We start from the raw sequence: 72,089 nt of genomic DNA, 5'->3' as shown, positions 1-72,089 counted from the left end.
ATCAAAAAAGAAAATGTTAAAAGAGCCTAAGGCTAAAATATTTTAGCCTTATTATTTTTGTTTTAATTTCAATATTTTATGTATGCTAAAACATTCCACAGGGTGTTCCGAACTTTTAGGAATAAACACAGTATGATTGTTACACCCGGTATATAATGATAATTTACCGGTCTAGCAACAATATTATTATAGCGATATTGCTAAAGAATAAGGCTATAACATACTAAAAAATCACTCAAATCGGACAACAGATTTATAAAATTCGAGACATCTAACTTGAACAACTCATCGAGTGACCCGCTTTTTATGATCGCTGTATTTTAGAACTGACTATTTTTCTTTCTAAATCTTCCTATCCATGTCTTACCAAGTCGTACCAACTTCGGGTTTTTGTTCGTCATAGCCAATCATGACTAACGATTTTTACTTGACATTTGAATAGGCCAATGACTGCTTTCTGATTCTGTCACACTAGAATATTCTAATGACAAAAACGCAATTTTCGCTACAAGAAGAACGCATGGAAAATTACCTCTATTTCCAAAGCACGCATTTCTTCTTAGAATGTTACGGCGTATTTAATATTGTGAAACAGTTCAGGGGCGGGTTAGAAATTTTTTAATGATATATAAACTCACAAAATAAATTTGTTGTTGTTTGTTTGGCTTTATATGACTGCAGACACTAAATCCATTCGCCAATTTTACTATTTTTTATTTTATTAGTCATTTTTTCGTATCTTATCCTAAAACTAATACTAATATAACAAACAATTCTACTAATAAATAATTATTTTTGTATTTTTTTTTAATAATTTTTTATATATATATATATGTTTTTATTAATTTTTTTCCAAATGATGTTCTCAGAGTTCCACAGCAAAAACTGCAACATTCTTCTTTAGCCCTCTACTTCATTCGAAAGCTATTTTACTATGGACTGTCCAAGTTCGTCATTCATTTTTATCTACATATTTTTTTATATTTTTTTTAATTATTATATTTTTTTTTTCTATTTTTTTTTAATATATCTTTTTTATATTTTTTCTTTCTTTTTTTTTTATTATTTTTTTTTTGTTTTTTTATTTTTTTTTATTTTTTTTTTATTTTTTTTTTATTTTTATTTTTTAATTTTTTTTTTATATTTCTTTTCTTTTTTTTTTTTCTTTTCTTTTCTTTTTCTTTTAACATATAACAATTTACAAGAAATACTTACTCTATATTTTACAATTACAATTTAAGCTTAATATCTAAAATATGTTTATACAATAGTCGGTATACCAACTCATTATTTTCTAATGTTAATAAATAATTTAAATTAATGGGATGGTGGACATCAGTCAAAGAATACAGTGAATTTAAAAACATATTAACTTTATTAGAGATAAGAGAACAGGTCAAAATTTTGTGTTGTAGATTGCCCAACTGTCCACAAATACATTGTGGACTATCAGCTATATTAATTTTAAATAAATATGATGGAGTAAGACAGTGGTCAAATCTCATTCTGCATATGGTTCTTATCATATCTTTTGTCGACTCCATTTTAGAAAACCAAGGTTTATCCGTTATATAGTTTCTGATTGATCTGTAGTGGTTTCCTGTATTTACGTTTTCATCAATATACCTTTCTTTCCATTCTTTCTTAATCTCTTTGAATAAATTTGATTCAATATCTTTTGGCGTACAAAGATAATGGGTTAATACTCCTTGTGTCACCGCGTTTTTAGCCAATTCATCTACCTTTTCATTTCCAGTTATTCCACAGTGGCTTTTAACCCATGCCAACTTAACAGACTTTCCTTGTTGCTGAAGTTCTTTAATTTTATTTATGATATATAATTCAATGTAGTTCACTTTTGATTTAGGATTTATAGCACTAATTTTACTAAGAGAACTTTTACTGTCACTAAAAATTATAAACTTTGAATGATTTATATTAGATAAATATTTTAGTGCTTCCATTATCGCTATTAATTCAGCTGTGTATATACTCATAATAGAATTTAGTTTAAACATTTTACTAATTTTATTACTGCTATCCCAATAGGCACATCCCACACCTTCAATATTTTTTGATGCATCTGTATATAGCATACAATAATCTTTGAACATTTGTGAACTGTCGGAGATAAACACTAATTTTCTTAAAGATATAGGCAACTTGCTATAGTCCCTTAAAAAGTATACCTGAACTTGTTCCATACTATTAAAGTCAATATTATAATTTGGGTTTATGTCATATTTATAAAGTTGTTTATCATATATTGTCATTTTTGAATATAAATCTACCATATTTAGAGTTTTCTTTTTTATCCAATATTTTTCTGTCAAGTCTGCTAAAAACAGTTGATGTATTTTGGAAATTAAACTTGCCTTTTTTTCATACAATCTAACTAAAAGGTTGATGCCAAGTTTTTTTCGTCTTATATCCATCGGCATTTCACAGCATTCAACTTGTAGATTATTTATCGGTGTACTTCTTAGGGCTCCTATACACAATCTAAGGGATTTATTAATGATTTTGTCTATTTTATTTAAATGACACTGTGATGCGTCACTGTATAATATTGATCCGTAGTCGAATATAGCTCTTATATTATTTTTAAATAACAACAAAGAAATATTTGGATCTGCTCCCCAACGTAAGTGTGATACGAATCGAAGAAGGTTTATTCCTTTTTCTGTTTTTGTAACTATATTGTCTATATGTTCTTTCCAGAGAAGCTGTCTATCCAGAGTAATACCCAAATATTTAACATAACTTTGTACAGGATAGGATATATTGTTTATTAAGATGTGATTGGGTATTTCTTTTCGTTTTCTTGTAAAAATACATAATTTGGTTTTGGAATCAGATATATTTAGTCCATGTAATTCACTCCATATTTTAATATGTTTGTCTCCTTCTTCAATGGATTTGACTGCATTTTCTATTTTAATGTTTTCTTGATAAATAACTATATCATCTGCAAATTGTAAAATTTTTGTTGAGTTTAAATTTTTTTCTATATCAGAAGTGTAAATTAAATATAACAAAGGGCTTAATATTCCTCCTTGAGGTAAACCACCCATCGCTACTCTTGGACCAAATGTGTTATTATTTACCGATATATAAATTTTTCTACAGTCATACAATTTTATTATTTTTTGACAGAAGCATTCTGGCAGACCTATTTGTATCATTTTGTTATATAGTATATTTAAATTAACGTTGTCGTATGCTGCTTCAACATCTAATAAAAGAGCGATTACTGAAGAATTTTTCGTAAACGCTAAATTTATATCTGTTACCAAATGACTCACAGCTTCCACAGTAGAATGATTTTTTCGAAATCCAAATTGTGTTTGTGATAATTTATTGTTTTTTTCTAGCCAACTTTCGAGCCTAAGTTTTATCATTCTTTCCAGTGTTTTTGTTATGCAGGAGCTCAATGAAATACCTCTATAAGATTCTGCTGAATCAGGATTCCGATTTGTTTTGAGAATAGGAATCACCCGGTACTCTCTCCAGTTATCTGGAATATCTTCTGATAACCATATTTGATTAAAAAAATTTAATAGTGTTTCTTTCCCTTTTTGATGTAAATTGGCCAACATAATATAATGTACATTATCTATACCTGGAGAAGTATTTTTCTTATTCTTAAGGCTTATTTCTAATTCACAGAAACTAAATGGAATTGAAAGTGGATGCATAGAGTTTTTTCTTTCCATTACATTAATTTTTGAAAATATATTATCTGGACATAATTTTCTTAAAAACTCCTCAACCCATTCTCCTTCAGTCACTGGATTTACTTGTGGTTTAAAAATGTTTTGTAATCGTTTGGCTTGATTCCACATATCTTTAATTGGTGTATTTTTGTTTAAAGTTTTACAAAAATTTCTCCATGCATTACGCTTACTCTCTAATACAACTTTTTTGGTTTTCGCTACACATTTATTATAATTTATATAATTTTGTATATTAGACTGTAGTTTAAACTTGCGTAAAGCTAGTTTTTGTTCTTCTATTACCTTTTTACAATTGTCATTCCACCAAGTTTTTCTAAATCGTGGATTAGTCCCTGTTCTCTTCTCCGGTATACATATCTTACAATATTCGTTTAATTTATTTAAAAATTTTTGGTAATTTAAATTATTATCTAATTCCATGAAATTATCAGTGATAGAAGAGAAAAGAGACCAATCCGCTTTATTTATGTTCCATTGGAATTTTGTATTTACACATTCCGCTTTATTAACATTAATATTTGACTTAATAATAATAGCAAAATGATTTGATCCTAATGTCTCGTCCACAACATCCCAATCGAAAAAATGACTAATATTTGCTGAGCATATTGTAAGATCTATTGCAGATTTATTATTGCTATTCGGTCTACGCATCAAAGTTTCTTTACCATTATTTAAAATTACAAGATTACAGTCCTCAATAGCTTCTAACAGATTTTTTCCTATAGTATCTACAGTACTACAACCCCAAACATAATTGTGGCTATTAAAATCACCACCAATTATAAAAGGCTTCTCTAGACTATTAAAAAACTTTTTCCATTCATTTAGAGTGATTTTAAGATTTGGTTTTACGTATATTGAATAAATGTTTAACTTTTTTCCGGAATGAATTTTAATTGATATGCTATTGCACATTATGTCATTAATTTGGTGAAAAGTAGGACTGTTGTAAAATTTTATTAATTTTTTCAAAAGGATGGCTACTCCACCATATCCATCATCTCTATCATTCCTAAAGACATTATAACCAGTAAAGTTAATAAAATTACTTTTTTTTAACCAAGTTTCTGATATTAATCCTATATCTATTTTATTGTCATACAAGAATTTTTCTAAATAACCCTTATTTGTTTTAAATGATCTCGCATTCCATTGAAGAAATGAAACGTTAGCCATCACGAGGTAATAATAATTGTGAAATATTGTTTTTTAATAATTCCAACGTTTTTTTATCTAAATTGTGATTAATTTGATTTAATGTTGCTGAAATAAAGTTTACTATTATTTCTCCTATATTATTTTGATTATCGGTTTGTGTTTGTGTTGTGTTAGAATAAATGGGATTATTAAAATTATAACAAGGCTGACTTTGTATTCTTGGTGTTTGCAAAATTTTTCTGCGTGCTTCCATTGTTTCTTTATCTACACTACTAGAATCAATACTACTTGATCTTTTTCGTTTAGATATTGTATATTTATTTGAAGTATTTTCTTGGTCTTTACTTACTGTTGAATAACATTTTTTATATTTATTATTAGCTTCATAATATGTTATATTTTCATTATTCATAATTTTTTTAATATATTCCTGTTTTTGTCTTTCTGTACAATCTGCTCCCTTGTCAGTAGCGCTGTGTTTTCCTTTGCACAATACACAAAGTAAATTATTCGGATTGGAACAATTAGATTTGTTGTGTTCTTCGCCACATCTTTCACACCTATCTTTTCCTCTACATTGGGCACTTATATGCCCAAATCTCAAACACTTTAAACATTGGATTATTCTGGGTGTATAATTTTCCACCTCGTATATCATTTTTTCTATTATTACATTTTTTGGTATAGACTGACCTTTAAAAGTGACAATTACGGTTCCTGTTTTTACATAATTAGTATTACCATTATCTTGAATCACTTTCCGCATAATTCTTTTTACATGTAATACTTCGAATTTAATTCCAAATCTAGGTTTAATTAATGATAATAAATCATTATCTTCTATCTCTTTATCTACCAATTTTATAACACCTTTCTTTTGAGTAAAAAACGTTGGAATATATGCCTCATACTCTTTGCTTTTAAGAATTTGAGAATCAATTAATTTATTAGCACTAGCAAAATTATTTAGTTCTACCTTGATTTTATTTCTACCAACTACTGTAATTTGTGTGATATTATTTTCAATTTCAGGTACTGCACTTAAAATCAAACGGGCCGTGCCGATCCTCTGTAATCGACCAATGTTACCGTTTTTATTTTCTATGTGTACTATATAAGGTGCATTATCTCCAAATTGATATCTATGTTTTAATCTTAAATTTATTACTTTATTTAAATTTTGCTTACCTGACTTATCTGTTTGATTTAAATTTGTCAAATTTTCATCGTTATTGCAACTAAATTTGTTACTTACCTCAATAGTACTACTTGTTTGGTTTTGTTTGTTTGTTACCTTATTATTTACTCTATTGTTATTTTTATTTAATTCCTCATATTCCATCATCCCATCTCCTTCCATTTCTACATAAAATTTACCTTTATCTGGAGGTTCGGGTGGTATACCTTCCATATTATTTGTTTTCTGAAATTTAACTTCTAGGCGCTAAATTTCACACTTTCTTACAGATCACTGGTTTAGTACTTCTTTATACTACTCGTAATACTCAAAAAGTTAAGAAAAAACCTTAAAAATTAATAATTTTTAGGAGAACTTCTAAATAAACTGCCTTTCAATTTGACAAAATAAATTAGAAAAATAGATATTTTTCTTGGGATAGGATATAAAATTAATGGATACTATTTACAAAACATTTTAGCGGAAATCCATCTGCTACAAAGGAAGGCGAAAAAAAGGAAAGGGCCAGGACGAGAGGGATGGATGACGTAGAAGACGACATGAAAACCATGAACATAAGACATTGGAGAAAAAGTACACAAGAGGAATCCGAATGGAAGGACATAGCCAGACAGGCAAAGACCCATCCAGAGTCATGATGCCAAAAGAAGAAGAAAAACTGGATCATACTGAGGGACCTCTTCAAAAACAAAATACTTCTTTTCTCTATCGTCTTTATAAAACTGCTTTTAAACAACCAAGATTGCAGATTGCTTGCCGGTAAGGTATTCACACTGTCGTGACCTTCACGGCAAATGCTAGGCAAATATTGGGTGCGTTCGGACGACCACAGCGGCTGGACAGCTGAGCTAGCAATAGTTGTCAGACGTCACCGCTGGAAGTCAGCCGCTGAGAGATTTACTAAGCTTTCCCTATCACGGCTGGATACAACCACTCAGCCGATTTCTGCTGACAGTCAGCCGCTATGGTCGTCCGAACGCACCCATTGTTTCGAAAAGAACGTCGCATGCAAAGCCCTTCGCTTGCCGGTGCCTGGCACGCATCGTGTGAATTACATCCCGTTATGTTCATAAGATTTTATGTAAAATGTATCTTGCCGAGCCTATGCCTTGCCTATGCCGAGCACTTGCCTTGCATGATAGTGAGAATCAGCCTTAAAACAAAAGTGAGATATTGAATTCTCTAGGATGCTGGCAGGAATACTAGACAATAGTACTGATAATTTAGATTTTTTGTATCTAAAACTGACCATAGTTTTGAGATTAAATCAAGTTCTCATCAAATCATAGTTTTTAAATCAACTTGCATGCTCGTTATAAATCTTGTTCTTCCTTTTTACATCCCTTAGATTATGATTTTTTTATTTATGATTTTTTTATCTCATCGTTCTTCTGTTATTTTTACAATATATCCTACGCACCATTATTTTATTTTTGAGGTGCTCTCTGTTATATTAGTGACTGTTTCTCTTTCTGAGTTATTCATTTCTAATTTTGGTCCTCAGAGTAAGTTACTCTAATCATTTTTCTCACCATTAATCTTGGGCAACTTTCGAACTGTCTTACTCCATTACTCAGTTCGGTAAAAGTTTTAAAGTTTAGAAAATTGTTAAATGTAAACATCTAGTACAGTCGAACCCGCTTATTAGAGTACCGCTTATAGGAATATCCCGGTTTAAGGAATAGAATTTTGAGGTCCCGAAACATTTTCATTTACTCCTTAAAAAATTTAACCGCTTATAGGAATACGTTTTAGTAAAAGAATATCGCTTTATCGAATAATTTTAAGTTACTAAAAACTTTTTACCTACAATTTTCCACAAATTTATATATTTTCTGGTTTATAGGACCTGTCGATAATATATTTTATTACTTACTTCATTATGGGCACCAATTCTACCTTCCGCCAAATATTTACCGATCATAAAGTAGGTACCTACTTTTTCAATTGTGTAAATATTCTTGTTACTCACTCACCACCCACGTCGTTGTCTGTTTAGATTTTTAGAAACAGTTTTAGAAGTCATAACCGCTTGTAATATAATAACCGCTTTATAATATGTAAGAAGTTTTCTGGAGAGTAAAACCAATGTCAATTTTTTATTTATTATATTTTAGAGCTACAAGTGACTAATATCTTATGTAACAAAACAAATAGTCTCAGATTACCGATTATTTTTCCAGAAAAAAAGTAAGTCTGTTGTATGTATGTTAATAAGAAAATATGTATACCTATATCTACATATTGCATACATTTCATACTTATTTGTGTAGGTATGCATGCACAGATAATGTATGTAGTTTGTTGTTTTAATAAACTAAGTAATAATTACTCTAGGTACTATATTATTGACATAAAACGAAATAAAACCATTTAAATTAATATATACCCTATTCCACGAACATACGCCTGTTTTGGATTACTTCGACAACGAATATTTTACTGTGCAAAATAAGAAGAACGAAAGTAAATTGCAAATTACATTGTTGTTTATTGGAATAATTATTAGCGCCATTTACTTTCGTACTTCTTATGTGCACAGTAAAATATTCGTTGTCCACGTAATCCAAAACAGGCGTATGCTCGTGGAATGGCCCATACATAACGTATGTATGTATATGAACATACAGACTATGTACATGTACATACATAGTATGTACATGTACAAAGTGTGTTGTACTATTAAGACGTATATTCGTTACTTTTATTTCTGCTAACCACTACTGATCGGTTATTAGAATATCCCGGTTATAGGAATATTTTTGCTTGGCACGAAGGCTATTCTAATAAGCGTGTTCGACTGTATTGATGAAATCTGTCCACTCACCAATGTATGATAATTTTAATCTGTTTATCAAACACAAATCACATCTCCCGTACTCATCAACCCTGCGACACCGGCAAATCGAACAAGACGCATATAATGTAGCGCTGTATCTGTCGTGATAACCCCTACGGCATGGCAGGCTAATATAATCGGTTTAGTATTGTGTTATTCCTAGTTCGACAAACTTTGGTTTTCTATCATGCCGATCTGAGGCAAGGATTACATATGCCGCTCGTATTTGCATTAATCTGTTTATGACTGAAGTTTAGACAAAGAAGATTAGCATTTGGAGTAGTTCGCCAGCGAATTTTCCGAACTCCGGATTTGATTGAACGACTGCCATTCGTCTGAGTCTGGTAGGTTAGGTGGTAGAGGAGGTGTGTCGTAAGCGAGTTTCAACTAATCCTCTATGCTTTATTGCAATCGGTAACTCTTTTGTTTATCTATAATAAGTTGATTAGATGTTCAGTTGGTCAAATAGTTAGATTGTAGATATTTAGAATAACAATAAATCATTTGAATCAGATTTAAATGAAAACGAGCCATCAATGACAGATACGAGAAAGCTAACTTTGTCTTGAGTTTCCAGACACAATTAGGACTTCGGGAGCTAGATAGCCTATCATGCCTTCAATTCAGTATTGCCCTATAGAAACCTATTATGGCATGTATCCATTATGTTGGTGCTCCGCGTTCTGTAAAACTGCTCCAATCGATATGGAGCGTATATAAGCCAGGGTAATAAGACCGAAATATACCCTGTTCGTGACACTTCATCAGCCAGGGTACTGAAGCGTTTTTTCGACAGGTAATACCTATAGGAACAAATTATATCTTTTTCCTGCGTAGGAACTGGCGGCCATTTTTACTTATAAACAATTAACTGTCAAAAAATGGCATTTTCCCCATTTTCTTCAAATTAACGGAAAACAGTGAAACTTATGATTTTTTTAGTACAAATATCTTCGAGATTATGGAAAAAGATTTAAAATGACGTATTACAAAGTTTGTTTATTTCAAATGTTATTTTACAAATGGCCCCCGTAGTATAAAGTTTAGGATGACACAGATAATAACTTTGAATAATCCATAAAAGTCTCAATTTTTGGTATTTTAGCTGAGAAATATTCACTAGAGCTGAAATACGCAAATACTTTACTACAAATCTACAAGAGTTTATGTCAAAGCAATTTAAAAATGGAACCCATATTATCCTTTCAATTTACACCGCCACATCTTCCGTTCTAAAAATGCCACGGTTTCATAAATAGGACAGTAAATGAACGCGAAATACGACGATACCGTGTAATTTTCAGTGTCACCAACGAATTGCATGAAAATTCGGATTTAGGTTCGTCTTGCCCTCTACTTCACTTTTGGACTTTGCGTTGGTTACTTTTACTTGGAGGGTCAAAGCCACATCGTCTTAGGGTTGCAAAACATACGTTTAGAATAAGTCCAGAAATAGATAAGCTACTGGGTTTTTAATAAGTCAATACTTTCTGAGTTATTTGCCAGTAAAAAAAAATAATTTTTCACCATAAAAAAACACATCTTTAGACGGTTTTTCGCAAACACTTCAAAAAGTAAGTATTTTATCGAAAAAAATCTTAGCAAAAATGTAGCCTATAAAAATGGAAAAAGTGGGGTATGCATGAAGTCTCTGTACTGTGTACCAAGTAAAAGCAGCGCTGTAGCTCATGAAAATTAGGTTCCTATGCGTCAAATTTCAAATCGAATGTTGAAACAACCAAAAAAAGAAACACTTATTAGGGACACCATCAGAACATTTTTAAAGTGTTTAAAAAGCTTTATTTTTTCTTTAATAGAAGTTTCTACCCCCAAAACTAAACAAGTTACGCTAAAAATAAAGTTGCTTCCTTTTTTTTGGTAGAAAATATCATGAAAATAGCCCTTAATTAGCATCCTAAATGAAATTATTAATCTTTACCGCTTTATAATTTACTTTACTTTTCTACTGTTTATATATGATCTGTAAGTTTTACCAGTTCAAACTGTTTATTTTTGAAAAGGTTGTAGTTTAAAGTGCTTGAACGCGTCACTAACCATGAATGTATGCATATTTTGAACAGCTATAATTTTTGTTTTACAGGAAAACAAAAAAAATTTAAAAGATTCAGAAAAGCAAAACCTACAATTTTTTTACTCTTCGAGGGTTCTTATATCACTACTACTTTTTAAGTTATTAAAAAAAGCATTTTGTTGAAAATTTTAAATTTTTTACCTACTTTTTTCCAAAATAATCATTGTAAATCTGATCGTATAATCAATACATAAGTAAAGTAAATTGTAAATCGGTAATGATTAATTCCATTAAGAATGCTACTTAGGTGGCGATCTTCAGGAATTTTTTACGAAAAAGAGGATTAAATTTGTTTTGAGAACTAAGTTTGAAATAAGAACCTAATTTTTATGAGCTACAACACTGCTTCTACTGGATCTACAGACTTCATACACATACCTTTTTTGCCTTTTCATAAGCCTCATTTTTACTGAGAATATTTTTGAAGTTATACTTCTTTACGCGCGATATGAGGGGGAATCTTTATATGTTAAAACTTATGATCCGGGCGCATGCGCATTATAAGTTTGTTCTGATTGGATGTTCAAATGACATGTCAAAAATTATCCAATATGGCAGCTGTAGCACAGCTGTGGTGTGGACGGTTGACGGTTTGGTTATGTAATGTATGGTTGTTGCGTGTTAAAATTTGTGGGAAGAGAAACAACAAAGGTTAGTTAATAGTTACACTTCCTTTTTGAAGTTATACTTCTTTAGGCGCGATTTCATTGAGGATGAAATTTTAGTAATCTGCGCACACAGGCAGTATGGAGTTCGTTACTAAATGTTTTAATTTATGTATTTATCTACGACTGATACATAATATATGTATTATACTTGTGGTGTTTGCAATATAATGCCATATAATAATCCCTTAGGGATTAATAATGCGGGATTAATAGCTATTAATCCCTCTGGCACAACAATCACAAAATTCACCACGGAAACAAAATAATCAACCTCAAAAAGTGTCACTGTCAAACGAATAGTATATTTGACAGTTTGTGTTGAGATGGACGAAAATGAAGAATCTTTTAATTGTACACTACCAGAAATTGTAGAACTAGCTACAGCAACAGCATCTACCTTAATACCTGAAACATCGAAATCCATTTATAATAAAACGTACGCAACCTTCAACGAATGGCGTGTTCGAAACAACGCGAAATCATTTTCCGAAAAGTTTCTGCTGGCCTATTTCGCTGAATTAAGTGCAAAATATAATATTGGTAGGCAGATTGCCAAATATTTAAACTTGCCAAATCCTCAAAGTTATACCGGCCATTGTTATCGCAGATCATCTGCCACTCTGTATATTGATGGAGGAGGCGATTTAACTTGATTAAAGCGTCATGGGGGCTGGAAGTCAACACAGGTAGCTGAAGGATACATTGATCAGTCTATGAGAAACAAGGCAACTACAGCAGATACTATCGCTAAAGAGATAAACAGTAATGTACCATCTTCTTGTTCTACAGCAATCGAAATCCCAAATATTTGTATTAAAAACTCTACTAAAGTTAATGATGATTCTCAACCAATTCAGTTTATTAATTGTACTATTACTAATTTTAATGTTTTTAACAAATAAAGTTGTTCATTAAAAATCTTAAATTAATTAATTTGTCGTAGATAAAGTAGAGTATACTACTCGCAATAATGGCTCTCATTCCCTCGGAATGTTACTCCCTCGCCGCTAACGCGGCTCGGTTCGTAAATATTCCTCGGGAATAATAGCCATCATTATTGACTCGTGGTATAATCTACTATTATCAGTACAGAAAAGGTGTGGAAAGAATATATTAGTGTTTTTAAATATATTTTTCTACAAACGTGTTAAAAATGCAATTTATAGCACTCCATAGGAGCGTTAAAAATGCTACTTTAAAGCACCGACGCTTTAAAAATTTTAAGGCACTGCAGTTAAAAGTGAATTGTCAAATTGTGAAACGTCAAAATATTTATATTTCATTTAGTAACATTAATAGATATTAATAATACCTATTTACGAATATTTCTTCTAAAATTTAGGAATATATTAATTTTATAATACATTTGAGTATGTAGTAATTTTCTTTACAATTTTTACTTACCAATTTGTTTTGTTTATACCTAATACCGCCGTTGTCTAGCAAGTGTTTGCGTAGATTAGCGGTATGTGTATTTAGCTACGGACTCGTTAGTACTTGGTTCAATTCCCACATAAGGAAATTTTTTTTGTTTATTATTAATGGTTATTGACATCTTAGACTATTATTATATGGACTTATAAATGATTAAAAATAATTAAAAATAATTAAAATAATTAATCGGGATGTTGCCCAACTATTTACCGGGTTGCAAATTTATAATAATTGCCTATTTCAAAATGCACTTTTGAAATGAATTTTTCTTATGCACAAATGCAATTTCAGATTTCTTATTCATTACAATAGTTCACAAAATTTCCTGACATTCTCACCAACGACACAAAACGATTTTCGTAACAATCCAACGCACCAAACTGCAATAAAATCCGTCTTACTGCGCCAAAAATCGAGAGTAAGGCCTTTTTTTGTGCTTCAATGCCTCGACTAATTCGGCCAGAGATCGAGAGGTCCTGAGTTCGAATCCAGTGCAATCCTATACTTTTTTTATTTTTTTGAAAGCGGTAAGCACAAAATTAGTTTGGTGTTAAAAAAAAATTAAAACAAACCGTTTAAAGTATATTTATTTTTAAGAAATCATATAATAGAAGTATAACTTCTTACGTGCGTACAAAGTACACACACATTATTTTTTTTGATAAAGTACTTACCTACTTTTTGACATATTTATACAGAGTGTCCAGAAAGTCTACCGACAAACGAAGACAGGAGATTTTTCAGGTAATTTTAAGATAATTTAACCCAATTCACTTAGTCCAAAAATGCTTCCTAAGGGAGCTAGAGCTCTTTGAAGATGGCGTCTTGTAATTAGTTTTTCTTAAATAGCTCCAGAACGCTTCCATTTAGAAAAACAAAAATTCGTACGCGTATTTATCTTCAAGATATAAATCTAATCCATCCATTGCAAATTTCTAGTACCGATCATAGGCATCCGTTTTGGGTAGGGTAACGGTTATTTTATCGCATAACTTCTTTATCTTTAACTTTTATGCATTTCTGACACTGGATTATTAAATTGTGAAGTATTGTAGTACTAAAAAGTACTCCTGTTTTAAATCGGTAGGACACACCGTTTTCTAGAAAAATCGATTTGAAAATTTTTCGCTTTTTGAATTAAAAAAAAATTTCAAAAAAAAACTGTTTAGAAAGACGAAAACTGGTACATTTATTTATATTCCAGAGATAAATTGATTTTATTAATTTCGACTCTCTAGTACTGATCATAGGCGTCCGTTTTGGGTAGGTCAACAGTTATTTTATGGCATAACTTTTTTGTCTTGAATTTTTGAGCATTTTTGACATTAGATTATTATATTATGAGGTATTCGAGTACTAAAAGTTACTCTTACTTTATGTTGGTAAAATACTTCGTTTTTTGTTGAAAAGTTCTTTCAATTTTTTTTCAAATTCCAAAAACGAAAAACTTTCAAATCGATTTTTCTAGAAAACGGTGTGTCCTACCGACTTAAAGCAAGAGTACCTTTTAGTACTAGAATATCTCACGATTTAATAATCTGGTGTCAAAAATTCATAAAAGTTAAGGATAAAAAAGTTATCCGATAAAATACCCGTTGCTCTACCCAAAACGGACGCCTATGACCGGTACTAGAAATTTACAATGGATGGAATCGATTCATCTCGGAAAAGTAAATACACATACCAATTTCTTTTTTCTAAATAGAAGCGTTCTGGAGGTATTTAAGAAAAACTAATTTCATGACGCCATTTTCAAAGAGCTCTAGCTCCCTTAGGAAGCATTTTCGGACTAGATGAATTGGGTTAAATTGTCTTAAAATTATATGAGGAATCTCCTGTCTTCGTTTGTCGGTAGTGTTTCTGGACACCTTGTATAAAAACTGTCTAAAAATTTGTTTTTTTTTTTGTTAAAAAATGAACATATTCACACGCGAATAACTCGAAAAGTATTGACTATTTGAAGTAAAAATACTCAATAGTTTATCTATTTCCGGGCTTACTTTGAACCTGTGTTTTTCACCGACTGTTTTACTTTCACTGTATTTTTTCACTGACGATATTGTTCTTTTTGCTGACAGCATAGATGATGCAGTATCGCAACTGAAGAAGATATAGCTAGCCTCCCTATAAGTTGGACTAAAAATCAACCACACAAAGACGCAAATCATGACTAATTTGTGATGATATTTTTCACATATAATCATTTCAATAATAATGATGTTTTTTAGCCCCGAGAAGGGGTGGCTTTCACCCCTAAGTAAAATGAATCAATGTCACAAGTTCAAAAGTGAAGTATAGTGTAAGAGGGACCTAAATCCAAATTTTCAAGCAATTCCTTCGTGTGGAGGAAAAATACGCTCCAAAATGGTTATTTACTGGCCTAAATGCCCGCTTTCGAGGGTTTAAAATTTCCCACAGTAGTTTGCTTTGATTTTATTAGTTATTTACATCGTGGAAATAAACCAAGGAAGTTTCCAACTAGTTTTATTTCCGCATTTTCTAGTCGAGAGCTGATCTAAAATCCTCTTATTTTCAATTCTCCATAGCCGGCCGGTGCGGCGACCCTTCAGACTATAAAACTCGACATCTGTTCGAGTGGTACCACGGAAAATTGTTTCAAATAAAATTTTCACCGGCGGAAAATTTAGTATACAGTGTCGGGCATACTTCGGTTTATGAATAAGAAAAAACTATTTTTTTTTCTAAAACTTCACAATAAAGTAAAAATTTCTAAAAGAATTGGTATATTTATACAGTGAGCACCTAAAGTTTGGAATAAATTCATTTTCTCGAGAATGGATCATTTTGGAAAAAAATCCCGAAACAGGTCGATATTTATTTTTAAATTACGATTTTTTGGCATATACAGTATGTCCCTGTAAGTTGTATCCATATTGAAAACTTTTTTATTATTAATTTTACGAAAAAAAGTTATTCTTCATAAAAAGCTCTGCATGGTTCAAAACCTAAGATTCAACCATCAGATATCAAATTTTATGAATATTATACGAAATATGTCAAAAAGTGTGAATTTCACTCAAGGGTAAAGTAGCTTTATTTTTCACATTATTGAAAATTGCTATTATGAAAAGTTGTTTGGAATTAAAAACTATATTCTAATATGCAATTACATCCTTCTAATTGAAAAAAAAATTTTTTTTAAAAATTATGGATAACTAACATTATTTTCAGTAATTTTAATTCTAATAACTCTTTTATTATTAATTTTACGAAAAAAGTAATTCGTAATAAAAAGTTCTGCATGGTCTAAAATACTCTAAAACCTAAAATACAACCATCTTATGTCAATTTTATACGAGGTGTGTCAAAAAAGATAAATTTAGATCAAAAGTAAAGTACCTTTATAGTTCAAAATATTTCAATAAGAAGGATGTAATTATATACTGAAACATGGTTGTTAATTCTTAATAACTTTTCATAATAACAATTTTCGATATTGTGAAACATAAAGGTATTTTACTCTTGAGCCAAATTCATATTTTTTGACATACCTTGTAAAAAAATTGATAAAATTTGACATAAGATGGTTGTATTTTAGGTTTCAGACCATGCAGAACTCTTTATTAAGAATTACTTTTTTTCGTAATATTAATAATAAAAGAGTTATCAGAATTGAAATAACTGAAAATAAAGTTAATTATCCATAATTTAAAAAAAAATTTCAATTAGAAGAATGTAATTGCATATTAGAATATAGTTTTTAATTCCAAACAACTTTTCATAATAGCAATTTTCAATATTGTGAAAAATAAAGCTACTTTACTCTTGAGTGAAATTCAAACTTTTGACATACCTCGTGTAATATTCATAAAATTTTATATCTGATGGTTGAATCTTAGGTTTTGGACCATGCAGAGCTTTTTATGGAGAATGACTTTTTTTCGTAAAATTAATATTAAAAAAGTTTTCCATATGGATACAACTTACAGGGACATACTGTATATCATACTAGTAACGTCACCCATCTGGGCGTGATGACGTCATCGATGATTTTTTAATGAGAATAGGGGTCGTGTGATAGCTCATTTGAAAGGTAATTCAATTCTCTATTCAATAATATAAACACGAATATAATTATTTATACAAGGTGTCGAAACAAAATTTTTTTAATTAAATTTATTGACATAAAAAGTAAAATGTATGTAATTTATTTAATTCAAAATACATTTTACTGCTCTCAGAAAACAGAAAAAGTGTTTATTTAAAAAATATTCATTGCTTTTCGCATAAATTAAATGTCCAATCTGTCAAGAGGCATGGGTGGTTGCTTTAATATTGAATTTAAGCAAAAAAAAAAAATATAAAAAAAAAGATTTTTAAGAAACGCTTTTCTTTAGTTACGAGTGACTAAAATTAAAAATAGTATAAAAAAAATCAATCAAAAAGCAAAAAATAAAAAAAATTGAAAAAATCTAACACATTCGTCAAAGAAAAGCGAATAAACGGTTTTCGCCCCAAGCTTTTCTTTAACGAATGTGTTAGATTTTTTCAATTTTTTTTATTTTTTGCTTTTTGCTTGATTTTTTTATACTATTTTTAATTTTAGTCACTCGTAACTAAAGAAAAGCGTTTCTTAAAATGTTTTTTTTTATATTTTTTTATTTTTTATTTTTAGTCTTACACTTTTCAAACATTAAAATATATCGTCATTAATATATGATACACTAACATGAAAAATAGTCGGAATCGGCAAAAAATTTGAAACTTTATGGTTTATTTATGAAGTACAGCGTAAACAATTAACGTAAAAAGTGAAATTATGTATATATGTATAGTTCTTATCATTAGCTATAATCCGTAAAAGTTCAAGTTTTTACATTGTATAAAACGAGAGAATTTTAGCATTTTCCATTAAAATCGTTTTTTTTTATTTAAACAATTAACAAACATAAAAACAATTTTTTTATTGACTATTCGTGAATTGTTCCCTCGAGTGCATATGTCTGCAAATTTTCATTAATTTGCATTGAAGAAAAGGCAGTTAAATTAACGTCTAAAAATTTGACGCAAACTATTGAACTAAATAAAAGCGTTTAAAAAACAATATGTATTTGTCTAATAAACATTTTTTAGTGTTTTATGATAGCAGTAAAATGTATTTTGAATTAAATAAATTACACACATTCTTCTTTTTATGTTAATAACTTTAATTCAAAAATTTCTTTTTGACACCCTTTATAAATAATTATGTAAATGTTTATATTACTGAATATTCTTATTTAAAAAAATCATCCATGACGTCATCCCGCCCAGATGGGTGATGTCACTAGTATGATATATATGCCAAAAAGTCGTAAATTAAAAATAAAAATTGACCTGTTTCAGGATTTATTTCCAAAATTGCCCATTTATGAAAAAATGAATTTATTCCAACCTTTACGCGCTCACTGTATATTTTATGGAACATTAAATAGGGAACATTAAACAGCTCAGGCGGTAGCATGCCTGACTTCCACGCAGATAAGCCTGGGTTCAAAACCCAGCGCCGCCGGCAAGAATATCTAGATATTTGTAAATGTCTATATGCCCCAGGTCGACTCAACCTGAATAAAAATGAGTTTGGGTAAAACCAGAAGTAATCATAGGCGGTTGAAACGTAGCACTGGCATTGTTACCTTCCTTGTTATACCGTAGGCCATAGATATAGCAGACTAACCTGCTGTAATCCCAAAGCCGCGTTAGCGGTATAAAACGGGAGACTATTAATGTTATTATGAAACATTGAATCACAAATCTAAATGGTTTACAATTGTTGAAAATTATTCACAATAAACTTTTCTTTCCTATCAGTGAATTTTGAAATACTTGCTAAATAGCCTCATCACTGGACTTAGGCAAATATGCAAATAAAAAAGTATGAAATATGCGCATAAATATACAGAATTTTATGCAAAAATATGCAGTATTTTATGCAAAATATGCATATTTATCTAGAAAATATGCATGTAATAAAAAATATTTACAATATTTTTTTATTTACAAACATACTTACAATATTATAAATACATAACATAATACAATTATTTTAACATATAAATATTATTTTGAATTGTGGTAACAATAGATTATCAAATGATGTTCAAAATTTTTTAATAAAAACTGATGGCTTCTATCTGAATACACATATATGTAAATAGAAAAACTTCTTTCGACATCAAGTGATGTAGCTGGGGCATTTTACTGGTTCTAGATTCTAAATTAAGTAACCACTATCTTTTTCCATGGTTTATTTAAATTTTTGAAAAATTTCCTTTCCAGTAGTACCTTTAACGTTTTGACATAATGACTCAAATTCTAAAAAGACTAAGTTTTCACTCTAATGGCATATAAAACAACATAATGCTATTCTACATCCCACCAGAATGAAAACAATGGGAACCTTCTCTGGTTACACCTCCGAGGCTTCTATAATTTTCAAGCCATACGGATGCTGAGACTAAGGAAGATGAGGGAATTCTACAATTTACAATTCACGTCCCATCTGCTCAGCGCGGTAAAGGGAAAATGGTTATTCATTTTTGACTCAAATTCTTTTAATAAAACTGTACTCTCTAACAATGATACTTTGGAGGACTCTGATTGAGTTATAGTTTTCTGGACAAAACTATAATTTGATTTTATGAATGACAGTTGCTGTTGGAGGATGTTATTTTTGGAAGGCTTGCTTAGCTTCCAATAAAGATTGGCACCTATCTTCCGTTAAAAGGTTAATTATTTTTTTTAAATCAACAAAATGATCAGCATAGAAATTAGCTGCTTCCAACCATGTTCCCCAACGTGTTAAAATGGGTTGCGGTAACAGTGGAACAGCAGGAAGCATATCTCTGTAACATTGTATTCTTACAGGTGATTTCAGGAATACCTTTTTGAAGCTCGCTATTAAACTGTTAAAGTGACATGTATTAAGTTTGGATAAAATATTTTTTAATTTTGTCCTGCGTTCACCATATATGGTGGGATATCAGATAAAATAAGCAATAATTTATCATTAGGCACAGCAGCAGGAAGAAAAAAGTTTGCTAATGCTTCTTGTAGAAACCGTGATATTGTTAGAGCATTGGTTTTTTCCATTTGCTTACAGGAAATTAAATACGATTTTGGAAAGGCTTCATCGCTAAGTACACCAATCAATAAGTGCACAATGTATCTTCCTGACAAGTCAGTGGTCTCGTCCACACATATGTAAAAGTAATTATTACCTATTTCGGCTTTTATGTTGTGGATAACTGAGGAGTATAAAAAATTGACATTATTTCTCTTTAGAGTTCGTTCACTGGGAATGTTTTGTTTGCAATATTTTTTTAAAAATAAACTAAAGTTTTCATTAGATAATTTTGAAAGCGGTATATTAGAAGATACTAATGCACGACACAAGTCTTCGTTAAAAGTTTCTTGTTCGGTTTGTTTTTTGGAACTTGACTGAAAGCACTTGGACACTGAAGGTTAATATTTTTCACCGGATATGGTTTTTACTATTTTAGCTAAATATTTCGCGGTTCTGACATGCTGATCTATTTGAAATTTTTTTTTCAGATAAAATCTAAAATAGAATATAAATATTCTATAGTTGTACCCATTTTTAAAATCTAAGATTGTAGAAATAAACTAAAAATGAACCGTTTTTGGATAACAATTAAAATATTTAAATTAAATCAAATAAAAATCGGTGTAGTAATCTTGAAAATGTCAAGAAATGACTGTGCAAGAAGGAAGCACCCCCAAATATTTACAAGAGGCTCTTGGTCTTTTCTGTTTACATTTAATGAAAAAATACTGTGAGCATAAATTAAAAACCCTTAATTAATTAAGTCCAATATATGATATGTTTTTGTTTTTAGCAAATTTATAGCAAACTATGCTACTGTTAGAAAAAAAAATGTTAGCGACCTTTCAGTAGACTATTGAATGATTTGAATTTTAAATATGTTTTTTATGGCAAGGGCTTTAAAAAATGCTTGAAAAAAGAAAAAATACATCGATTTATTGCGAATTAGCCTTGTGTCGGTACTTTTCTTAAACCTAATCTCCAATTTTAAAATCTTTGTTTGTACCACCGTGTAAATTTTTAAAATAAAATAAATAATAATACGTATGTACTTAGGGTTTTGCCACAATATGAGCAATAAACTTTATCCATATCCATAGATAGCTCTTTGTAAGGTTTTATACAAGTTGAAAAATTGCTTATTTTCGGCATTTTCAAAGCACAATAATTATTCACAATTATAAATACACGTTGTTTACGCCTCCAATTTTACAACAAAAGTGAAACCAAGTGAAACTGACCGTCAAAATAAAAATTTTTACCTAGAGACATAAAGTGGCCAACACAAACCCTTAATTCCAGGAAAAAACGTGACAAAACTATAAGCCGCTGTCTTTTATTAATTCTATTAGTACAGTTTTATTAGTATAGTAAGGATAGCATTTTTGATGCTATCTGTAAGTTTGAATATAAAAATTTATAGGTAGTTAACACCAAATTTTCAAATTATATGGACTTTATGCTCACTTTTATAAAAATATGCAAAATTTGACATTTTTGCATTTTTTATGCATTATATGCAAAATATGCAATTTGCATATTTGCCTAAGTCTACTCATCACCCAGTAGTGGGTGTGTTTAATCTGTGCTTGCTTACAAAAGAACACCGTAGAAACCTTATGGGAAATGGCTCTTTGTCAAATGGTCTGAAACTTTGGGTTCTGGTAGTCCTTGATGTGTAGAACAAAAGACTCAATGGGCGCATAGCTCCAAAAAATCATGGTTTTAAGATACAAGCTTCTGAATTTATAGGTACAGTGAGGACGTTTGAGTTGGAATAAATTCATTTTCTCGAGAATGGGCGACTCTGGCGATAAATCGTGATGGTGCAATCGATGATTTTTTAAAATAAGAATAGGGGCGTGTGATAGCTCATTTGAAAGGTTATTCAATTATCTATTCAATAATATAAACATTAACATAATTATTTATACAGGGTGCCCAAAAAAATTTTTGAATTAAATTAATTGAGACAAAAAGAAGAATGATTATATATATTTTTCTTTTTGTCTCAATTAATTTTATTCAAAAAATTTTTGGGCACTCTGTATAAATAATTATATTAATGTTTATACTATTGAATAGAGAATTGAATAACCTCTTAAATGAGCTATCATACGACCCCTATTCTTATTAAAAAAAATTATCGATTGCGCCATCACGCCCAGATTGATGACGTCACCAGTATGATATATATGCCAAAAAATTATAATTTAAAAATAAAAATCGACGTGATTTGTAATTTATCTCCAGAGTCGCACATTCTCGAGAAAATGAATTGATTCCAACTCAAACGTCCTCACCGCACCTACAACTTCAGAGGCCTATATCTTAAAACCATGATTTTTTGGAGCTATGCACCCATTGAGTCTTTTGTTCTACACATCAAGGACTACCAGAACTCAAAGTTTCAGACCATTTGACAGAGAGCCATTTCCCATAAGGTTTCTGCGGGGTCATTTGTTGAGCACTTCGATGTCTTTGATTATTTCTTTTCTGTTTATTACGACAAAATCTATTTAGGTATCTATAAATTCTCATTTTTGAAAGTGTCATCTGGGTCTATCCATGGCAATAATTTGTTGATGCTTTTTGTCGAATGCAGAGTTTATCATGGATAAATATTTTAGGTGTAAGAAGTTAGGTAGTCTTTGCCCTCGCTCATTTCTTTCACCATATTCGTTCATGCTAGGTAATTGTGTTTTATATTTTCGCATTACAGTCGCTCATAATTATTATTTCGTAAAATATGTTGGTGTAGCATGCAATGCTGTTTCTAATATAATTTCTGTAATTTCCATTGGAGCATTATGTCTGGATTACCTTAAGGTTACATCTAGTCCTGTCGCCAGGGGGGGTACAACGGCCCTCTTAATTCAGATGGACTTACCCAAGTTTTTTTTATGTATTTTGGCCCGTAGAACACGAATTTTTTGGGTAACAGTTGATCCGGATGTCGATAAGATTGTTATAAACAAAGAACTTGAGGAATTACATAACAGCGATTTCTCGAAAAACAAAACATGTTTTTGTATTTTTTGGGTCATTCTAACCAAAAAATGTTCATTTAAGTGTTTTCGTAGGATGCATAGTTTTCGAGATAAACGCGGTTGAACTTTCAAAAAATCGAAAAATTGCAATTTTTGAACCCGAATAACCTTTGAATAAAAAATAAAATAGCAATTCTGCTTACCGCCTTTAAAAGTTTGAGTCAAATTATATCTGTTTTGAATATTTGCATTGATAAAAATTTATTTTTTGATTGTTAAAAAAAGCTATAATCACATAGTGTTTCCCGTGCCTAATACATGCGTTTTAATGCATGCTACATAGAAATAGCCCCGCTTGCACTTCTACCTCTGCTACCTACTCGTTCGATTTTAAATGAGAAATCATTGAAAACATCACTCAAGCACTAGCTGTTTATAGCTTTGTTTAACAATAAAATAATAAATATTTAGCAATACAAATAATTAAAACCGATAAAATTTGACTTGAACTTTCAAATGCGGTAAGCAGAATTGCTATTTTATTTTTTAATCAAAAGTTATTCGGGTTCAAAAATTGCAATTTTTTGCTTTTTTGAGACTTCAACCGCGTTTATCTCGAAAACTATGCATCCTACGAAAACATTTGTAGGAACATTTTTTTGTTAGAATGGCCCAAAAATACAAAAAAATGTTTTGTTTTGCGAGAAATCGCTGTTATGTAATTCCTCAACTTCTTGGTTTATAACAATCTTATCGACATCCGGATCAACTGTTACCCAAAAAATTCGTGTTCTACAGGTCAAAATACATAAAAAAATCTTGGGTAAGCCCATCTGAATACAGGAGGCCGTTGTACCCCCCTGGCGACAGGACTAATCTTGCATTTAGTTGGAATATTACCTATGTATAAAATTTTCAGGCTTTTTGTTAATTTGAACTATATTTTTGGTGTTTTGTATGTATAATGAATCCTACTTATTTAGTTTGGGGAAGCACACTATTAAATAATTTAGTTTCAAATTTACTTTATGCTTTAGTATCCGCAGTCATATAACCAAACAACAGCAACACTTTATGTCAGAAAGACGTTGGTGTGTTTATTAGATTTTGCTTGTTCATAATTAGTTTTCGTAAACTAATTAATTGCCTGCGCACTGTAAATTATAGAATAGGGAAATTGCATAAAATTTTAAATTCGAAATATATGCTATAAATCACACAGAACATAATTTAAACTATATATCAAAGAAATATAGTATATTGTACAACAAGTGAGAAAAAGACATATTTATCACGAGCGTAGAAGTTTGTTGGCACGAGCCGAGACACGAGGCGAGGGCCGCAAATCAAGCGAGGGAGTAATATGTCATTTTCTCATGTGTGGTACACTGTATTTTTTCTATGGATGCGATTTTGTCAAGAGTTCAAACTTCAAAATTAAATAATTTAGGTCCTTTTACGTATATTATATACATAAATTGAAATAAAATACATATACATGTAGGTATTTAATATTCTTAAAATTTGTGTACTTACGTTATTTATTTAAAATTCTAATTAACCCGGCACCTGCCACGTGGAGTGCTACTAGCACACCATAACACATTTATATAGCATAGATGTGTTAGCGTTTAAAGTGGTTATTTAGTGTCATTCTGGACTTGTAGCTCTAAAGTCGAATTGGGGTGTCATCATCTGGCACTTTAACCCTTTCAGTCACAACTTTTTTTGAGCTATGGGCAAATTCTCATATTTGGTATATAAAATAAACTATTTTTATTGATAATTTTAACATCATTTTTTTTTTGATATGTCATATGTCACTTGGCATATGACATGTCCATGTTGATGGACATTATGACTTGAAGCAAAATAAAATAAACCTGAAGATTTTAGAAATTTATTTGAATATCATTAGAATGACGAAATAAACAATATTCTTTGTAAATAACGAATTAATCATTTTACATGAAATTTAAAAAAATAGTTACGACCGCTTACAAAACATAAGTGAACATTACATTTCACGCAAAATGTATGTGATTTTCCCTTACAGTTCTCCATTTTGCAACGTGTACTATCTTTTTTTTCATCTATTTTCGGAAAATGTCCATAGCTGTCGAACCGTAATTTAATATATGGCCTTGCTTCAGTTTTGGTTTTTTTATTGTTTGTTGTACCAGTATTTTCTTGACCAGATGGTCTGCCTCTCTTTGGTGGAACCTTATGTAAAATGAGCTGTTGCCCAATACTCATTCTAAAGTCCCACAAATCCAGGATTTTATTGTGTTGTACGCCTAGCAGTTCAGCTTGTTTTCTATATTCCAACCACGAATTTACTATCGCCATATCTATAGCATGTGTTATCATACGTACAGTCCATTTTCTGGATCGTCTGTAGGATCTGTAAACGCTCAATAAAAAATCTAACTTATCAACACCACCCATGTTGGAATTGTAAAGCGATATGGCTTCCGGTCTAGATACATTTATATACTCTTTCGACGTCTTATCCCATCTCTGGCACAAATCCATTGTTCCCGCTGCAACAAAATTTGAAGCCACTAAAACTGGTTTATTGTCGAACCATTTTGTAATCACAATTCCATCTTCACTAACCGCTACATCAAAACTACCTCTACCATTTTTTTTTAGATCTTTATCAGATGTTAGTTCTGGTCCAAAAAATCGGTTTATTCTAATTGTTCCGACAGCCATAATAGATTTATTGTTCAACCATTGAAAGAGGTGATAAGAACTAAAGAAATTATCAAAGTACAAACCGTGATGAGTTTCTTCAATTCTCTCAACTAGCTGCATCACAGTTCCAGCTCCTTGTCCAAACTGTGCATAATTTTCTTTAATTTCCGTTTCAGCCCCTTGATATATGATGAAATCGTAAATGGTACCAGATTGTCCAGCCAATATCCATAATTTGATCCCCCATTTTTTCGGTTTATTTGGGAGGTACTGCTTGACATTGATCTGTCCCTTGAATGGAACAATTTGCTCGTCAATGCACAAATTTGTTTCGGTTTGAAGTTCCCTACAACGATTTCTAATGGAATTATATATTTCTCGGACTTTCCACATGCGATCTGTTTCGTCACCTCTTGCTGTTACATCTACTAAGTGAATGGTATGGCGCAACTTAGAGAAGCGATTGAATGTCATATTATCTTTTACAATTGAAATACCTGTAAGCTGGGACCAATACAGTCTTGCTCTTGGGAATTTTAGATTTCCCATAATAATGTGAATGCCTACAAATCGCTTTATTTCTTCTTTATCTGATGGAGAAAACCGAGCAATATTTTTTTGTACGGCATATAAGTTAGTCATTTCTGAAATCTTCTCAAACAGAGCATCAGGTATGTATTTCATAAAATATTCAATAGGAGCAGGTAATTCATCAACTTGTACTTCTTCTGGAACAAACCACTGTACTGGCCTGGTAAGATAGGTACTATTTTTTTTCCAACAAACATCTTTCTTATTTGTGAGTTTGAACTCTTTACAAAACTCTAGCAGTCTCTCCTTTGCAGTTGTTTGTTTTTCAGTGGTTTGGTTGGAATTTTCTTTGGTTTTCATGTCCTCAGACATTGGTTGTTCTGTAGTCACTTCATTGGGATATTCTAGATTTTCTAACTCACCTCTTTCTGTTGACTTCTGTTCTTGGATCAATCCGTCAAAAATAGTTTCCTCAATATCTTGGATATCATCGCCAAATTCTGAGGAAACGTCATTTAGATCCGCAATACTGTTGGCGTCATCAGCATCTGACAAACGTAATATTTCTGAGTTATCGTCTTTCATGAGTAAATCCAGAAGTTCATCCTCAGTCAAGGGTCGTGACCATCTCTTTTCTTTACTAGTTGACGGTAAACTTTCCATTTTATGGATATCTAAAACAACACGACCTTGCTAATTTTTATATGCATAAGTATACCTAAGTCATTTTGTCCATCTACATGGACATATAAATATACACCACTTTATAAGATATTTTCAGTCAACAGTTTGATACATAATATAAACACACTATACTAATGCTCTTTACTTACCCAAATCAGTAGGTATTTGTACGAAAAAACAAGTTTATTCAATAGAAATCGTTCCAATAACAAACAGGTGTTTTCACCACCACGACAGCGTGCTAAATGCAACCTGTTTTGCGTTTTATATAGCTTCACAAATCGACTAACAGATGGCTATCAATGTATTCAATGCTTTTCTTATGCATGTACCCACACATGGACAAAATGATTTGGGCGATAATAACCATCGATGTTTTAAGAGAATGCTTTGAAAATCGATGTCCATCGGTGTGGACACGATGACTGAAAGGGTTAAGTTTTAATATTTTTTTGTATTTTTGATAAACAGGTCAAATTTACATTATTTATTGAAATAACTTATTTAAATTATTTACATAGACTCTATACTCACTAAATCTCAATTTTTTAGATATTTTACTTCACTTCATTTATTACGGCTTGGTACTTGCTAATTTGCTTATAACACCTTTTTCATTTTATTTTTTAACTTTTATAACATATCAGTGGCTAATAAGTGAATAAAACATGTTTTTTTAAAACATGTTACTCAACACATTATTTTGTTCTTTAAACAAGTAGATCACAGAAAATTTTTAAGGGTTGCTGTGAGCACCCCACGTGGCAGTTGACGCCTTTCAAAGCCACGTGGCAGATGCCGGGTTAACAGTTATTTTCAAACAGTTTCCAAAGGTAATTCCTGGTAAGTTTTGCTCCAACACATTTTAGTTGACAACATTAATTGTGTTTGTATTGTGCACGTTACCATGGAAACAGCGATAATATATGGAAAACCGTACGAGAACTCGTGAGAAAAAATATTTCTCACAGCATTGGCCGACTTTTCTCACTGCATGAGAAATTGTTTGTTTTGAATGTATGTAAGTAGTGACAGAAGTAGCACGTTGTATAGCATCCATAGAAAAAAGTTGTTTTATGTTTCGTTTGTCACCTAAAAGTGATTAAAATCGAGAGAAAACTGTATCTCAGGTTATAAAATCTTTAGATAGTTGCTGTGACTTATATATTTTAGAATATTTGAGTGTTTCTGTTAAGACATTTTTTTTTAAATGACCGAAGATGGTTTTTCTAAAAGGCAGTCTGATAACTTGCCCATTATGAACAGAAATTAGGTATTATTATGATTAGTTTATTTTAATTTTATAGTAAAAACAGTCCCAGAAATGGTTATTTATAAAACAGTTCGTGAAGTATGCTCTTTGCGAACGAACGCGATGTTTAGAGCGTATACATCGCGTAAGTTCGCAAAAAGTACTTCACGCACAGTTTCATACAATATATTATCTGCGATAAACAAAAAAAAACTGTAACTCTTCGTCACTGGAATTCATTTCCATCCTAAAAATTTTAGAACTTTGACATTTAAAAATTCTATAGTTTATTTTTTAACCAGGGGGAGTAAACTAAAAAGACAAATTCACACCCAAGAAAGTCACTAGAATATTAACCAAATACATCTTCTTTTTTGGTTGATCTAGTCGGCCCCCAACGGTAATCCATCAATATTATATTAAATTAATACGTCGCTAAAGAGTCACAAAAACAACTGCTTTTTATATAAAAGTAGACTAACAATCTACACATTAAAGGAATAACACAGAAAACACAAAAATCGCCGATATAACTTAATTAACCTATGAAATGTCACTAGTGTCAAAATTTGATAAATGTCATTAGTGTCAAAATTTTATAACAGTGGAGTAAACTTGCCTGCAGTTGGACCAATTACAAACAAGCAATACAGCGCGGTAAATTTAAATCACTCCTCTTGGTTAAAAAACAAACCATAATTTCTTTCAAACCATAAAACTGTCAAAATTTTGTTGTAATTTATTGCTCATTATGTCATCACAATGACAACGCGAAAGTTATAGTATATTAAGTATGGAGAACGGTAAGGGTTTTATACCGATCGAAGACAATTGTTTGGAGGAGGAGCGGCGCGACGACACCAATTATTGTCTGAGATCGGTTACCCTTAACGTTCGACATGCTTATAACGTTTTTTGCACGATTGATACCATTATAAATTATAAAATTAAACATTTTCGTCATATTGACTAGTTTCATTCATTTTATCAAGATAGATACTTTGGTTGTTAGGCAGTAACTAGGGTGCAAAACAACAATGGAGAATTGAGTTTTTATTAAGTTGTCAATAATTTTAAGTACAATTTTGATTATTATTAAAGACCGGATTATATGTTCCTGTTTTGACTGAAATATGTGCATATATATGTCTGAAATATAAGTAAAATATGTTGAAAATATTCCCTAAAAGTTTAAAAAATGTTCCAAATATGTGAAATATGTGAAAAACATTTTAAAGTAAAAATATGCATTAAAAAATGTATAAAAGTTTATTAAGTAACGGTAAGTACATATAGTGACAAAATTAACCTAAATATACCAATGTATACCTATCTAGTACCTACTACTATTACTTACGTTTCTACATTTTATTCCTTCTTATAAAAACAATTCACAATCAAATGTTTTTCAATATTTTCAATAGTAAAATTATGTCGCCTATCCGTTAGTAGTAATTTGTATGTTGACAATCTTTGTTCAACATCAACTGATGTGATTAGTGCAAATTTTATAACATTAACAATCTCAGCATTTAAATTGGTATTAACATCAAAATCGCCACAAATAATTTGGTTTGCTTCCTGTAATAATAATTTTAAATCACTATTTTTCTGTAAAGTTTCAATACATTTTTTATTTATTGATTGTCCAATTTTTCCAGAAACTTCTTCAGCATTTTCCTTAAATTTCTGAATTAAATTAAGAGACTCTTGTAGTGGAAACGATTCAGTTTCAAGATTGAGGATGGTTTTATAAACAAATTCATAATTCGATTTAATAAAACAAAGCTCATTGTGCAGTGATCTGTTTTCTAAATTGATTTGCATGTTGAAATCGCACCAATATTTGTTTCTTCAAAACATAAAATTAGTTCTTTTATAGGGAGAAAATGTTCCGCATAAAAACAGGCAGCTTTTAAATATTTTCCCCAACTTGTGATTATAGGCTCCGGTTGCAAAGGAGTATTTGGTAATTTTTCTTTATATATCTGAATCCTTAAAGGCGATTTTAAAAATATTTTCTTCACGTTGCTAATTAAATTATTAAATGTAGGAAATGAATTTCGAATTTCTTCCGCCACTCTGTTTAAACCCTGCGCCAAACACGTCACATGAATTAAATTGGGATATAAAACTTTTAGTTGTTGGCCAGCTTTGACCATGTATGACGCAGCATCGGAAACCATAAGCAAGATTTTGTTAGTTGGAACAATGTCGGGAAGGAAAAAGTTCATGAAAGCATCATTTATAAACCTAACCATTGTTACATGGTTAACTGTGTCAAGCTGTTTACAGCCAAAAATATGTCAAAATATGCCAAAATATGTTAAAAATATGCCAAAATATGTTAAAAATATGCCAAAATATGTCAAACGGTCGAAAATATGTTCAAACCATCAAAATATGTTAAAAAACCGAAAATATTCTAAATATGTAAAATTAAATTAGTGTCAAACGCCTTTAATTATCATAATTCGTCCACATCCTGAAGCGTTTGATTGTATCTTAGATGGTTACCGATATGCAAAAAACATATAATCCGGTCTTTAATTATTATAAATTAAAATATGAGCGAAAGTGAATTTGAAGAAATTGAACGGGCTTGGGAAGAAGGGTGTTCCGCAATTATTCCCGAAAAATCCAAAATCCGTTATCAAAATACCTACCAAAGTTTTAAAAAATGGTGCGAAGGCAAGAATTTAAGAATCGAAGAAAAGACTCTATTGACATATTTCGTTCAAAGCCATATGCAGTTGAAAGCTCCTGGAAGCCTCTGGGCAGAATATTATATGATTAAATCCACCGTTTTTCTTTATGATGGCATTGATATTTCCAAGTTTTCAACTTTGATCGCGTATTTGAAGAGAAAAAATGTTGGGTACTACTAATGTATGCGATTCTGCAGAAGTTTCTGTTAGAAGTGAAACCACAGCCCAAACAAGTGGGATTTCATTAAATAATTTAACAAATTGTACCATAACTTTCAATATTAATAAATAATTCGTTAGTTTTCTTTATTCTTTCAAAAAATAAATTAAAATTAAGAGATTTTTTAACTCGACGGTAAGTGAATTACTTACCGTCGAGTTGGAGTACTTACCGTCGAGTTGGATTACTTACCGTCGAGTTGCTAGTAAATGTCACCTACTGACGTAAAAGCTGTCACAGTAAACAGTCAAAAATGATCAATCGTGCAAAAAGGATATTTAATTATATGAAAGTGTGTCAAAAACAGTGCGAAAAAATAAGTCCCATTTAAAATACATTGTTACTTCACGCACACTTTAAACCCTTTACGCACTGCTATCTATAATGACAGTTTTTACAAACTAAAAACCTATACATAATATGACATATAGTAGATAAAATATGTTATAGGTAAATATTATTTAATTTGTAATTTACATCTACTAAAATACCAAAAGTTATATTTTCTTTTTGTTCAAAATACACTTAATTTGTTAAAAAAACTATTAAAGCAGACAACAGACGTTACATACTTATATTACACTTATTTTCACATACACGAAGATCTTGAGAATGAACTAAAATGTCTTTAATGTCCTTTCGAAATGCACGTAAACACTTACGCCGTTTCGTATCGACTGGTAATCTAATAAATATTTTATTGGGGGTTTTTATGGTTGTATTTTTAAACGATGGTACTAAACCACACTTATAGTATTTACTTTTATTTTTCATAGTAAATACACACAATTCAATACCATCTCTTCAAAATTTGTATTGATATCCAATCTAAACAAACTGTATGTTGTATATTTTTATACAGGGTGATTTATTAGTGGGGTCAAGCTCAATAGATCCGCTATAGTAATAGATAGCAATAAAAGTTAATAACAAAAACTGTAGCCAACTTTGAGCTTCAAATTACAAAATTAGTTAGAATGTTACAGGTTGTTCGATAACGCAGTGGCAGACCAAACATGTTTTTTTTTTAAATGAAACACCCTATATTTTATTTTATATTAAAAATTCTGTTAACTTCTACATCACAAAAATATAAAGGTTTGTTGTGTTATACAGGGTATTTACAAAGTTATAACCAATTTTGTATGAAAATCGTAACAAGTTTAACTCCTTGTATAAATAAAAATAAGCACAACAGCAATGGTTTATTAATGCCATATTTTTTTATTTATTGTCAGAATTTTCAAGAATTATCGACATTGTTAATTTTCTTTATATCAAATATAGGGTGAGTCAAAACGCAAGTACATTATTTTCTCAGTTATGTTAAATGGAACACCTTGTATTTTATATCATTATTGGAAAGTAAAATTACCGTACTTTAACTTTTACATAACATTCCCTGTGTCCAAATTTATTAATTTTCGGGGTATTTTCATTTTTGAGAACAAATTAATTTAGGTGTTTAAATTTACTTAAATTTTAAGTAAGCCATGACTGAAATGACAATTGACGATTAATGATTATCAATCCAGTAATCAATGTAACAATGTAGCAAATAAAAATAATTTGTTAGTAATACATTTTACAAAGAAAAACACAACCACAATATGCAACATTTTTGAAACAACTAAAAACTACTTTTTTTTTTTAAATAAAAACGTGTGGCTTGCAAATTGTAGAAGCCTCGGAGGTGTAAACAGAGAAGGTTCCCATTGTTTTCATTCTGGTGGGATATGCTATATGCCATTAGAGTGAAAACTTAGTCTTATACTTTTTTTTTTGTAAATGTAACAAATAAAGAAAGAAAATTAGTAATAAATTTTACAAAACTACACAAAAACAAAAAACACAACATTTTGTGAAGACAATTAAACACTACTTTTGTATGTAAATGTAACAATGTAACAAATAAAGAACGAAAAATAATTTATCAGTAATACATTTTGCAAAAAAATACATGTTTGAAATAATTATTTCTTTTTCTAATAAAATATTTTTAATATTTATTACATAAGGTGTTCAAAATTACCTCTAACACATTTATGCACGACTAAAAACGATCATTGAATGAGCTACTTACTCTACGAAGCCTTTGCAAATTAACACATCGAAATACACTTTGTATTCTATTTTTCATCTCATCCCTTGTTGTTGGAGGTATTTTATAAACTTCATTATTAATGTAACCCCAAAAAAATCAGTCCAGTTTATTAAATTCTGGTGATTTGGGTGGCCACGCTACTGGTCCATTGAAAAATGAAAATACCTCGAAAACTAATAAATGTAGATATAGGGAATATTATCCAAAAATTAAAGTAAGGTAACGGTACTTTTAAATAATGCTATAAAATACAGGGTGTTCCATTTAAAATTACTGAGAAAATAATGTACATACTTGCGTTTTGACTCACCCTGTATTTGATATAAAGAAAATTAGCAATATTAATCATTCTTGAAAATTTTGACAATACGTAAAAATATATGGCATTAATAAACATTGCTGTTTTGCTTATTTTTATTTATACAGGCAGTTGAACTTGTTACGATTTTCATACAAAATTGGTTATAACTTTGTAAATACCCTGTATAACACAACAAACCTTTATATTTTTGTGATGTAGAAGTTAGCAAGATTTCGAATGTTAAATAAAATATAGGGTGTTCCATTTAAAAAAACAAAAGTTTGCTCTGCCACTTTGTTATCGAACACCCTGTAAAATTCTAACTAATTTTGAATTGTGAAGCTCAAAGTTGGCTAAAATTTTTGTTATTAACTTTTATTGCTATCTATTACTATAGCGGATATATTGAGCTTTACCCCACTAATCAATCACCCTGTATTGTCATAATCCGAATGGTCATTACAAAATATAATAATATGACGTCACAAGGGTCCGCGTGCTTTTTTCGTCGTTTGAAATTATTAAATACGTAGAAGATTTTAACCTTTAATTACACGCGCTGGCGTACTTTGTACGCCAGATATAAGAATTCTACTGGAAATATATTTAAAAATTTAATTTTTGACCTTGCTTATTTTTCTAACCTATCACTGGAATGTGCTTTACAATTTGGTTTTAGTTTCGTTATAATCGGCGTTCTGGAAAGATCGTAATTTACATTTTATTATTTGTTGTTTCCGGTGGTGGGCAATATACCCCAGGATTATATTACTATAAGTCGTAATATAAGTACATATTTTAATTGTTTTTTAGTCATTATGGCAAAAAATATATTTTTCTTTGTAAACAATACTTTTTCTCCTGTAAAAAATCACATTTAAAAAATTTTTTATTAGTAATTTTATTTATCATGAAATCCAGTTATTCCATGATTCCAGTTATAAATCCCAATTGGCTTACTGAAAAGGAACTCCAAGTATTCACTGATGCCGAATAAGGTTTATAACAAACAACTAATGCCTGGTTGCACCAACAGATTTTAAGCTTAAGTCGAGAATATCATAAGAATTAATTTAATATAATTATAATATATTACAATAAGAATACCATAATATAATAATAGGTATAATTAATAATATGGTAAGAATCTAAAATTATGATGTAATGTAAGTGATACTCAAGGAGGCCCTATATATAAGTAGAGCTTAGCTAAACTGGAGCTTAAGATCTGTTGGTGCAACCAGGCATGAGTGTATTTTTTCAAAAAAAATTAAACAAATCCGCTGTTTTTAAGTGTATTTTCTTGTGGCGTACAAAGTACGCCACGCGTGTAGTTATGTTATAACTTGATGCGCGGGTAGTTAAAGGTTAAATTTGTACTTCTACGTTACGTATTAGGAGGTTTCGAGGCGTGAAATTTTGGAAATCTTATTTTTACAGGAAGCTGAACAAGATTGTGTAATAAAACAAAAACTTGCATGTTTCCTATTATGGATATATGTAATTTATCAACTATAAGGGCCAGTTGTTCGAACGCTAATCAAAAATGATCATTATCAAATATTTAATTACAATTATATTTTGTTAAGCGTACTTCTGACAGATATCACATTTTGAGGTTATGTTGATATTTTTGGCTGATTTATTTTATTATTTTGGTTTCAATCTAAAATAAACCACAATTAAACTCTTTCTGATGTTAATATCTTGTTTTACTTACAAATCAATAATAATAATAAGCAATTTTTAATCATTTAACAGCTGCGGCTATATTTTAATTACTGATTTACCTACAATCAATGAATGATTAGTGTTTTATATGTATTTTTGATGTCTCGATTTGGTTCCCATCAAGAAAATTGATTACAATATACTGATTGATTATAATCAACTTCTTGATTAGCGTTCGAACAACCGGCCCTTAGTCTACCAACAAAGTAAAGTGGCGCCAAATTTGAACATCTAAACAGCCCAAATAAAAAAAAAATAATAATTTCAAACCCCAAATAGGGCACCGACCATCACAATTGCCTTTATTTTTTCTCAAGTGTTAACTTAATACCAAACCAAACACACTGTTACCGAATATTAAAAACCGCATTGTTCAAGCGGCATCGCCGACGGTACTTTCATGTATAAAATTCGATTTTGATTTGTTTAGCTTGCGGCCAAAAATATAACAAAAAATCGGTTAGCTTTGAGTAAGTGGAACGTTTTCAGTGAGTGGCTATCTCATCTCTCTCATGGCAGCTCTTGTAGCTTTTTATATTTTTGCTTTGCAAATATGTTCGTACACGGTTAAAAATGGAAGATAATCTGTTCAATTAATTCACCTGGTTGAATTTTTAAGATCTGAGAGGCAAAACAAAATTCTATGTTCACCAATATTTTGTTAAATTCATGTATAAATAATGAAGATAGCTGTATACAGTGCAAATAATTTTAAATAATATTGTAGTGAAAATTACATTTTATAATGATTTGAAGTTTCCATATCCACTTAAGAAAAACGTTTTAAAAGAGATGACAGCTGTTACTATAGCTCAAAGTTTGTTCAGCGGTTCAAAATGTAACCGCTAAGGTATGTATTACATATAACCCCCCAGAAGAAGCCATGAGACAAATAAAACTCACAAATGCACAGAAAGCTCCAGGACTAGATGGAATTACAAACAAAGCGCTGAAAAATCTGTAAGTGAAAGGAATAGTGCATCTTACGCAGATAATTATAATGACAGCAAAGCCAGAAACGGCATTTTTTTAAAAAATTATGGACCATTTAGCTTACTACCATCTATAAGCAAGAAAGCATAAAGGGTCATATCGTCGGCTTAGTGCCAAAACCAACCAACTCCATTTTAAAAGTTTTGGGAAATCTACCTTTTAAACTTTAATTTGAAATTGAAAATCGACTGAATTTGAAAAAATTATTTAATAACTGAAAAATATTTTTGCCATACTTTTCAATTATTAAATCATTATTTAAATTCAGACGATTTTTCATTTCAAATTAAAGTTTAAAGGTGGGTTTCTCAAAACTTTTAAAAATGGAGTTGGTTGGTTTTGACAGTAAGCCGACGATATTAGCAATAGGGATGGTGGTTTTTGACAAAACACCGGTTTTCGGTTATACCGTTTTTTTTGCTTACGGTTTAACCTGGCGGTTATAACCGGATAAAAAAAACCGGTTTTTGGAAAAACCGGTTTTCGGTTTTTTTAATCCAATAGGTTACAAAGTTACATTTACAATCCACTTTAGTTTGCGATACTCCATTCGACTCGATATCAATATGATCAAAATTAGTACCATCGAAAGAACATAAATATCAATATAAATAAAACACAGTTTTTAATAAAACTATTTTATTCTATTAATTAATATATTTATTTATTATTTTATTATTATTATATATTTATTGATTATTATTAAATATAATATAGCACAAGATTAATATAATATACATTGGATCGAAATAAAATTTGATTTGTGTGAATCCCAAAAATTTGTGAATTTCAGTAGTCAGATGTAGGGAACAGTAAACCAAAATTATTATTATACTACTGCTCAACAGAGAGCGCTGAAATAATTCAGGTTCTATCGTCATTGAATATTATTATGAGAGTAGAATATAATATGCAATTATTGTATTCAATTAATGATGCAACTTTAATTTACCATTTAAAAATATAATCCTCTAAAATACCCACCAATTTTCCTCTCCTCCAAAACCCAAAAAATCCCCAACCATTTCAACTTATAAAAAATTTCCCAGACTCGTTGAAATGGGATTTAAAAAAAATAATATCAACAAAAATATTTTACTTAAAGATAAATTGAATAATGCAATTTATCTTTTATTTTTACAACCATTAAAAAAAATTTATCATATATTACTTTTAACACGTTTGTATATTTGTAGAATAGGTACATTTTAACTCATTTAATACTTCCTGTATGGGTGTATGGTTTGAAAACGTAGGGAAATTCTTGAAGATTCGTATTCGTAATCAGTAATTTGATATTCATAGTCAGATCAATATTTTTGGTAATCAGAGAAAGTAATTAATCCACTTTCAATGTCAAGAGTTAAGTGTGAAAAATAGATGATGTTTGCGTCTTCAATCAGATCACTTCTTATGTAAATATTATGATTACAAATACCTTTTCAAGGAAATATTATAATAAAACTTATAAATTGTTTCTGGTTGATGTGAAATTGCACTTTCAGTTTGCTTCTGTATTTATAAAATGAAATAAAATTTGAATTATGGTTTTGTTTGGAATAATTACTTGAGGATAATAATTATGATTGGGATCCAAAATAATACCTAACCTAATCCTAATCACCGTGAAAACCTAATAACCGGTTTTTACTTTAAAAATAAAAAAAGTAAAAAAACCGGTTTTAGGTAAAACCGGTAGGTTTTTCCCATCCCTAATTAGCAAGACCTAAAGTAAAGAAGAATAGAATCCGAAACCATGGGAAAATAGATGAAGTACAGGTCGGATTTAGTTCCAAACACTCGCGTGAACTTTAGTTATTGCAATTAGCAAAATAAATAAAAAGAGATTCAACAAAAAGAAAGAAGTATATAGCAATCGTTTTCCTAGATATCAGTGAAACCATTGACAGAGTCTGGCATGAATGGTTGCTATAGAAAAGAAATCAATACGGATATAGTGACGCAATGGCATGTCTAGTATCGTCGAACCAGTCAAGAGAAAGTTCAGTTAATAGGGTCAACCGTATCCCAAGTTGAAACTTTGGATGCTGGAATACCCCAGAGAGCTGTATTGTCACCATATCTTATAAATGACAACGGGTAGTCATTTTTAGTCAAAAGATTTGTTGGCATGTTTTTCCTGGAATTCATTTTCATTGGAACAGATGCTATAGGTTCTATTATATAGGGATTTGATAATCCTTTCTCGATGTCACGATGTTATTGAAGTGGTCATTTAACAAATCTAATTTCGTCATATCCTGTGTCTTTTTTTGTCATCAGCACATCCAGAAAATGAAGTGTGTTATTTTTTCTTTCTATGGTGAAATTGACGGATTTTTCTTTATTGTTGATGTCCATCAGAAATTTGTTCAATGGCTTTGGTCCTTGTGGCCAAATGGAGAACACATTATCTACGTTATCTCCACCCTACTGTGGGTTGTTTGTCTTGTTTGTGTACTCTGTTGTATTCGATATCCTCCATGAACCTATCAGCTAATAATGGATGTTAGAAACAGCGCATAACTAATAGGGGAGTGCATAAAGATTTTCACTTCGGAAAAAATCAATCAAGATGGAACTTTTTGTAGTTTCATTAAGAAATGTCTAATAAACAACATATCAAAAAGTACTACTCGAGAAGTGGGTGCTTCATTTTTTATTAAACAAATGAACTACGAAGTTTGATGTTTTTTTAATAACTCCGAAAATATAAATTTTAGACCCAAACTGACTTGACCATTGAAAAATTCAGAAAAGTTTACAAAAAAAACCTTATATAAAGAATTTTCTAAAATTAAATCTGTATCTTCTATATTTTTTTATTTATAACGCTAAAGTCACCCTTCTCACAAACATTGGCGCACTGTAAACTAGCGTACGGCGAAGTGCACGGTTGAGTTATTTTAATGTAATTCTTTAACTATTGGATCAAATGAAATCTTGCAAATTGAACCTGAAAAAAGAATAATTAAGCTATCTTATGGTTATAATAAAAAGAAATAAAATGTATGGGCGTAATTATGGTGTGGGCGGAAAATGACCCTTACATGAATTTTGTTTAAAAATTATTTAAAAATGTGTAACTAATACAATTTTTCTTACAAAAACCCTCAATTTTGCTCAACTTACCTTTAAAGCATCGTACTAAATGATGTTTCATTCAAAAAAAATCTCAAAAATTTAGTTCAAATGATATGACGTCTTAAAAAATGTAATTTTTAAAATCTTCGTAGTTTTATAGAATTACCACCATTATAAGACGGTATTACTCAAGTTTGAACAGATATATTACAGTTTTATAAGTGCTTTTTTAAATCTTAGGATGTAATCTTTAAAATGCACTAAATTATTTTAATTTAGAAATGAAATAGACTATTTTTTGAGAAAATTTAGAAAGATAACAAAAATGTAATACAAAAACCGAAAATTACCAGCTAAAAAAATGTCTATATAAAGTGATCGAAACTTTTTTCTGGAAAACATACATTCAATAATAAACTTCAACAATAATAAATGTTCAGTAAAAAAATTTTTTTAGCTCTTCTACAGTATGTCTGTGTAACTTGGAACCTATTGATAACTTTTTTATTATCAGTTTTACGAAAAAAAAATTCTTGTTAAATTCCTCTGCATGGTACATAATCTAAAATGCAATCATCAAGTATCCAATTTAATGAATTTTCTACGAAGTTTGTCAAAAAATATTAATTTCACTCAAGAGTAAAGTATCGTTATATTTCACAATATCGAAAATTGTTATTAAAAAAAATTGTCCGGAATTAAAAAATTTGTTTTAGTGTTCAATTACATCCTTCTAATTAAAATATTGTGAATAATAAAGGCACTTAACTCTTACAAAAAATTCATATTTCTTACATACCTCGTATAAAATTAAAAAAGGTTAATATATGATGGCTGTATCTTAGATTTTAGACCATGAAGAGCATTTTATGAAGAATAACTTTTTCTCGTAAAAGTGATAATAAAATAGTTTTAGTAATAAAAATTTGAAAAAATTTTTTCGATTAGAATATGTAATTGTAAATTTAAACATAGCTTTTAATTTCAAACAACTTTTCATAATAGCATTTTTTGATATTCTGAAATATAAAGGTACTGTACTCTTTAACGAAATTCATATTCTTGACATAACTCGTATAAAATTGATAAAATTTGATATCTGATGGTCGAGTTTTAGATTTTTGACTATCCAGAGCATTTTATGAAGAACAACTTTTTTTCGTAAAATTAATAATGAAAAAGTTTTCCATGTGGTTTCTAGCTACGCAGATATACTGTATAAGAGCTTCTGTATAAGAATTTTCAAATTGCAATGCCATATTCTAATTCAGTATAATCAAAAACAAAATAGGAACATATTTGATCAAAGTAAAATGGTGAATTTAACGATATTTTTAAAATTATTAATACAAAACAATTGTTATTGTTTAAACAATTAATAAACAATTAACGACCAAATCCGCGAGTAGAACTTTTTACTTTAACATGTATATAAACTAACAAAAAAAGTTTTAGAAAAATATAAGCTTGTTTGAATTTTTCCGAAACAATGCATGTTTTCGTTCTAATTGCACTCCCCTATAATCGTAAAATTTATTTAAAGAAGTCATTGCTTAGTTGAAAATAAATATTACCTGTGCAAAGTGTTATTAGGTCCATGATGGCTGATAAAAGTTAGGCTTTTGCTGTCAATGTATCATCTCTATCTAGTTTTCCTCTTATTATTTTTAAAGATTTTACTACTGGTGCATTTTTAAAACTCTGGTGATATCAAAACTGATTAGTATACTTTTGCAAACTAGTTTTTGTACGAAATTCTGTGAGTTTTTGATAAAAGATATGATGTGTTATGTGCTAGAAGCTGAATTATGTCTAAAAGGAGTTTTGAGAGTCTGCTACAATGAGGCAACCCACAATTCTGCAAGTTGGTCTGGTCAAAATATCCTCTTTGTGTATTTTTGGAAATCCATTTAATATGGTGTCCTGCTCTAGGTAATGTTCTTCCTTGGTAGTCTGTCAGGTATTACTTAAATTTGTGCAGTGTTTTGTAAGTTTAATTTTCAAGTGTCCTTGTTTGTTTGATATGAAACCCGCTTGTTACCAATTCATGGATTTTTCTCCAGCAGAATTTTTTTATATATATAATAAGCGAGTCTTCTACAGCCGACGCCGCTTCTCGCATCCTAATTTCCAGCGTTTTCTGTCGAAGCACTCTTCAGTTAGATCTCTGGCAGTCATTGAATCTTCGACATCTTCTTTCCAGGATCGTCTTGTCTACCTCGTTTTCTTCTCGTGGGTGGGGTCCACTTTTTTATTTTTTTGGCAATCTACTTTCACACATTCTCTGAAGGTGTCCATACCAGTTGAGTCTTTTGGCTTTCATTGTCTCTATTATATCTAGATCGATTTCCATTTCTCTCCTAATATCTTAGTTTCTCACCCTATAAAGTCTAGTGAACCGGCAACATCGTCTCCAATAGTTCATTTCCATGGCCTTAATTTTTGATTTATTTTTTTGGTTTATTTCCCAGAGTTCGGCGCCGTACAACCCAACACTTTCTATTATTGTTTTATATATTCTTCTTTTATTTTCTTTTGTTATTTTATTATTTCATAATAACCCGTGTATTCTTGTTCTCATGATCATTTTTCAGTGCGTCACAGTTTTTCGATTTCTCTCTAATGCATTAAGTTAGATGAGACGGAAAAAGCGGTAGCTCCGTGATTAAACACAAAAATAATGCAGCATTACAATAGTTATATACATAAGGTGTCTATTCCTAACCTACGTTTGATTCATTGATATTTAGAATGCGCGTTTTTTCTAGCCAATCAAATACACGTATTACGAACATTTGACGAAAACTTTGTCCATTTTGGCCATTTTTTAGAAGTGTCAAAGAGTCAAGTGACGGTTATTATTCAGGTCAGTATTTTGTGTACATGTCATTTTGAAATTTCGAATTCGACTTCCCTTGTGTTTCACAACGTTTTGTGCATTATTTTGTGTTTTGGTTTAGAATTTAGTTCGTTAAAAGTTAGTCATTGGCGTGAGGAGACTAGAGACATTCGAGATGTACCAAAGAGTGCTAAATATCTCATGAGTAGATAGAATAGCCAACGTGGAAGTAATGAGACTTACGCATAAGGAACGAGAAGAACTAACAAATAAGAAGAAAACTGAGATATATGGGACATGTGATGAGAGACGTATATCTAATACTCCAGGTCATTATGCAAGAAAAAGATCCATAATAAGAAGACGTAACTCATGGCTGAAGAACCTTAGGAACTGGTTTGAATGTAATAACAATGAATTATTTAGAGCTGCGGTTTCATACATAAAGGTCTCTCTGATGATTGCCAACTTTTGAAGCGGAGACAGCACCTAGAGAAGAAAAAAAAAACAATTTATGAATAGTTTTGTGTCATTTTTTAATGTTTTCGTATTTATAAATTTAATTAACAATATTGTTTATTTTTTAATTTTATTCCCCTTTATAAAAAATACCTACGACACGTTAACATATTGTGTAAAAATCAAATCTACTAAATTACTAATTAGTTTAATTCCACAAGCTTTTCACCTATGGCTAGGTACGATTCTAGCATCTGTCAGATTCGTCAATAATTACATGAAATAAGTCTCGACACGCCCAATACAGTATATGACGTCATAATTAATGACGCACTGAAAAATGACCATGAGAACAAGAATAGCTGTCTGGTGGCTGATCTTGCTTGGCCAATCCTGGAATGCATTTGGTTGCTACTCCCTGGTTTTGAAGTTATTTGGACTCCTAAGTATTTATAAGTTTCGGTTGGGTTTATAGTTCCCATTTTAGAAGGAATATAGAATTTCGTTCCGACAGATGAGAATATACCTAAGTACAATACTTGCATCAATTGTAGGGTACGGTTCAAGTGTATGGGCACATAGATTAATAAATAAAAAAAACGCAGAAAAATTAAATAGAGCTCAGAGAGGATTTCTTGTAAGAATGACGGGAGCATTTGGAACAACTGCAACACAGGCACTCACAGTTTTAACTGGAGTAATGCCAATGCATTTAGAAACACAAAAAAGAGCATGTAATTATTGGCTAAAAAAAGAAAAATATGAAAAAATAATACAAATAATAGGATTAGATATAAGAAATAAAAGAGAATTAAAAGAAATAATAAATAGAAAAAGACAAAATGAATGGGAAAATTCAACAAAATCTAGACGTTTATACAATTTTATACCAATATTAGAAAACATTCCAAATTATTTTAATCCAAAACAAGGTTTAATACACTTTTTAACAGGACATGGACCGTACCCAACATATTTGGAAAGATTTAACTTAAAAGATGATGCATATTGTGAATGTGGAGAACTAGGTACACCAGAACATATAGTGTTACATTGTGAAAATACTATAGAAAATGAAGAACACAGAGAAATGAGAAGAAGATTAGAAAGAATTGAAATAAGAGATATATTACAAAATGAAGAATATTTTGAAATATTAAACAATCTCACACAAATAATATCTAAAAAACAACAAGAAATCTATAATAATAGAAGAAGACAACCAATAATCCAACCCTGATGAAGTTGAGTAAGATAAAGTTAAAATAAATAAAATAAAATATAAATTCAAAAATAGATATTTACAATTATAATAATAATAATTCAATATAAAATAAATAAATAAAAATAATAATTCAATACATAATTCATAAAAAAAAAAAAAAAAAAAAAAAAAAACTACCAACTCTCTTCTGAAAATAGAGGGACTGTCTTTATAACTTAGAAGGGAGTTGATAGTATCAAAAATATTTTAAATTGTTTATTTAAATTTGTTTGTTATACGTAATTAAGAGATTATGGCAAATTTTTATTGTAAAAATAGATTTAATAGTTGAGTAAAAAATATAAAAAAAAAATATCTGTAATCCCATCAGGAAAAAACGACCTGGATTAGTCACTAGAGGCCAGGTCATATGTATAAATAATAAATAAAAAAAAAAAAAAAATAAATAAAAAAAAATAAAGTTTCCATTTTAAATTGTAGGCTTTCTGGTGTTTCTCCTACAACTAAGTATTCGGTTTTTTGAATATTAATTGTAAGGCCCCGCACTTAATGTACTCCTCTTCCAGTTTTCTGAGCATATAGTCTATATCACTCTCGTCTTCAGCTAGAATTGCTTGGTCGTCAGCGAAGTGTATTGTGTACAATCTATCATCATCGATTGGGATGCCCATATTGCAGCACTTTCTTCTCCACAGTGAGAGTGTCTCATTTAAATATATTTTAAAGAGTGTATGTGCTACGCAGCTGCCTTGCTTTAGACCCTTACTAATTAGAATTTCCCTCGTTAATTTGTTTCCAGTTTAATGTTTACCGTCATAGTTTTGTAAAGCTATTGTATTGCTTGTATATTTTTTTTTGGTTATCCCTTGTTTTTTCATTGCTACCCAGAGCATTGAAAGTGGTACACTATCGTATGCCTTTGTCAGATCTATAAAGACTACATGGGTGGAAAGGTTGTGGGCTAATCTTTTCTAAATAACCTGCTTTAGAGAAAATATGTTGTCCATACAGGATCGGCCTGCACGAAAGCCATTTTTTATTTTGTATATTTTTCTGTATGTATTTTACATATTTTGGGTAATTAAAAATAATATTATATTGATAGTAGGAAAAACAAATAAGATAATATGTTTTTTGGTTTCCAGAAGCATATTTTTTAACATATTGAATAAAATTTAACCAACTCTCAAATTAAATAAAAATTACCTTCAAAGCCCTGCCTGATCCCATTTCTTTTGAGTAGTTTTCGTCCTTTATACAGCAATTTCCCATGTATTTATATTTATCCCGGCCGCGGCCGACAAAAGGCAAAAAATTCTTTAACGAAATTTGTGCGGCCACCCCAGACGTCTTTACCGTTCGAAATGGGGTTTGTGAGGATTTTATAAAAAGGATTTTCGAACAACTCGCGACCCTCTTAAAAAATTTAAACAGATTTTCGATCTAATCGCCTTCACCGACTTTTTCGGGATCCATCTCTGTATGTACTTTTTCACCTCTCGCCACATTATCTCTGTTATCCATTATTCACTTCATCAATTATTTCTTTGGCATCGACACTCCGGCATGCTCGCCCTGCGACACATATTCTATTAAAAGGGGAAGCAGTTCATTTGATATTTATGTAGTTTTTTCCTTTGTAGGTTTTAGCAGGGGTATTTTAAAAGGATATTTAATAAGAGTCAAAATTGTGTTTAACACAAAACCGTACATTTTAGATTCTTTTAGTTTATTATTTAGATGACAAAACAAATTAATAAATAACAACTAGTTTTTCATCACCTTTTTGTGGCCATTATATTTTAATATTATTCCTATTAGTCCAGAAAGCCACTGCGCATCCGCTAGGAAAAATATTCCGATTCGGATTTTTTGCACAATCTTACTCAAAAAGAACCCCTTTTAACAAATTTGCATGATGCCAGGACCAAAAGTGGGTCAACAATTTTTTAAACGTTTTTTTTTTGTTTTTTTCCTAAAATTATTTTTTTTTTGTATAGAACAAAGTTTTTTGGATCATTCCAAACAGAAAAGGTCTTTAGTGACTTTTCTCTAAAGTTGATAGTTTTTGACATATTTTTTTAAACGTTTTTTTTTTTTTTTCCTAAAATTATTTTTCTTGCATGGAACAAAATTTTTTTAGGTTTTTTGGTTCATCCCAAACAGAATAGGTCTTTAGTGACTTTTCGCTAAAGTTGATAGTTTTTAACATATAAGCGATTAAAAATTGAAAAATTGCGAAATCGGCCATTTTTAACCCTCAAAAACTATGTGAAAAACTGAAAATTTTAATGTTGCCAAGGTAAGTAGATATTCTTTAAACATCGGTTGATAAAATCTTGAAGAGTTTTTTGCAATACAATATTAAAAACCCCTTTGTTTATTAATTGCTAATCAAGCGTGCGCGACACTATTTTCCACCGTTGCATGTGTATGCAGTATAGTGCAAATGAAAGGAATAAACTCGTCATTTCGTAAACCGGCGACTTTAAGGAAAAATCCCGAAACAAGTCGATTTTTATTTTTAAGTTATGATATTGTGACATATATGGCATACTAGTGACGTCATCCATCTGGGCGTGATGACGTAATCGATTATTTTTTTTTAAATGAGAATAGGGGTCGTGTGCTAGCTCATTTGAAAGGTTCTTCAATTCTCAATTCAGTAATATAAACATTTACATAATTATTTATACAGGGTGTCCAATAATTTAATTTTTTTGTCAATTTGCCAAATGATTTAATTTAATAAAAATTTTTTGGACACCCTGTATAAATAATTATGTACATGTTTATATTACTGAATAGAGAATTGAAGAACGTTTCAAATGAGCCAGCACACGACCCGTATTCTCATTTAAAAAAATCATCGATTACGTCATCACGCCCAGATGGATGACGTCACTAGTATACTATATATGCCACAATATCACAACTTAAAAATAAAACCGACCTGTTTTGGGATTTTTCCTTGAAGTCATCAGTTTACGAAATAACGAATTTATTCCTTTAATTTGCACCATACTGTCGCTCGGTGGAAAATAGTGTCGCGCACGCTTGATTAGCAATTAAAAAACAAAGGAGTTTATTGTACAAAAATATTGTATTGCAAAAAACTCTTCGGAATTTCATCAATAGATGTTTAAAGAATATCCACCTACCTTGGCAACATTCAAATTTTCAGTTTTTCACATAGTTTTTGAGGGTTAAAAATGGCCGATTTCGCAATTTTTCAATTTTAATCGCTTATATGTCAAAAACTGTCAACTTTAGAGAAAAGTCACTAAAGACCTTTTCTGTTTGGAATGATCCAAAAAACCTAAAAAAAATTTGTTCGATGCAAAAAAAATAATTTTAGGAAAAAAACAAAAAAAAAAAACGTTTAAAATATTTTTGACCCACTTTTGGTCCTGGCAAAATGCAAATTTGTTAAAAGGGGTCCTTTATGAGTAAGATTGTGTAAAAAATCCGAATCGGAATATTTTTCCTAGCGGATGCGCAGTGGCTTTCTGAACTATATAGAAAAAGGGAAGCAAACTCTTAATATATAAATGAATTAATTAGTAATTGTAAAGGATTTTTAAATCATACGTTTACTTTCAATATGAATGCAAAAGTAGTTCAATACTAGCAGCGTGTAATAATTTCTACTTCTTTCTCTTGGACTCAATTCTGCAACCTTATTTTTTATCCATGTGTTTTCTGCTCTGCGTACATGGCCGTACCAATTAAGACTTCTCTCCTCTATATATTGCAGAGCATATTTTTCCAATTGTATTCTTGTCCTTATATCTTCATTTAGTATTCTGTCTCTTCTGGTCAGAACAGAGCATCTCCTCCAATATTCCATTATTCCATTTCCGTCACCAAAGTGCTCCATTGTTATTTTTTTTTGTTATGACCCGCTTTTCTGCGGCATATATTGTGAACGGACTATTGTTTGGTATAACATTTTTTTGTTTTTTCGTTAATGTTTTTGTTCCTGATTACACTATTAGTATGGTATAGTTAGACCCAAACCCAGACATCCAAAGTGAAAGTTATCCTCCAACACCAAATTGTTCTATATGGTCCACATAATGTTCAAAAAAAAGTCACACCATTTTGAGCATCGGGTTTTGTAGGGGGAGGGGGGAGAAATCTGCAAATTCGTAGTTTTTTAGGTTTTTCGTCAGTATTTCTAAAACTAAGCGATTTAGCATGAACAACCCTCTACACAAAATTGTTCTGCATTAAATTTGAAATAAAAAAGGTCCTATGCATAACCCTTCTAAAATGAACGGTTCCAAAGTTAAGGAGGTAGTATAGTATAATTGGTCAAAAAAAAGCCTAACCCAGACATCCAAAGTAAAAGTTTTCCTTCAACACCAAATTGTTCTATATGGTCCACATATTGTTCAGTAAAAAGTTGCACCATTTTGAGCGTCCGATTTGGGGGGGGGGGAGATGGGGGAGAAGTCGGTAAATTAGTAGTTTTTTTAAGTTTTTCGTCAATATTTCTAAAACTATGCTTTAGCGTAAGGAGCGTTCTATAGACGAATGTTCTACATAAAATTTAAAACAAAAAAGGTTCTATACATAATTGTCATAAAATCAACGGTTCCAGAGTTACGGAGGGTGAAAGTGGAGGTTTTCGATACTTTTTATATTTACCGATTTCTCCCCCCTCTCCCCCCAAACCCGACGCTCAAAATGGTGTGACTTTTTTCTGAACATTATGTGGACCATATAGAACAATTTGGTGTTGGAGGATAACTTTCACTTTGGATGTCTGGGTTTTTGGTATAGTTATATCATAAATATTGCCCAAAAAATATAAAAAGCATTGAAAACCTTGATTTTTCACCCTCCGTAACTCTGGAACCGTTGATTTTATAACAATTATGTATAGAACATTTTTTGTTATAAATTTCATGCATTACATTTCTGTTTATAACATTGTTTACGCTAAAGCATAGTTTTAGAAATATTGACGAAAAACTTAAAAAAACTACTAATTTACCGGCTTCTCTCCACCGGACGCTCAAAATGGTGTAACTTTTTACTGAACAATATGCAGACCATATAGAACATTTTGGTGTTGGAGGAAAACTTTTACTTTGGATGTTTGGGTTAGGCCTTTTTTTGGACCAGTTATACCATACTACCTCTGTAACTTTGGAACCATTCATTTTAGAAAGATTATGCATAGAACTTTTTTATTTCAAATTTAATGTAGAACAATTTTGTATAGAGGGTTGTTCATGTTAAACCGCATAGTTTTAGAAATATTGGCGAAAAACTTAAAAAACTACGAAGTTACCGATTTATTTCTCCCCCTTCTCCCCCCCAAACCCGACGCTTAAAATGGTGTGCCTTTTTTCTGGACATTGTGTGGACCATATTGAACAATTTGGTGTTGAAGGATAACTTTCACTTTGGATGTCTGGGTTATGCCATCTTTTGGATCAACTATACTATACTATATGGAGTAGTCTGATGTTTGTCCCGATCTGTTTTTATCTCTTCTTCTGTTGTTCCGTTTTTTGACATTATAAAACCCAAATATTTAAAATTCTTCATTTCTTTTATTTCTAGTTGTTCTTCTATTTACAAATTTTTGAGGCCTTCTTCCGATATTGCTAAGTATTCTGTTTTCTTCATATTTATTTCCAGGCCCACCTTTCCGTATTCCTATTTTAGTTTTCTTACCATGTAACTGATATTCTCCTCATCTTAAGCCATCAACACCTGATGGTAAAAATATTTTAAAAAGAGTTTGGTGACGTTGAGATCCTTTTAGTAATCGTTTTGTTGTTTTGAAGTCCTAATTAACTATATTAGATAAAGTTTATAGAGTGGTAGAAAAGATATATTGTAGAATTCGTATGGAATATTCATTTTTAACGTATTAGTCGAGAAAATGAAGCATTTTGGCTCGCAATTTTTTCGTCCAGCATGGATTTACTTGAAATTTTCACAGAAGGTAGGGAATAGTCCAAGGATCATTTTCTATATCATGCCGCTGTACGCTAAAACCTTGGGGGTGGTTGCCACCCCATCTCGGGGGCGGGAATTTTTTATTACATTTTAACCATGTAAATCGATGTAAATAGTAATTCTAAGAAAAAAACGTTTTTTAAATTTTCTTCGTAAAAGTAATATTTTTCGAGTTATTCGGGCTTGAAAGTAACAGTTTTTCGATGAAAAATTGACATTTTTAGAGGGTTTTTTATGACTACCTCGAAAAATATGCATTTAATCAAAAAAACTGTAGATATCAAAATTGTATCTTTTAGTAACACAAACCAAATTCTTTTTCTGCAATATCTTTAAGACCAATACAAACCGAGATACGGCATGTTAAAATTTATCTTTTTTCGTCAAATGCATAATTTGAAATATTCAAAGTAAAATAACGGAAAAACTTTGCATTTTTGGAGGAAAACTTAAATAATAATTTTTTAAGTATACAGTTAGTCCTTTCAAAAAATAATAATAAACAGTTTGTAGCCTGAAAATTCAGCGACTTATGATCAAAAAAAGATCGGTACCTGCTTTTCTCTATGAAAAAAATCAGTGAAAACAACCCCCTAACTACCCTTCTAATTAAAAATTGGTCTTCACCATTCTCTAATTCCTTTTATATTTGTATTATAAATACACCCAAGAAGCTTGACATATTTAGAAGGCATAATTGTAAAAAAATTGGAGTTTAAAGAAAAATTAATTTTTTGGAATTTCCCATTTTTCAACTTTTACTTCAAAATATCTCCGAAAATACTGAAATACGGGAGATACAAAAAAATTATGGACTACTGAATTGTAGCTTTTTTAATTACTAAAATTTCCTTTGGCATAGATCTTCATTACAGTGAACAGTTAGCAAGATGTTAGCTGTTTAAACCTCTACTTACGAGCAAACACCCCTTTATTCGAGCCCTTTAAACCCACCCTAATTAAAAACTAAGGGATCTTACGGAATTTAGTTTACACAGTCTTATAACTCTTCAAAAATCCTACGAATTCATTTTTGAAAAAACTTTTTATCGACAAAAATAAAGGAGCTATTTTTTAAAAACGATTTTTTTTTCGAAAAATTCGGATAGTCCGCTTATGCGTAATTTTCAATGTATGTATAATACCACAGAACCGGTTCGTATACTGGAAGATGACTAAAAAACTATTTGTATTTGTATTTGTACATATTTGTAAATTCGTATTTTTGTGTAAATAAATGTTTTTGTAATTCTTTAATTCTACTATTTTTCTGTATAGATCTGTTAAAATATCTACTTATAAAAACTGTAATGTTATTAAGGGTAGTTTTTAAGGGTTGAAATATTATAATATATCCTAAAGTATAAAACAATCATTATTTAACCAATCAAAACCAAATTTTACCCATATTAAAGTTTACAATGTTTTTATATAATTTTTGATAATAAGGGGTAATTTACACCCCTAAATATAATCAACGCCCTTAAGCATGATATAGAATATGAAGTAAAGGGTGAGATGATCCTAATCCCAAATTTTTATGTAAATCGATGCAAGCTGAAATTATTATTTTAGGACAAGTAAATTTTTTATATATAGCTCCAATTGTGGTTTTAAGGGTTGAAATATTATGATATTATATCTTAAGGCATAAAACAATCATTTTGTAACTAATAAGAACCAAATGTTGACAATATTAAAGTTTAAAATGTTATTTTATAATTTTTTACAATTAGGGGTAGTTTTCACCCTTAAAAAAACCAAAGCGTACAACGGCTCAATATAGAAAATGAACCAGAGGGTGAAATGAGCCTAATCCCAAATTTTTGTACAAATCGATGCTGGACGAAAAAATTGCGAGGTTTTGCCATTTTTTCAGCTTCATTTCCTCGACTATATATGTATTGCCGAATTTTTATAAGCTGCAGCTATTGATGAATTAGATTTCTGTATAATATAATAGTCTCCCGTTTTATACTGCTAACGCGGCTTTGATATTATAGCAGCGTACTCAAGGTATACAAGGAAGGCAACAGGGCCAGTACTACGCTTCAACCGTCTATTACTACCCCTGTAGTCCAAGTAATGAAGCTTAAAATAGGAAGATTTTTACAGAATTTGCAATTTTTACAGAATGGATCGATTTGCTTGAAAATTTAAGAATAAGTAGTGGGTAGTCCAAGGATCAAAATCTATATGAGGCCGAAATGCGCTTTTATCATGGGGGTGGTTGCCACCCCAATCGTGGGGGTGGAAATCTTTTATTTTATTTTGACCGCAAACGTTGGTAAGAACATTCATTCTAAGCAAAAAACGTTCTATACATTTTTTTATAAAATTAATTGTTTTCGATTTATTCGCTCTCGAAAGTGTTAGTTTTATATCGTAAAAAAAAGCATGTGTGTGTACTTTGTACGCACGTAAGAAGTTATACTTCTATTATTATGATTTCAATGAACTTAATATACTTAACAGGTTATTTGTATTTTATTTAAATATTAAAATAACTTTCTTTACCTACCACTTTTAAAATTTTTGAAGTTATACTTCTTTAGGCGCGATTGAGAGCAAAATTTCATAATACTGCGCGCATGCGCATACAGACAGTATGGCGTTTAATTGCTAAATCTTTCTAGTTATGTATAAATATATCAGTGCAAGAAAAAGTGTGAACAGAATATATTAGTGTTTTTAGTAAATATATTTATTATAATTTTTGTGTTTTGGGATTTGTCTTCCTCGGGAGTAAGATGAGTATTATTAAAACATTTTATTGTATATTTAATATAATCGTATCCGTCTTATCCAGTAAGAAATTCGATTACATTCAGAAACACACAAGCTAGAACTAACCTTATGTTGAATTCTCCTCTATTCGTCATGTGCAGCTATTATAATGCCTTAAGTATTTACTGCGATATATTTAACTGCAGTTTAAAGCAACTTATTTCTATGGCCAAGATATACCTAGGTTCTAGGTGATTAATAATTTATTTCTTTACGTTCAATAGTATGTTGTTCGTTGCTAATCTTTCAAATTATGTATCAGCGCAAATAAGCCATTAAAGTAGTATATTAGAGTTTTTTAGTAAAAGCATTATTTATTTTAATTTTTGTGTCCTTGGATTTTCCTTGGGCGTAAAATAATAAAATATCTAAATATTGAATGGGTTGCATATGTGAGTCCATATTAAATGTAGTAATGAAACACAGACTTACTCACAATCATTTAATTATACTTTGACGACCGGTTTCGATCTCTACATTATACAGATCATCTTCAGGTCGGCGTTACAAGTAGTTAAATGCTACAATTAAAGAAACCAGAATTAGAACATTATCTGGTTGCACAAATATTAATAGAAAGCCAAATTCGAAAAATTTATATTAATATTTGTGCAACCAGATAATGTTCTAATTCTGGTTTTCTTTAATTGTAGCATTTAACTACTTGTAACGCCGACCTGAAGATGATCTGTATAATGTAGAGATCGAAAGCGGTCGTCAAAGTATAATTAAATGATTGTGAGTAAGTCTGTGTTTCATTACTACATTTAATTAAATATCTATTTTTATATTTCACTTGTCACCGTGATGTGTAATTATGTATATGCGAAACGGCAATAACAGTTGCCTTGATAGCCTGGTTGGTAGGGCATTGGACCAGAGATCGAGAGATCGCGAGATCGCGGGTTCAAATCCCACACGATTCATATTCTTTTTGTTTTTTTTTTTAATTTTTGGCATTGTTAAGTTTTGGTTAATTTTTGGTAATTATTGTTAATTTTTTGTATTGTAACTGTTAAGTATATTTATTTCGTTGAAATTATATAATAGAAGTATAACTTCTTACGTGCGTACAAAATAAGCACACATTCTTTTTTTTTATTAAAACGATACCAAAAATATAAAAAAAATATGAATCGTTCGGGATTTGAACCCGGGACCTCTTGATCTCTGGTCACGCGCTCTATCACTGAGCTGTAATATTCCTTTTGCCATGACAGGTTACAAGATTTCTCATACATACTGACAAATTTAATACAAAAATACTTTAAACATACTTAATATTATTATAAAATATCTTATTCCCAAGGAAGACAAATCCAAAGACACAAAAATTATAATAAATAATACATTTACTAAAAACACTAATATATTCTTTTCACACCTTTTCTTGCACTGATATATTTATACATAACTTGAAAGATTCAGCAACTGAACGACATACTGTCTCTGTGCGCATGCGCGCAGTATTACGAAATTTTACTCTCAGTCGCGCCTAAAGCAGTATAACTTCAAAAATCAATGTTTTTAATCAGTTTTCCGCCAATAACTCAAAGAGTTTTCGTTTTATCAAAACAACTTTGCTTAATAAAAATGTACCTTTTCAAAAAATAAACAAAGTCGTGTTCTTTAATTTTCTTTAAGGCCAATAGTAATCGAGCTAGACTTTATTATATGTTAGCTCTTCTTTTTCAAATGCTAAATATTGTAGTTTCAAAGTCGAAAGACGAGAAAACTATGCATTTTTCGAGGATAACTTTTTAAACTAATTTAAAGTATTTAAAAATATCTATCTCCAGAAATAAAAAAATAAGCTTTAGCTCAAAAATTATTATCAATAATAGGTGACTTATAATAAAAAGAATGTCAGTCCCTATTTCTTTTCTGCGAAAAAGTGATCGGAAACTTCCCCCTGCTTACTACCCTAATTAAAATTAGTCATTGACCTTATTTGATCTTCTTTATTTATGTATTATTAATAGGTTCTAGAGGTTTGACCGGCTTAGAATGATTCGTTTAAAAAAATGGAGTTAAAAGCGAATAACGAATTTTTGTAGTTTGGTAAAAAATGCCCTTCTCTTCAGAATAGAGAGATTAGCATCAGAGATACGAAAAGATATTTAACTATAAAATTGTAGTCAGTTTAATTCCCAAGAACTTGGTTGGCAATAATTTTTTCTACGACAAAAATTGAGTATGCTATTGACAATTAAAAATTGTAATAAGATGCAAAAACCACCTTTACCAATCCTTTCAAAGTCACCTCTTTTGCGATTGAGGATTTTAAAAGGATTTAATTTTAACAACCTTATAGATCTTCTAAAAAAATATAAAGTTCTTTTTTACCAAACTTTCTAGGAAAAAAAATTTAAAGTTACGGTTAAAAAATCAATATATTTTTTTGAAAAAAAAAAGGAGAAATCCAATTGGAAGCATAATAATGTAAGTAAGCGGTGTTTTTAGTGATTAGGCTTATTCATTCTTCTTTACTTATGTATTATTAATAGATTCCAGAAGTTTGACTGGCTTAGAATAATTAGTTTTTAAAAAACTGGAGTTAAAAGCGAATAACGAATTTTTGTAGTTTGGTAAATATGCCATTTTCTTAAGAATATAAATATTAGCATCAGAGATACGAAAAAATGTTTAAATATGAAATTGCAGGTTATTTAATTCCAAAGAACTTGGTTTGAAAAAAATTTTTCTACGGCAAAAATTGAGTAAATTGTAAATGAGTATAATATCGAAAAACATTGATTTTTTCGATATAATACTAACACTTTCGATAGCGAATAAATTGAAAACTATTAATTTTATCAACAAAATGTATAGAACATTTTTTGCTTAAAATAAATGTTTTTATCAACTTTTGCGGTCAAAATATAATAAAAATTTCCACCTTCAAGATGGGGTGGCAACCACCCCCATGGTAAAAGCGCCTTTCGGCAAAAAATAGATTTTGATGTGGACTATCCTCTACTTATTCTCAAATTTTCAAGCAAATCGATCCATTCTGTAAAAATTGCGAGGTGAAAAGCTTCGGTTCCTGGACTACTGGTTTTACCCAAGGTACTCATTTTATTCAGGCTGAGTCGAACTGGAGCCTATATATAAATTTTTAAAAAATATTTAGATATTTCGGTGCTGTGATTTGATCCACGGCCTTCTGCGTGGAAGCCAGACATCCTACCGCCTAAGCTATCTGGTCCATAAATTAGATTTCTTAATGCTTATAAAACTTTATTCTTTTAATAAAAACTAACATTTTTACTAATACCCCAAATAAACGATTACATTAAACTGTTTCTATTAATCTACTCCCTTCTTTTGGCAGGTGTTCTTTCAAGTGGCTTAAAAATTGTCGTTCACGCGATGTTGTAGTCGAAATATCCGGATCAAAAAAGCAAATCTGGAAATTGCCCAAGTGCCGTAGAAATTAATAGCCGAAAAATTTATAAGCTGCTCTTTAAGCCGCGGTATTCACTTCTCTGCTTGAATTATTTAGTATACGGCCGTAAAATTTCCATGCTTTTTAAAATAATGTGTCCTCGCGGTGTCCTTTATCCGTTTGCCTTTTGGCTCATTCATGGCCTGATTTCTATTGAATTATACTATGCTTTTTATTTAGTAAGTTTAAATTTGTTAACAGATTTATTGTTGAGAGGGTTATGTACTATCACCGATACTGTTTAACCTTCCGATGACCAACCTTTTTTTGTTACACGGATAACCAACGGGGGTCAAAAATGACCCCCAGTCAACAATGACAATTGACAGAAAAATTAGGTTGTTTTAAGAAATAAAATAATGTATTCGTAACCTTGATGTTACTATTCTATCAATAAATTTTAAATAAACATCAGTAAAACATATTTTTAATTACAACTGACCAAAAACAGGAATCATCATTATGAACTTATGTAGAACTAAAGAAATTTTAAAATACATACTAATTTACGTCGCCACAGGTTAAACAAACAATTTTTTTTTCAATATTGGAATGTTTCTTACATAAAATTCCACATAATAGAAGGTATTTTCTTAATATAAAATTGGAACATGGAAGGCCAGGGGAGTTCGTCTTTGACCCCAAATTAAGAAGATATTTTTTTTCGTAAAATATAGGGAATTTTTTTTATTACAAAATATGAGGGTATCTAGAATGATATTAAAGTTAAATAGAAAAATCATTGTTTTAAAATTAAAAATATTTCTGAATTTATAAAATATTAACATGCATTGGTATTAAACAAGGTTGTATCTTACCTCCTACTTTGTTCCTTATCTTGGTAGACTGGATTATGAGGAAAGTAACGGATGATCGGACAGGCATTAGATGGAACCTCTTTAATCAGCTTGAAGATCTTGAATTTGCTGACGACGTCTGCCTGTTAACAGAACACAGAACTCACATGCAAACCAAAGTCGATAAGCTAGCACAGTACTCTGACATGACTGGTCTCCGGATAAATACAGAGAAGACAAAAATCTTAAAAAATGATAACCCGCAAATTAATAAAATAAAAATAAAAGACAAAGAAATTGAAGAAGTAGATAAAGTCACAATTTGGGATCAATCATGGAAAGAAAAGGAGGATGCATGAAAGACATACAAGCAAGAATAACGAAGGCACAATTCGCCTTTAATGCGTTAAATAAAATCTGGCAAACAAGTGAAATAACAGTCAACAAAAATCAATAATATTGAAGCGTTTTACGTGTCTGTTCTAATGGGATCAAGGAAAGACTATTTACTAAGATACTGGGGGGGGTCGAAATGGGGCTAGTTGAAGGAACAGACACATAAAGCTTCTTGCATACGGCAGCTCATTTTTTGTGCGTTGGCAGGTCGTAGGTTCGTTGGGAGGGGTAGGAGGGTTTAAAGAAGACTAACTACATAACCAAATAAGCAAAGGATACTTACACAGACTTGAGGACTTTCCTACTATTTAAACAAATTGGGACGCCGTTTGAAAAATCCTCAAATTCTCATATCGAGTACTTACTGGAAACCAACTGGGGGACATTCCTCGTAGATTCCTCGTTGGGGTTAAACTGGGCTACAAATTATCATCATATGGCTTCTATGCCATATCATTTTCTTCTGTTCTAAAACTTAATTCACTTGTATTAGTTATCTGGTTAATAATTTTTTTTAAGAAAGAGGTTACAAAAAAAATTGTGTACATTTTATAATGTTTATTTAAACCTTAATACCTTTTTATTTTTATTTCGAGAATAAACACATTCTCAAACAAGAAATGAATAATAATAACAAAATACATGATTTTACAATTTTTAACCTTATTTTTAGCAGTGTACCAAAACAAAAATTTTGACATGGCTGTCAAAAGTCACTGCCATTTTATATTTACTTTACAATAAAATTTCCGAGAATCCATGTTGAAAACAAAATATTTAATTATGTAAAACCTTTACCATTAATATCCACTTGTGAATTATTTAAAATAAACATTATCCATACCTCGTTAAAACAAAATCCTTGTCACATGTCACACTTGGAACTTCAAAATTTTCCATTCGAGATTGGGGGGAGGGAAGACATTCAAATCATTACAAAACAGGAACTTACGGAAATTCTTACTGGAACATGTACAAATCCAAAACATCATCATAAAAATAGCAACAGCTACACAAAGGACAGGAATGTTACCATAACACCATAAAAACAGGAAACCACGCACTTCTTTACCGGCAAAATAAACTGCGTAACAATAAAACTGTTTCACAATAATATATCCATTAAAATGCTGTGAAACTATTGTCATTATATTCCTTGTCAAGTTAAAAATCCTTAAGGCCGGCAAAGTGCGACTTTCTGCGAGTCTGTTAGTTGAGTTCCATACTAAAAGATGTTTAATCTTCGAACATGTTTTTGGAACTATTCTTAATTTCGGTGGCGTGCCTAACCTTCAGAAAATTCTCTTCGTGCGCTGAGCCGAAGCATTCTTTCGGTTTGACATTTGACCAATCGGCGGAGAGAACTCAACGATCTTTCAAAATTCAGACCAATAATATCATAGGGTTTTTAGCGCTCAAAACTTAAGGGAAAAATACCAAACCTTTTCGAGGATTCATTCTAGAATAATGAATGTTTTCACAATAACTATCTACGTAGTTAGTAAATGCTACACAAATAAATAGGAAATTTCCTATCGCTTACAATGTTGTGAAATACTTTGAAATATTACGAACAGGAGCGGCTTAGGAAATTTTAAAGATATATAAACTCGCCAAAATATTAAAAAAATAGATATTTTTCTTGGGATAGGATATAAAATTAACGGATATTTTTTTATAAAACATTGTAGTAGAAATCCATCTGCTACAATATTGATTTTTGTTGACTCTGTTATTGAATATATTATATTCAATACTTGAGTAAAAAGCATATTACTCTACGGAAGTACGACGAAAGCACAACAAAGAGGCTACAGAATTTTGTAAATAGATCCTTAAGAAAGATCCTAAAAATTTACTGGCCTAATAAAATACCGAATGAAGAACTATGGAAATGAACAAAACAAACCAGTATAATAACAATAATCAGACAGAAGAAATGGAAATGGATACGTTAAGAAAAGATCCTAGTAACATCACAAGACAAGCACTCGAATATCAACCTCAGAGGACAAGGAAGAGGAGACGACCAGATAATAGTTGGAAGAAAACAATAACCAGAGAACACAACAGACTCGGCTTAAGTTGGGGGAAGTGAAAAATAAAGCAAGAAACAGAGAAGAATGGAAGGAACTAGTACGCAGATTAACCAGAGAATAAACACAAGAAGACGCGCTGAACTGGCCACCAGCCGTCTTACACTATCTGCCAAGAAACGCAGATGCGCCCAATACTCCACTAGGAGTGATGGTCCAAGAGAGAAATAACATGCATTGGGGTCAAAAATTTACCCCCTGGGACATCCGAAGGTTAACGTCTATCGGAGATAATATTTGCGAACGTTTTACAGCGCAGTACATAACATCCTCAGGTTCTTCAACCAGGAAACGCATCTCAATCCTGCGCTTCTCCTACCCTCTCTTTTTCCTTCAATTATGAGTCTTAAGATTTTATATCTTTTGTCTCTCATCATATGTCCGAAATATTGCAGTTTTCTTTCTTCTATTGTTTTCAATTTCCCTCTCTCTGCCTATTCTCCTTAAAACTTCTATATTCGTGCTTCTATCTATTCATGAAATCCTTAACGCTCTTATAAATATACAAATTTCAAACGCGTTAAGTCGATTTAGTACATTTTGGTTTAATGTCCATGATTCAGCTCCATAGTACAGCACACTGTGTACGTAACATTTAATTAGTCTTAATCTGAGGGCCAATGTCAAATCTTTGCTGCATTTTCACGAAGTTGGGGAAATCAGGGCTAACTGATGACTCATCATGATGAACAATGTCTTATTTATAAATCGGATCATAATGGTAGGGGAGCAAAAGTATGCTAAATGTGCAGTCACTCGAGCGCTTTGGGAACCTATTGGGTTGTGAAGAGTCGATCCTAAAACCAAAAAAAATTGAGTAAAGTTTTCCATTTTAGTGGGAACTTGTCCATTTTTAATTTAATTTTCCATTTCCAACAATCGTTTTTTTAGATTATAGCGCCATCTATCCATAATTCGAAAAAATGTCTCGAATAAAAGTTACTTTATTTTTCAGTTTTTCGATATGGTGTTTATTTCGCGAGATATCGCAGAATTCTTATTTAAAATATTAAATTCACCCCCACCCCTCTCCGTGGGAAGTCGTGCTTTGTATCATTCGATAGATTTTTGAAAAATATGGAGTACGTATTTTTTATTTTTTCGATGTGTCATTCATATCGCGAAATATTCGTTTTTCTCTTTTGTTAAACTTTGGGACTCACCCATTTCCTTACGCCCCGCTCCAATTGTAAGATTTTTGAAATATACACTGTTTTGCATGTAGGTACTTAACTTACCTTATCTTAATCTGACGATTTCGAGTTTTTCTAAGGACATATTTTTTTTTCGGACCCACCTTAACGAACTCTTCTGCATTAAGAGCCAATATATGGTAGAGGTACATTTTCAGGGTTCTCCCCATGTAATAATCTGACGCGCTCGAGTAACTGCAAAAATCTGGGGTTGGGCTCCCCTACCATAATTCAAAAATACAAAGATGTAATGATGAAAGGGTTGCCAATGCGAGTCCATTATACAATTGGATATGGTAATTGAGTCAATACTCGCAATCTTTAGTTTGTATTTTTATTAGTTGTTACATAATCGTGGGGCAACCGGTTTCGAGTCTTACAATATATGACTCATCATCAGGCCCAGTACAAAAAAGTCTTCTCAATACAAACTACAAGCTAAAAAACACAAAACGAGAGACATGTACACATATATATATACAAAACATAAAACAACTTTGTCTTGGTTTTAATCACACACCATGAAGCCAAGCAACTGTGTAGTATTGAACTCAACCTTCCATAGTATGTAAAGATGAGACTTATTGTCATTGGGAGCGACCAATCTGATGAAAATTGCTTGGTATATAATTTTAATATATATACTACCATCATTCCTCAACTAGTTAAGGGATGATGGAGTTCTGACAAGATAGTATGCGATCAAAAGACATAATATAAAGTTATTAGTAATTAGTATGTACTTACATAACAGCCATTGAAACTGTTCCACAGCTAAAGATGTACATGCAGTCACCAGCTCCCATAAGGATAGTTGATCGATCAAACAACCTTTAGTCTCTTATATTGTAAGTTGTGTTCAATGTGGAACTTGGAAAAGAAAAATTCTTATGTTCCCAAAGATGTGTGTTTTATATCCTTCACAGTTGTTTTTTGTCAAGCTTAGCCGTTGTTTTTATATGTTTTATGTTTAGTAAATTTAAAAAAAAAATATTTAATAATTTAACACGATTGCCCCACGATTATGTAACAACTAATAAAAATACAAACTAAAGATTGCGAGTATTGACTCAATTACCATATCCAATTGTACAAAGATGTAAATTTATTTCATGTATATTTTCTTCTTATGAAATTTAAAAAATTGGGCGGTAATGAGTTAATTTACACTTTCAAGAGATGTTAGATAAAGTTGTCGCCCCTAAGTAATATATGTTTTGATGCTTTGAAACTTTTAACTTCGTGAACTAAAACTATATTAATGAGAGGATAAAGGCACGTAGAGACTCTGTAATTTCTTTGAGCCGAAATAAGCGACTTATATAGGACGTTCATTAACTTATTACCTCCAGTAACTGAGACGAGGGGGTGGTACCGGCGCGCCCCGCCCGCCCGTCTCAAGCTAACCGAATTAGCCTCCTGCGAGATGATCTTATCAGGTTACAAGGGCTGATGTCATTAGTGTCCTCCTGATAGAATTTACCTTTTATTAAAGTTGCTTCCTTTCGATGGGATTTCCTTCTTTAGATGAAAGGTGACGCCTCGCGAGCCAAATTTGAAATAATTTATCTAATTTTCTTTCTCCAAAGACGATCGCTTGTCTCCCGGAGAAGTTTTAATAATGTTGATGAGAGGGTACGCTCGTTGAGAATTTAAAGTGGTTTTTGGCTGAATTTAAACTTCCAAATATATTGTTTTACTACGTAAGGTAATAGAGGATTATTTGGTTTAAGATTTACGTTTTTAGGCGATTAGCAAAAGTTAATATTTATGATAGCAAACAAATTTATTGGTTTTGAAAATGATCTTAGTAAAACATGCATACGTATATGTATACAGGGTGTGCCACTAAAAGCATTCCTCCCTGATATTTGTTAATATTAATTAGGTTTCGTTCCTGTTTTGCTCCTCCTATCTTACTCCCAACTCTCACCTTCTTAAGGTCTGCAACTATTTGGTTCGCCCATCTCGTTTTTGTTCTTCCTCATTATCTGACTGATACTAGTCTCCATTTGGTTATTTTCTTAATAACTGCTTTTGGATTTTTTCTTTCTATGTCCCATACATCTGAGTCTCTGTGTCTAAATTAAGCTGACAATGTTTTCTCCTTTCAAAAGTCCTTTTACTTAGTAGTCCATCAATTTTCTGAATTCACTTTTACCTAAGTTTAACGGGCCAATTATTCTCCGAATGATTTTTCTTTCTAAAATTCTCAAGATTTCTTCACCTTTCTGTATCATGCACATTTTTTATATAATTTCTTATATAACATTAAATAGTGACGTTCATAGAAAGTGGCACTGTCGCATTCCAGTTACTATTTCATTCCTGCTATTTCATTTTCATAAGCTTTATGAGTTGCATCGGGAGATCTAGGTTATTCATGTCTTCTATTAGGTCGGGTCTTATTAGGCTATCAAATGCTTGCTTGAAATCTATGAGAAGGATGTGTAAGTAAGTATCATGTTCGTGACACTTCTCATTGAATGTTTGATTATGTGTATTGCATTTTTTATCGTTGACCTTTTCTCTCTAAATTCATGCTGACATTTTCTTATTTTAGTTTCAACGTATTATTGTGTATCAATTTATCAATCAAAGAGAGAATAAATTCTTTATTAATTTTAATGATAACGCGGGCACATAAATTTGATATACCCTGTATATTGATTTGTAACTATTTATTATAAAGTAGTTTTTAAGAAATGTGTTTATTTTTAATGAGTTTTTTCCCTGAAAAATAAAAGACATTAGGAAAGAAAGTGATATGAATAGACAATAATTGTTCAGGGTATTTGGAGATTATAACGGTGCTTTGTTATGCACGAGGCCAAAAGCCACAGGTAATGATATCTTTAGAAAATAATGTAAAAGAAAGTTTGGAATTTTAATCTCTGTTTGTTTAACCCCGAATAAATTTTGTAGAATTTCCCGAAAATAATTATTATGATGGTAGGAATATTTTTGAAAGTATGAGTGGGTTTTTTCGAATGAAAAAAAAAGAATGGGGAAGAAGAAATGTCTCTGACTGGTTTGGCAATTTGGATTGGGAAGGAAAGAAGGTTGAATTTTCAGATAGTTTTGAAAAGAGGGATTATTATGTGATCGGCATCGCGGAAGAGCAGTCAATATTTTCGTGGATAGTTAAAAAGCAAGTACCAGTGGTTGTTTGATAGTGGAGAGTGGAGATGAAAAGTGGAACGAGAGACAGATCAAATTGAGAAGAAATACCTCTTCGATTCTGTATTATTTTGAGAAGGAGAGAAGAGAATTTTGGAGTTGTTTGAATCGAGTACTGGTTAAAAGAGGCCTGGCTCGTTGTTTTTTGGAGAATTAGTGCTGGTATGCTGCTGGATTGAAGCTTGAGAACGGAGAGGGCTTTGATGGGTAGCCTAACATAGTCAACAAGAGAGAGCTGTTTGGGTCAAGAGGAGACATCATTGTGAGTGAAGCAAAAGGTGAAAGATTTTTTATCAATTCTTTGATAAAAGATTTTTTATCAATTCATTTATCAATTTTTTATCAATCAGGTGAACAATTTATGTGAAAGATTTTTTTATGTCCGCAAACTAAAATTTTGAGTAAAAGCATATGAATTAAGATTTCAATATTTCAAAAATTAAATAGGAATTATAAGTAATTTTGCGAATACCTAAATCTGTTTGTTTAGCTTGTTTTATCAAAGTTGTCGGGAACAAACCGATAAATTTTTATTTGAACTAGAATAAATTTAAGTGGTAAAAATTGCATTCGGACAGCTATGTCTACACGTTTTAATTGATCGATTTTGATAATAAAAGATATTTCTCTATGCTTATTTATGTATTTCTATTTATTTCCCTTTCCTATTTTTCTCCGATAAGAATCAACTAAGGGATACTGAAACCACGAGAGAAGATAAGTATAACATAAGGTAATTTAGATAATTTTTTTGTATTATAAAAAAGGCACCCTGAGATTTTTTCTTAATTTTTTTTTGTATGATTTGCAACAATTGGATAATTTAATTAAATAATTAATTGGAGTAATCAAATAAAGACTAATTGATATGAAAGTAATAAAAAGCAGATCATAACAGTATTTTGATAGTCTTTGTCTGATTATTGATATAAGAATTTGTAGCAGCTGTTTAAAAATGTTACTGCTCTATAGTTGTTGCAACCAACCAGAAGACGCATCTTGTGGCTCAACAATCTGAGAAAGTGGTATAATTGCAGTTCCGTCGAGTTGTTCAGAGCTGCAATCTCAAAAGTGAAAATAGTTGTGATGATTAACAACCTCCTTAAAGGAGACGGACCTAAAGAAGAAGAAGAATACCAACCATTATTAAGATGTGAATGAACTGTTAAAAGCAAACAAAATAAGTAAAAATCTTCAAACAGCTTTGTAATTGTTTATTTTGACTTTTTCTAAAAAATCCTAGAAAGTTGTGACTGGCTGCATGGCAAATGCCTATGCAAAAAAATAAACCCTTGAACACTGCAATAGCCAGCTGACTGATTGATCTAGTAATTCAGTGAGCTGAATAATATTTAATTTAATGGTATTTATCCACGCTAAGGTAACTATAACTTCTAGTAATCTCATTTAGTAAAATTCCATTTATGTCAGTAACTCAAGCTGTATACCGGGTGGTGAATTGGAAAACGGGCCATAGGAAACTCAATGTAAAATTATAAACTGATGAGTTCTTGATTCCCTAATTATTTTACATCAAAAGACATCAGAAACTATTTGTAGAGGATTGAAATCTGTATTGAAACCAACTGTTAAAATTGCTCTACGAATTAAACATACTCCAAAATTTTGTAAAAATGTAATTCATTTTTCAAAATAGTGCGCCAAAGTTAGGCCACACACAGTGCAATAATGTGTGACTGTTGCGTTCGATCAGAATAAAGTTATTATATTAACGATATTAAACTGTAATTATTTTTATTTTATCATTTTTGTTTAAAAAGCGATAAAGTTAATAAGGTACTCTTAATTGAAGAGAAATTATTAATAATAAAGATGTTTTATGCAGTCAATAGTAACGTGTGGCCTAACTTTTACACACATACATACTGTGGCAAATGTATTATATTTTCCAAAATTTTACAATATGTTTAAATCGTAGAACAATTTTAACCTTTTACCAAACCAACCTTTTTACCACTCCTCCTTGGATTGTCAGAAAACCCTTTTTAGACATGAGTTTAACAAAGACTAGTAATCAACTGAATGCGTCCTCTATGGTTAAACAATTTTATAGTAACATTGATAAGTATCAGAATTATCAACATATATATATATATATATACTGATGCATCCAAATCAGAAAAAAGTGTTGGATGTGCTTTCGTACACAATGACTATACTGTTGTTCTGAAGCTATTTTCTTGTGGCATTTTTACAATTTTAACTATTTAGAATGGGAAATAAGCCACAATATTATTAAAAAATGATTTTTTATTAACGTTTCGACGCCCAAATCGGGTGCCGTTGTCAAAATACAAAATACTATTGTATTTTGACAATAGTATTTTGTATTTTGACAACGGCACCCGATTTGGGCGTCGAAACGTTAATAAAAAATCATTTTTTAATAATATTGTGGCTTATTTCACATTCTAAATAGTTAAAAATGACTATACTGCTTCATACAAAATCTCGAATTTCAGCACAATATACACAGGAGAACTATTCGCAATCTACAAAGCATTAGAATATACTATAAATGCTAACATAGACAGATGTCAAATAATCACAGATTCTTTAAGTTCCATTAGCAGCTTAGGCACCATTTACCCAACCCATCCTTTGTTGCGATTGCTAAAGAACCATTTATACCAACTTCAGCAAATGAATGCCATATTAAAGTTTATGTGGATTCCGTCGCATATAGGTATACATGATAATGAAAGAGTAGATGCTGTAGCCAAATCTTCAGTTAACAACGAAGAGTTAACAGACACTACATACAAGAAAAATTTTCATCACTGGATAAACTACACACTAAGTGAACGGTGGCTTCAAACCTGGAACCAGTCTCAACAAAAGTTGCGGGACATAAAAACAACAGTTACAAGATGGAAGAGTAAGTGTACCAACAGGAAAGAGCAGATTATATTAAACAGACTGAGATTATTACATACACGCCTAACACATGAATACCATATTACTGGAAGTGTTAATCCAATGTGCGGTAAGTGCGGTAACAGCTTAAGTGTAAAACATGTATTCGTTGAATGCCCGGCTTATGCAAATAACCGGAAAAAGTGTAAACTACCGATAACGCTACGTGAGTGTTTCGCAGAGGACTGTGACTTTTAGTCAGTTTTAGGTTTTTTGAAATCAATAGGGATCTACAATCAAATATAAACATCAACACTGTAAAAATCAATGTATATGAAAATCTATGTATATGTATTAATGTTAATTTATGTATCTATCTATACAGGGTGTAACAAAAATACAGGTTATAAAAATCACATATTCTGGGACCAAAATTAGTTCGATTGAACCTAACTTACCTTAGTACAAATATGCACACAAAAAAAGTTACAGCCCTTTGAAGTTACAAAATGAAAATCGATTTTTCCGATATATCGAAAACTATTAGAGATGTTTTAATGAAAATGGACATGTTGCACTCTTATGACATGAACATCCTAAAAAGAAATTATATTGAAATTTGTGCAGCCCATAAAAATTTTATGGCGGTTTTGTTCCCTTAAACCCCCCCCCCCCCCAAACTTTTATGTGCGTTCCAATTAAATTATTTTTGTAGTAACATTAGTTAAACACAATGTTTTTAAAACTTTTTTGCCTCTCAGTACTTTTTCGATAAACCAGTTTTAATCGAGATGCGGCTTCTTTTTTAATATGTTCACATAAAAAATTTATGTGGGTTTTGTGCCTTTAAACCCTCCAAATGTTTGTGTACGTTCCAATTAAACTATTATTGCTGTACCATTAGTTAAACACAGTGTTTTTAAAACTTTTTTGCCTCTTAGTATTTTTCAGATAAGGCACCTTTTATCGAGATGTGGCTTCTTTTTTAATATGGTTCAAAGTATACCTCAAACTGTAATTTATAAATAAATTTTCATATTACATATTACCAAGTCTCTAAAATCGTACTTAACAGTATTACACAAATATGTGGTGGATTTGACAAAATATTCAAAATATCTCAAAAAAACTAACTTTTCGAAAAAGTACTAAGAGGCAAAAAAGTTTTAAAAACATTGTGTTTAACTAATTGTGCCACAACGATAATTTAATTGGAACGTACACAAAAGTTTGGGGGGGTTTAAGGGAACAAAACCCCCATAAAATTTTTATGGGGTACACAAATTTCACTATAATTTTTTTTTCAGATGTTCCTATCATAAGAATGTCACATGTCCGTTTTCAATAAGAAACCTCAAACAGTGTTCGATCTATTGAAAAAAATCGATTTTTATTTTGTAACTTCAAAGGGCTGTAACTTTTTTTAGGTGCACATTTGTACGAAGGTAAGTTAGGTTCAATCAAACTATTTTTGGTCCCAGAATATGTGATTTAACTTATGACTTGTATTTTTGTTACACCCTGTATATCAACAAATTGTCATAAACTTTGTAATACCGAGCGGCGCTAATAAGCATCAATAGGTTGATGCGCCTTAAATTTAAATAAAAAAGATTTAACCTGTTGTCAATGGCCATTTCAGCCGAGACACATAAATTAAAAAAAATAACTTTTGTTTTTAAAATACAGATTTAAATCCACTACAAATATTATGCTTATGCACTATGTAATAGATGTAAACAGTAGTTGACAACGATGTCGTCACCAGCACCAGCAACGAACGAGATGGCTATTTGGTAAAGTGTTTAAATAATTTTGGATAACAGTTTTGTTTATAATGGAGTAAATTGTTCATTAATTTAATTAATAGGATCATTTTTTCACTATCTATGTATATATTCATATGCATTCAGTAATTACAATAATAATATACTATATAATACGAACTAATAATCGAGAGAAGAGAAAAAGTGATCAGGTGATTTTAATAATATATGTACTGTTAGACGATGTTAGTGTGGAACGAGTAGTTAGATATTGCACAGCTTTAACAAGTAAATAAAATCGCTGTTTACATGCAGTGCATGTCTTATTGGAATTTAGTGTAAGTAAATTTTCTAATTTTGTATATACTTAAGTTTGAGTTTTGTTTAAAATAATTGTAATTAATTAATCTTATGATTAGGTTTTATAAAAACCTCGCAGGTCTTACATATCTCTTATGCGTATAAATAAATTTATTATAACGTAAATTAAGACGTCTGGAACATAACACAAAAATAACTCCGTTATAATGGACACTACGCCATTCTGCTTTAAAAAGACAAAAATGCAGAACTATCACAGCGAGCGTGTCCAATCCCTTCTACTATATATCATAACACATTCCCATTACTTTCATGATTAACTTTCGGGAAACTTGGAAGCTGAGCATCCGCGGCGTGCATTCCAACATCATTTTTCTTTACTTTCCGCCGCCCTTTCGAAGTCTTGGAAATGATTAATTTAACAGTTGGGTGAAATTGTGAAAAAGACTTGACATTCTCGAAAAGTACATAAAATATGAATGTGTCAAAAGGGACTCTGGTGCCTATGGAGGAAGCCGGCAGAGGTCAATTTTCATGCAAATCTTCATTGTCATGACCTCCATTTGTTCCAGGGCTGGGTTTCCGTCCATTCCTGCGGCGGCCGCTGCTGTGCCAGCGCCCGATTCCGTACTGGAATTTCGTCTTATTTCACGGCCCGTCTGTTGCAGGATATTCAAGCTATAACTGCCATTGCCGGACGGGATATTTCTTTAATAGGGTCACATCGGTCCCATATATAAAAAGTGGAAGTCTCTTAAAATAATTATTGTTTACTTATACACGTTAAATCCTGCGAGAGATAAGTTAACGATATTGTTAATAAACTCTAAAGAACTTATAAGTATGTTTATTTTTTAAATTAAACTTATTTTAGTTACCTATTTAGAAAAATATTCCTTCAAAAAATTATTTAAAAAAGAATAATTATTCATATTATACATTGTGTCCCGAAAAGATTGGTCATAAATTATACCAGACATTTTGGAGTCAAAAATAGTTCGATTAAACCTAACTTACCTTAGTACAAATGTTCTCATAAAAAAAGTTACATCCCTTTGAATTTACAAAATGAAAATAGATTTTTTTCAATATATCGAAAACTTTCATTCTCATGGGAGGAGCATCTTAAAACGTAATTATAGTGAGATTTGTCCACCCCTTTAAAATTTTATGGGGGTTCTGTTCCCTTAAACCCCCCGAAACTTTTGTGTGCGTTACAATTAATTCATTATTGTGGTACCATTAGTTAAACACAACGTTTCTAAAACTTTTTTGTCTCTTAGTATTTTTTCTATAAGCAAGTTTTTATCGAGATGCAGCTTCTTTTTTAATATATTTACATACAAATTTTATGAGGGTTTTGTTCCTTTAAACCCCCCAAATGTTTGTGTACGTTTCAATTAAACTATTATTGTGGTACAATTAGTTAAACACAGTGTTTTTAAAACTTTTTTGCCTCTTAGTCTTTTTTTGATAAGTCACCTTTTATCGAGATGTGGCTTCTTTTTCAAAATATGCCCAAAAATGTACATTATAAATAAATTTTCGGATTATAACGGGTCTCTATAATCGTACTTAACCATATACAAAGGACATCGCACACATCTTATGGAAAATATAATGTCAATCAAATTTAATAAAATTTATACGAATAGATTCGTTTTAAATTAACGGTCAAATCTTATCATTGCGCCAACTCTTAATTATGATTAATTACGGCGCAAATCGCAATTAAAGTTTATCGAAATCAAATTTTTTAGTCAGTAAAAGTGTCAGTTACAATCACTATTGCTCTGGGGGGTGCTATTCAAAAGAGCTTAAAACCCCGCTGGGCCTAAGCGGATTAGTAAAACTAATCCGCTGATTTATGGAGTACCGACAATTTGGGTATTATAAAATATTTTTTCTCTCTCTAACTTATGTACGTATCCATTTGATTTCAGATTTATTTATATCAATTTCTGCTCTTATTATTGAAAATATGGAGTTGGCGCAATGATAAGATTTGACCGTTAATTTAAAATGAATCTATTCGTATAAATTTTATTGAATTTGAGTGACATTATATTTTCCATAAGATGTGTGCGATATCCTTTGTGGTGGATTCGACAAATATTCAAAATATCTCGATAAACACTGGCTTTTCGAAAAAGTACTAAGAGGCAAAAAAGTTTTAGAAACACTGTGTTTAACTAATGGTGCCACAATAATAATTTAATTTGAACATACACAAAAGTTTGGGGGGGGGGGTTTAAGGGAACAAAACCCACATAAAATTTTTATGGGGTGAACAAATTTCACTTTAATTTTTTTTTAAGATGTTGCTGCCATAAGAATGCCACATGTCCATTTTCAATAAAAAATCTCTAAAAGTTTTCGATATATGAAAAAAAATCGATTTTCATTTTGTAATTTCAAAGGGCTGTAACTTTTTTTATGAGCACATTTGTACTAAGGTAAGTTAGGTTCAATCGAACTATTTTTGACCCCAGAATCTGTGGTATAATTTATGACCAATGTTTTCGGGACACCCTGTATATAAAAATCAATTGATGTTCGTTAGTCTCGCTAAAACTCGAGAATGGCTCAACCGATTTTGCTAATTTTGATGTTGAATTATTTGAGGAAGTTCAGGAAAGGTTTATACGGTTTTATATAGTCATTTTAGAAGCCACCAAAAATTTTGCATCTATATGTATAAAATGCTCTTTTTACAGTGTTTGCCATACTCCTTCGAAACGACTTGAGCGAATTTTAGGAAATTTGGCAGGTATATTCGACCGGACTGGGTGTAGGTTGTTATCTATATTTCATACCCGCAGGTCATAAGGGGGTTTGCCCCCTTTTTTTGTCTATTTTTGCGGACAGATATTTTTTTAAATTTTATATGATGTGAAACGTAACGATACATACAACCCTAATTTTTTACTTTTCTATCACCAACCGTTATTTTTTAATAGCCATTTAAATATTTTACAACTATACAGGGTGTCCAGAAACTCTACCGACAAACGAAGAAAGGAGATTCTTCAGATAAGTTAAGGTAATTTAACCCAATTCATTTAGTCCGAAAATGCTTCCTAAGGGAGGTAGAGCCCTTTGAAGATGGCGTCTTGTAATTATTTATCTTCAAAATGTAAATCTAATCCACCCATTACAAATTTCTAGTACCGATCATAGGCGTCCGTTTTGGGTAGGGCAACGGTTATTTTATCGCATAACTTTTTTATCTT

Source organism: Diabrotica virgifera, chromosome 1, assembly GCF_917563875.1.
Source record: "Diabrotica virgifera virgifera chromosome 1, PGI_DIABVI_V3a".
Lineage (NCBI taxonomy): Eukaryota > Metazoa > Arthropoda > Insecta > Coleoptera > Chrysomelidae > Diabrotica > Diabrotica virgifera.
This window is presented reverse-complemented; position numbering follows the sequence as displayed.